The following is a 59,884-nucleotide window of genomic DNA, read 5'->3' as shown; positions in this document are numbered from 1 at the left end:
CTCACTTCTTAATGTTCTTGATAGGATCCTTTGGTTCAAAAGAACTTCATTTATTTTATGTAATGCAGGGATTTATCAGAAAGCTGTATCAGCTTAAAAATCTAGAAAATGCCAAAGAACCAGGCCTCGTGGAGGAGAAGGACCCATACGGAACTGGGGCTTACAGCCAGAACCAGAAGCCAAGGCAGCTCGAAGAGCCTGAGGAACTGTGGTGCTGGGTTTTCACTCTAGGGGTCCGTCGTTAATGGGTCTCAGCTGTTCTCCAAGCAGTTGTCTGCATCTCTGTCTCTGTCCACCTTTTTGCCAGCTCCAACTAGCAATGTCTCTTCTATTCTGAATAGCTTCTCTCTGCCTCATGGTGTGCCTCCTCACAGCTCCTGCTTTCTCAGAACAATGGGCTGTCCTGGCCCCTGTTGCACCTTATCATCGTTCTCCCTCAAGATTCACTTTCCACTGCTAACTACATCATTTTCTCAGTATTTCTCGGTTCAAAGCATTAACGAATTTGATTGTCCAGATCACCTTTTAGATCTAGGACATGTCACAGGACACTGACTAACTTAAGATCTGGCAGTTTTGGGGTCAGTTGCCCAGCTTTGGTTCAATCAGCATAGTGTAAAATGGACTACCAAGGAGTGCTCTTTAAGTAGGAGCTATGGGCCAAAACGTCTTCCCTGCAAAGGGCTCTGGCATGGTATCTGATCCACATGACAAGTATATGGATAAACAGATGGATGGATGGGTGGATGGATGGATGGATAACAGACAGGCAGACAGGAATATTTTGTCCTTAGAGAAGTAAGGTATGACTGGTTAGGGAGAGGGACTTAATACGGGTTGAACAATTGAGCAGAGAGAACTGCATTTGCACGTTGCAATATTTGAATGAGATCTGATCCCAATCCTTAGGAACCAAGTAATGCACAGGCCCTCATTGGACTGGCTATCAATGCCAAGTCTTCCTTTTTAGGGAAATGAGACACATTTCCCCCAAATTACTTCACACAGTTCTGGCTGTTCCTTCACTTAGTGCCTGGTCTTCTCTAGCCTTTCCCTATTAGTTTTCCCAAGGTTCATCTCCCAAATGGGGCAATCACATAAGGTACTGAGAATGGTGCCTAGTTTGTGGTATGCACTGAGCAAATGAGCTATTATTAGCCTTATACTTTTCATTCATTGAAAAAATACTTAGACAGTGGGCTGCTTTTGGCTGAATAAAACAGAATCCTAAATATAGAGGCTCAACCAAATAGGTGAAGCACTCCTATTACATCCCTTGAATGAACAGATGCAAATCCCTGCCCACACGTAATAGTAAGTTTAGAGACACAGATAGCCTTCCAGAATGGCAACCCACAATGCCATCAAGGATCCAGTCTCCTATCTTTCTATTCAGTCATCCTTAACAGGTGGTTTTCATCTTTGTGTTTGTCACCACACAGGAAAATAGTCCTCATTCTTGACACTTACAGCCACTCTAACCGTACTCCAGGTAGAAAAGAGGAGGAAGGGATAATACCTTTATCAGGAAACTAAGCTTCTCAGAAATGCCCCAGCAGTCTTCTGCTTACAGCTTATTGGCCAAAATTTCCTCACTAGTCTCTGTGGCTGCAAGGGAAGCTGGGCACACTGCCACTCTGGACAAAAATCAGGATTCTATTGGTCAGGAAGAGGGAAACGGATCTGGGGTAGAAAATTAGCAGTGTCTCAGGCTCATCCTTCCCAGGCACTGAGAACCACAGCACCAGCCCTTGAAAGCTGGTAGGGGAGAGGTAAACAGTATCTGAATAGCATGATAAAGATCCTGAGAGGTGCTGATCATGGGAGCACATAAAAGGGACACCTAATTTGTATGTGAAAGGTCAGAAAAGGCTTGCTGAAGGAAATCATAGCTAAGACAAGAAGCACAGGTAGGAACTGGCCAGGTAAAGAGAGAACATGTACAGTTCAGAGGTGACTGGGTCCTCTCTGGGAGCAGAATGCAGCTCCCTATCGATAGAGGAGAGCACTGTGGAGAAGGGAAGATTGGAGGTAAGAAGGAGCCAGAGCATGAAGGACTTCAGGGGCCATTTTGAGGAACTTATACTTATCAAGGAAGTGAGAAGTCACTGGGGAATTTTAAGCAGGAGACAGATTTTGTTTGCTAGGTTTTAAAACTGGAGTGGAAAAATCATTAAATCCACAGCAATTACCTTTAAGTGCCACTGGATTTGCTGTCCCTTAATGTACCAGGAAATTCACATTCACCTAGGCCAGGTCATTTCTCCTTTACAGGAGTGCCCTCAGTTAGCCACTGCATACGGAAGCTGGGAGCTATCTTGGCATAAACCTCTTTAACATTTTGGTTTTCCTCTCAAACATAATGCTGCAAGTAAATTTGGCTTTTTTGTTTGTTTGTTTGTTTCTGGAAATGCTGTCCCTATCAGGAATGATCATCTTTTGACTATTTTCTTTATTCTTCAATGTTCATGCTCAACTAAAGTATCTTTTAAGAATCAATCAAGGCTTATCTATGAGGCTAAGTACACACTGAAATCATGAGTAACCTAAGTAATCTCCAGCCTATTTGAACTAGATCACCTAACTCTAGGTAGAATATTCACTTTTCCTGATTAGAAATAAGGCCATACATCTGACTAATCTCCCAGCTCACAAGTTATTTCTGGACAGTGTTAAATACGTAGTGTGGCACAGAAGCAGTGTCTACCGCAATAGCACTGGATATACTGGTATCTTTGGAGCACAACTTAAAAAAGACTAACTTATTAGAAAAGTTTCTTTTTATGACTGTATTTATCTGGAATATTTCAGTCTGTATTTCAATCGGCTTTTCAAAGACCAGGGTGTTATAATATTCTCTTAACTCAACAGTCATTTGCAACCTACTCTCCACACCCCATTCCTGATCTTTTTTTTCCCCTGTGGAAATTTATCACTGTTTAGCATATTATATAATTTACTTCTTTTCTATGGTTTGTCTCCCCTCACTACATGTAAGCTCTTTGAGAGCAGGTATTTTTGTTTTGTTCAGTGATATATTAGCAGTGGCTAATAATGCCTAAAATATGGAAGGCATTTAAATATTGTTACAAGAATTTACAAATGGATTATTATCCCTGTTTCCTCTATGACCATCTTCTGTCCTGCCGAGGAAGGGCCAAACTCATCTCTGAACTTTCTGCACATTCAGTTTCTTCTCTTTTTGGCTAAATCCTACCTATCTTTCAAGCAACAGAATCAACAAGTTGCTGAAAGGCAGCAATTACATGCAAGACACTATTTCAGCAAGCAAATCCACTTTCAAAAGCAAGACACCATCCCTTTCTTCACATTGGTCGCTTTAAATGCCATTCACCACAAACTAAACATTTATACAAACTAATATTCATTTATACTAAAAGTTACTCCATACTGTCATTATTGCACATTTAAAAAAATAATATGGCACATTGGAAAGACTCAGGCGTCCTGCTAACATGAATTAGCCAGTGTATTTTAGTGAAACTGAAATTCTGGAAAGGCTGTTATGAGTCCTTTCCAAGGATTCTTGAACTATTCATTAATATGTAATTCCTATAGAAAATCTTTCTCACCACTGGCACTAGGATCTTTCTTCTTGCTGAAAAGACTAAATTATAATCTTCACAAAAGTAGGTCTTGTTTATCAGTATCTCCAATGACAACAGTATCTGACCCACAGTAAATGCTCGATGTTTTTTTTTGAAACGAGCACTTTATACCTTTACCGCTCATTTTCAAGTGCCTAATCTGATGGTCAATGTACTGAACAAATACATAGCCTACCCGTAACCCTGCTGGGTCACTGCAACAGTGCAAGAACCAGGTGACTTGTTTAAATTGTGATAGACAGAATTCTAGAATGGCTTTCCAAAATATCCCACTCTAATCCCTCAGACTAAATATAAGACATTATATCTGTGATGTTACCTGGCAAAAGGGATTTGCAGATATAAAGTTATAATCAGTTAACACTGAGTTAATCAAAAGGAAGATTATTATGGTAAAATATAAACACACAAACCCTTTAGAAGCAGTCTGTCTTATAGCAAAGAAGTCAGTCAGATTCCAAGAAGGAGGATTCAGTGCACTGTTGCTAGCTTGGAAAGAAGGGAGCCAAGGTGTCAAAAAGGTGGGTTTCAAAAGGAGCTAAGAGTGGCCCATGACAGCCAGCAAGGAAATGGGGACTTCAGTCCTACGTACCAGAAGGATCTGAACTCTGGCAACAACTGAACGAGACTGGAAGCAGGTTCTTTCCCTGGAGACTCCAGACAAGAGCACATCCTGGCTACTACTTGATCTCAATCTGTGAGACCCTAGGCAGAGAACTCAGTCAAGTGCTCCTGGCATTCTGACCTACAGAACTGTAAGACAATAAACAGTGGTGGTCTTAAGCTCCTAATTCTGTTAAGCAGCAACAGAAAACAAATACAATCATTCTGTACTAGAAAGTGCTTTCTCACAAGACCAAATCCTCCAATTACATCAGGTTTTTAACTGATTCATTTGAATACTATTATGTAAGCCCTACTCTGCTTTTCCATTTTCTGAATTTGTTTTACTGCTTTCCTTTTCATTGTCCACGGAAACACTACCTAGGAAAAAATCCTACCCAACATTAGTTTTTTCATATGAAAACAAGATAAGTTAAGGTACTAAGAAAAAGTTTCTTTGGACAGTATCCAGCCTATAATACTGCACTTTTACTTAAGAGCAATAAACCTAAAGAGATAAATAGAGAAAATTATCAATGACTCAAAATGTCTACGTTCATGCCAATAAATCTGTAAGATTCATAAAGGTACAATACAAATCAAATCAGATACTAAAACTGTATTCAAATACTCTTACAAGAACTTAACTGTCTCAACTTGGAAAACAATCAAATAAGTCTGTACACTGAGTCAGAAAATTATTTTAATAGTTACAAAACATCTTTTTTTTTTTTTACAGAATCAGTATAAAACAGCAGTTGATTTCTCCATAATTATGAGAATTATTTATACTTGAGGCCTTGGCTAAGTGGGGCTAAAATCAACAAAATGTCTTGGACTGTTGGCTCAGAAATCTTCCTAGGAAGCACACCGTGCTGATGTCTGTCATGCTTAGCTCTTATGAGATGACCGGTCCATTTTTTTTTTTTTTAAAAAGTATCTTTTTATTCATTCTTTGGAGGCTTGAAGTGAATTCGGCAGCGTTCATTAAACACCTAAGATATTTGAACAGAAACAAGTCATTGAGTCATCCTATACAAATTAGGCCTGGAATTAAATCTGGCATGGTTCAGGTGGATATAACCTTTTTTGTCTCAGGTCAACAGATTTAGGGAACAGAGGAATTTCCTCACTAGTACCAAATGACTTACCAGATGCTAAGAGCACAGAAGGCCTTGATATATACATTTATGACAATTTCAATATTTTAATAAAATTTAAATTATTCAAGGAAAAGATCATTATAAGCTAGCTTGTTTAGTAAATAACAAATATTCTAGTCACTCATTCTGGACATATTTTGGACAGTTAGACAAAAATATCTAAAATAAGTTTAAGATAAAGCTTTTTAAAAATTCTTTTATAATGCAGATTTTACTTAGAGATCTGTCATGCTTTTCTAAAGGAATGCCAGCTCCTTCTCACAAGTAGGCACCTGTACTTGAAGGAAGTGTGTACCTGAAAAGAGACTAGTCTTCTGCAATATTATATAAATTTACATGATGTTTTGTTCTATTTCCCCTGCTTCCTAAAAACTAAACAAACGACATATCGTAAGTGTTAAAAGAACATTCTATGATTAAGTCAATATGAGACTGTGTTAAATAAAAATTTTGGTACACCCATTCTATGGAATATAATGCAAAACTAAAAAAGAACAAGGAAGCACTTTAAGTTCTGATTTGAAAAGCTCTCCAAAATATATTAAGGGAAAAAAAGTGTGGACAATACACTTCCATTTATCTGATAAAGGATTTCAGAAATGTGTGTGTGTACACATGTGTATTCACACATACATACATAAAATTTCAAAAGGTACAATATCTTAAAGCATGTACCATCCTTTGAGAGGAAAGGGAAAGGAGGTGGTTGAAAGAGAGGGATGAGAGGTAGAATGTTTACTGCAGAACTTTAAATATTTAAAAAAATTTTAAATCATTTGTTTAAAATTTTTAAGTGTCCAAATTTTTAAAAATTTAAAATAATTCTCCCAGTTTACCCTCATGCTTCATTGATGTAAGAACAAACCATTTTAAGGTAAAAAACAAAAACAAAAAAACTCAAAAAGAAACCAAGCCATGTTAGCTAATGTGGACTATTATAAAAACAAAAGAATAATCTACATAGGGAACTTTCAAGGTGCTGGTATTATTCAATTTCTTAAGCTGGGTGGTAGACACGTATTCATTTTATTAATATTCTTTAAATTCTACATGTTCCATGCTCTTTGGCATGTGTATTTCCCAACTAAAAGAAAACATGTAGAAATTATACAGACTCTCTTTCAACTCCTTTGTCTTATGGCTCCCAGCCTTGATATGGCCCTGACATTCCCAGTGCTCAGACCAAAGGAGGCTTTAGATTAGTGACCCTGACATACTGGTTGGGACAATATATTCAACTTGGCCGAACTTCATCAAATCCTTTTTCCAAATGACTTCCTAACCATTTTACTGGCACCATGGCCACATTTTCTTCTTTTTAAAACAAAGAGCCTTATTTTCTGTGGAGTGGATGGAGCAGATTTTCTTTTAAACAAGCATCAAATCTAAAAAGGCTTCACTCTTCCCAGTACATTTTACATATATCAACCTCTGCACTGGAGTTCCCAAACCAGATGTTCACTGTACCCATCCCCATCCCACCCCAAGAGTAAATATTATCTCACCAGAGAATGTAAGTGGACAAATGTTGCCAAAATCTTTCAAGGAGCAAACACCTTATCATGTAGGTGGAAAGAACAGGAATTGAAAATCTTGGCAAAGAGGATAGGATAAAGAAATGTAATAAAGCAAAGAAAATCAATTTGTATTTTGTAATTTATTCATGGCTCTGCAAGTTGGTATGTTTCAGTTTTTGGTTCAGTTAACCTCTCTCTGGGTTCAGCCCCATTCCATTGGTTAATTTCAAAGGATAAAATAAAATTTCCAGTTCATTCTTTCAGATTTAATAGATTTTGCCCTTTGGAAACCTTTGAAGTTTTAGAGAGGGTATACAGATACACCCAGTAAAGCTCCATACCAAAAATGTTTCATGATCAGATATGTTCGAAAACAAGCAACTGTGAAAGGTAGCTACTGATAATGGAAAGTTATGGAAAGTAACTGACCTCGGAAGGGTTAATTTAAACAAATAACCTGGTTGAAGGTTCTGAGTTAACATGTAATAACTCTAAATACCAAATAACTCATAATTACTATTAGGAAACATACAGAATGTCTTCAGTTCTGTTACCATGACGATCATACAATTCTACCATGACCGTAAGGCTAATGTTTATAAGATGGCTCTATTTGGATGCTAACTGCAGCACTCCACCCCCTCAAAAGTTAAAACTTTAAGCTGCTTGTAAATAAAGGCTCTTTATTCTTCTTAAGAGCCCAAGGCACTCCTTACTCCCCACTTCCCTCCGTTTCCCTTTGCCAGTTCTGTTTCCCTCCTAGTTCTCTCCAAGAAGCAACATTATTTTATACCTTCCAGCTCCTGTCATTTACTACTTCTTCAACATTCAGTTCTGACTGCATCCATTTCAACTGCAAGAAAGAAAAAAAAATGAAGTTATGAAAATTTAAAGAATTAAAACCGAATTCTGTAATGTTTTCCTAACAAAACCAGTTGCGGCTCCTGCATTCTTTGTTAATGGTAATGCCTAGGCCAGATTTTGAAAACTTCTTTGACATAACTATTCTCCTCATATTTAATCAATTACTAAATCTTATAAAGCCAAGGTTCTCAAGCTTTGCTGCATATTCTAATTACCTTGAGAGCTTAAAAAAGAAAAACTCAAATGCTACTCAAAGATAGTTCACAGAAGAAACAGAAATGGCCAATAAACATATTCATAAATGCACAATCTTACTCACATATAAAGAAATGAAAATTAAATCATAATGACAATAATTTTAAAAAATGAGTAAGTCTGATAAGGCCAATAAAACCTAGTATTAGGGAGAGCACAGGAAAAGATATACTCACACACATTTTTAGTAGGAGTATAAACTGTTGCAACTTCAATGGAGGACAATATGGTAACACTTATCAAAAACGTAGGTTCACATGTCCTTGAACTGAATAATTCCAGTTCTAGTTATTGATCCTCATACAGATTTGCAAAGGTAGCACAGAGGAACAAACAAACAAAAGGACAAGGAGGTGGCAATCTGATTTGAATACAGGAAACAGAAACAGGAAGAAAAACAAGAGAAGGGGAATATGTAAGGCCCAAGTGATCTAGAAACGGATGAATTTTCCACACCTTAACTACACAACCAGAGGTCTGAGGCTAAAAATGCTGAAGTCTTTCTAACTTTCTTTTTAACTGCCAATCCAATTACTTCATAAAAAAAAAAAAAAAGTAGCCAATTCTATTGCCAGGCCCAGAAGGCAGGGCCCATCATACTCCTAGTCGCCTCTGGCAAGAGAGACTTGAAAGGAAAGAAGCTAGTTAGTTCCAGAACGAGGACTGGAAAATACTCAGTAAAATTAGGAGAAAAAAGCATGAACTACATACAGACTGAGGCAGCCAAGAGGTTAAAAGCAGGATGATTTCCTCAGGCCAAAGCCAAGACTCACCCAGGATACTTGGGAACAAAATACCAGAGAGCTAGACAAGACCTGAGCAACCATGAATTGTCAAAGAACCAAAGAACTTAACCATAAATTAGGAGCACAGCTCAGGCAGGCGGTTTGAGACATGCATATGTAACACTAATAAGTCTGGACTTGGTACTGATCCAACACTCCTTGTTGGACCAGTACACAGGACTGAAACCAAGAACAAGGGGAAGGAGTGAATTTCTGACATGCTGTGGAACAGTAGCAAGCCTGAGGAAGCCTGTCTATAACAGCTCAACCACAGTTTCAGATCTTAATCAGCTATATAGAACAGAAATCATTTTAAGGCTTTACTGCTCTGTCAGAGCCTGGACTTTCTGCCAAAGAAGAAACAGCTTAAAAGAACAGTGTCGCAACATGCTACTAAGACAGTCTTCAAAATTGCTCTCAAATATGTAAAGGGATGTCATGTAGAAATGGGTTTCAACTTACCCTGTATACTCCAGAGAAAAGATTAAGGATCGGCACGTGTTACAGGGAGACAGATTTTCACACTAAACAAGAAAATCTTTGAACAATTACAACTGTCCAAAAAGAGAATGTAATGCCACAGAAGACTGTGAATCCTCCCAACCCCCTTAAGTAGTGGTTAAACAAAAGGTGGAAACCTCTGCTTGAGGGGATACTGTAAAGAGGATTAATGTAACAAATATAAAGCCCTAGACAGAGACTCAAAAAAGGAAAGAAACTGCTACTTTGTATCAGTCAATATGCTAGCTCTTATATTAATCTTCATAAAAAAAAACCCAAGAAGTTATTAAATATCAATTCCATTTTATAAACTGAAAATCAGAAGTTTCAAAGCAATTAATTTACAAGGTTAGAAAACCACTAAGTGGTAGATGGGATTTATTTCTTTAGAGCTATCTTTATAATCCATGTTTTATTTATTCTTGAACACTGTAGATATCATAGCCAGCTTCTAAAACAATCTCAGTGCCACCAACCAAACACTATCTTTGAGATGGTTGTTTTTGAGGCTCTGGGTCTTAAACATGTGAACCTCCTCTCAAAGGCCACTAATAGGTGACAGCTGTTATATAGTTCCAGCAGAAATGTGCTTTTTCTGAGTTAAGGATTCAGGTAAAGAAATGGGAACTTTCAGACTGGCATCACTGTATATAAATAAATCATGTTCACTAAAGTAATCAGCATTTGACTATTAGCCCCAACTTAATATAAAAACGCTGACTGAATCCAGAATCAGAAGAGATAGGTTAAAGTCTTAGTTCTACCACTTACTAGCCTGTGGCTTTGGGGATGTTAGTTAGTATCTCTGAGTCTGTTTCCACACATAGAAAATGAAGAGGTAGAGCTGGAACATCTCTAAGAGCTATTTCTTTCTGGTTCCATAATCTTCATAGTAAACTTGAAAAAAAAAATTCAAGTTCCTTTATTTGCTTAAGTACCATTCATGGTTACCCCCTATGCTGGTCCTATGCAGTATCAGGCTAGAAAGCTACCTTTCACAACTCACTGACTGGTTGGTAAAAGTCCTCCTTGCAGTGGTCACCCTGGTGATTTTCTCTGGGCTCTAAAGGCATATGGCTAGAACTGAGGGCAGACAAATTGTGACACATCACTCCCAAACACTCAGTGCTTTCTGAACTTTGTTCTCTGCTAACAAGAGTCACTCTAATCTTTGGCTTAATTTGCAAATAGTGATTCTTCAGTTTCTGATGTAACAGCCCTGCCCTGCAGTTTCCTTTATCAGTATTTCAACAGTTTATTAAAATACAAAATCCAAAAATAATTAAGATTTTTAACCAGCTTTTTATAAATTATCTACGAGCCTTCACAAACACTGAGGATAGGTTAAGATGATTACAGCCTAAGTTCACTGTCTAAAGAGCCCACCACTGGCTGATGAATGAGCAGGTATGGAAGACAGTGCTGAAGCAGTCATCATGAACAAGGAGAACAGTAAAGACAGTGGATGAACCCTGTATCCAGCAAGACATACTGCATCAGTGGTATGACTCCGAGTGCACACACTCACTTGTATGTAGATAGAGAACAAAGGCTTGAGAGAGACGGCAAGGTCCCTTTTTCAAAGTCTGGCTACATCTACTAAAAAAGGGCAAACTTCACAGCTTGTGCAGTATGAAAATATGATTCCATCCCATACTGGATGTTCAGGCACCTGACACACAAGGATCAGTAAGTCACCTATTGTGCCATCTTACAGTACAGACATGATTTTAATAACTGTACAGTGTTCATGTAAGAAAAAGCCCCTGTTCTTAGGAAATAACCAACATATGTAGGGGTAAAAGGGTACTATGTGTCCAACATACTTTCAAAATGGTTAGGGAAAAAAATGTGAATAAGGGGTGGGAAGGAAGACAGGGAAAGAGGGAGCGGAGGATGGAAGGGGCAGGGAAGGTGTAGAGAATGAATTGTAAAGCAGGTGGGGCAAAATGTAAACAAGTGAATACAGGTAAAGGGTACATGAGAGTTCCTTGTACTATTCTTGCAACTTTTCTGTAACTTTGAAATTATTGTCAGAATTAAAAGTTATCCTTTAAGCACCCCTCCCAAAGAGACAGCAATACATTTCACGTACTAAAATATGGTATACATTTCAACTGTTTTCTTTTTTTGACGCCACACTTAAAACTTATAAAGAAACAGCTCTGCTTCACTAACTCTGAGGTCTACATCCCATCTCCATTACAGCTGACTTTAAAATAAGGCCTCCTCTGACATTTCACTCAGTGGACACCTGCTGTTTTCTTAAAAGGGAAAACTATAGGGACGTGAGCTAAAGTGGAAACAGAGGAGGATCTGAAAAGAGCCAAAGACCCATAGCACCTTCTCCACAGCAAAGAATAAATATAATGAGGCTCTGGCACATCTGGTTATATTTAAACAGCTACATATTTATGGCTGAAGAGGGTAATATCCTGAAGTTTAATATCTGTATTACATTCCAGAGTTCTATAGATGGAACCAGAGGTAAACATTTCAAAATGTAAATATATTTTTTAAATGTTTCTGGCTTAAAAACTAAAACATTAGACAAAACACTATAAAATGCCTAGAAGAAAATATAGGGAAAACATTCTCTGACATAAATCTTAGCAATGTTCTCATAGGGCAGTCTACCCAGGCAATAGAAATAAAAGTAAAAATTAATGGGACCTAATTAAACTTAAAAGCTTCTGCATAGCAAAAGAAACTATAAACAAAATGAAAAGACAACCTATGGAATGGGAGAAAATATTTGCAAATGATGAGACTAACAAGGGCTTAATTTCCAGAATATACAAACAGCTCATATAACTCAATAACAAAAGCCAAACAACCCAATCAAAAAATGAGCAGAGGACCTAAATAAACATTTCTCCTATGAAGACATACAAATGGCCAACAGGCACATGAAAAGATGCTCAATATCACTAATTATCAGAGAAATGCAAATCAAAACTACAATGAGGTTATCACCTCACACCGGTCAGATGGTCATCATTAAAACTCCATAAACAATACATGCTGGCGAGGCTGTGGAGAAAAAGGAACCTTCCTACACTGTTGGGAATGTAGTTTGCTGCAACCATTATGGAAAACAGTATGGAGAATCCTTAAAAAACTAAAAACAGACTTACTACATGATCCAGCAATCCCACTCCTGGGCATATATCCAGAGGGAACTCTAATTCGAAAAGATACATGCACCCCAATATCCACAGCAGCACTATTTACAATAGCCAAGACATGCAAACAACCTAAATGTCCATCGAAAGATGACTGGATAAAGAAGTTGTAGTATATTTATACAATGGAATGCCACTCAGCCATAAAAAAAGAATAAAATAATGCCATTTGCAGCAACATGGATGGACTTGAAGACTGTCATACTAAGTGAAGTAAGCCAGAAAGAGAAAGAAAAATACCATATGATATCACTCAATATGTGGAATCTAAAAAAATGATACAAATGAACTTATTTACAAAACAGAAAGAGACTCACAGACATAGAAAACAAACTTCTGGTTACCAGAGGGGAAAAGAGGGAGGGGAAGGATAAATTGGGAGTTTGGGATTTGCAGATACTAACTACTATATACAAAATAGGTAAACAAGGTCCTACTGTAGCATAGGGAACTATATTCAATAACTTGTGGTAGCTTATTACGAAAAATAATATGAAAAGGAATATATATATATGTATAACTAAATCACTATGCTGTATACCAGAATACAACATTGTAAACTGACTATACTTCAATTTTAAAAAAAGAGGTTTTTCTCAAGTCAAGTCTCAAAACATAGATATAAATGTAATTTCCCTAGATTTTCTGATGTGGTGTTAGTCTATATTAATCTTTTTATTTTTAACTATAAAGTATATAAAGGAATAGAAATAAAATATGATTCCATGTTTCCTTTAGCTAAAGCAGCTACACTACATATATCCATGAAATGTACATTAATTTACCAATTAGTATCACAATATAATAAAATAAAGCCCACTAAAAAATTTAGTATTTAATCTCCTGGTTGTACTGTGTTAAATAACCTTTCTCTAAATTTTTCATATTAAAAACTTGTACATCAACTATACTTCAACAAAATTATTTTTAATTAAAAAAAACCCACTGCCTATATTTTGAAGGTAAAGTTTGGAAACCTTACTTCAGAAATGTAAATCTTGTTCAACTTACCTTTGTCTGTTCTTTTCTAAGTTGCTTTAATAATGTTAAATCATCCAAATTCTTTTCTCTCTCTTCTCGGAGGTGTTTTACTACTGATGAGGTCTGAGCTATACAGTTTTTTATGACTCTATCCCTACTGGCATGAGCTGCCATCAACTAAAAGAACAAAGCAATGAAAAGAGAAAAATCACACCAATTTGTCACATTTCAGTGTTTTAAAAAAAATTCTTATTTTTTGTTATGTTATACTTCCTAAAACAATTTTTAAAAATTGAATCATTTAATCTAAGGAAGAAAAGGCCAGTGCTGAATCAGCTAATCACCTAAAAACAGATCAAAGGCATGGCTGTGAGGATAGAAGAGGTCCAGCTGATTGCCTCCTCGATTTGTTCCTCCCCCCGCACTCCCTACACTTGGCTTTTTTTCAGTCTCCTTTCCCTACTTCCCTTTCTTTCCCCATTATTCCACCCAAGTGTTACTCTACCAGACACCTACCTTCACACACCTGCTGGGCCACTTCCTATTGCTATATTTTTGTCCTTTTTTTCCAGGCCTCATGTTGTCACCAAGTGCAAAAAATGATAAAGTGAATAAAGAAAAACAAAGAATGCTACATTTACCAATGTAAGACAAAGCCCTTTTTAAGATTTTAAAGTTTAAGTATCAATTATGAAAAATTGTGTATGAAGGAAAGCTAACTAACTGGGTCCATCAACTGTGTGTGCTGGCTGAAAGTAAGGGTGCCTGATGGGCAATTCTTTATTAGCCTTCATCTAGCAATCACCATTATAATTACTGGTGCATAAGTAACAGTGGTTCACCTCCATCTAAAACGTTCTAAGTGTTGACTTGCTCCATTTAACCACATTATATCATTCCTTCTTCCCTCTGAAGAGAGAATACCCTAATGCTATGCTGCTGATAGTGGTAATAGGGATATCTAACCATTATATATATATATCTTACATAAAACATAGGGCTAACAAACCATTCTATAAGCATCCTTCATAAGTTATATGGAATACATCTCTTAAATGATCATATCGGGACTCTGTGGTTGAGAACTACTGGTCTAATACACACCAGGAAAGAATAAACCTTTTGCTTTTCTAGAAGGCAACACTAAAAGTGCATTAATTATAAACCTTATCCTTGTGAAGAAAGGGAATTAAACTGCCTAACAGACATTAATGCCACCTAGGAAACCTCTAGTATGCTAATTTTTCATTGTAACATTTAGATTCACAAGGACAGCCTCAAGGCCCACATACATTGGCTAATATGCTGCTTCTGTTATTTATTAACTCCTTCAGGTATAATTACAGAAGATTAAAGGAGCCATTGAGCCAACAGCCAAACTGGAACTATTCTTTCCAAAATAAGAACCATCCTCAGAGATAAGAAGCTCTCCCTGCAGCTGTGTGAGACTGGCTAAATAATTAGCATTTCCAGGCTTCAGTTTCCTCTTTTGTAAAATTATGATTTATGACTATATAGTTGTTAATATCCTTTCCACCTTTAACATTTAGAGGCAACATGACTCAAGACTTAGATGCCGGATGCTATTTAATTACTTTGATATTTTGTCTAATCCCCCAGCAACTGGTAAAATAACATTAGCACCAACTAGAAGTCTATCACAATATTCTCATTTTTCTATCTGTATTTTAAAATCAAATTCAAATTGTGTGCATTTTATTAAAATGTTCAATATTTTTCTTTCAGCCTCTCACCAGTTTCCTTACTTGATTGAGCTTTCCTCCACTATTCCCCTCTTTAACTTGGTTCCTTCCCTACTGATACACTTCTGGGTGCAGACTACCCTCCTATCCTCACCTGCTTACTTTTCCTTCAGATGAGCCCCACCAAAAACCCACTCCCAGGTGAACAGGAGTTACTGGGCAAATCATCTTTTACTCAGTATTATCAATTATTTTGGCCTGTTTTTCATGACTATCCAATAATACTCAAAATTAAGAGCATATGCAAGAGGAATATGCATGGACATCTATACATGTATGTCAAAGAAGTAAGGACACGACAGCTAGTGACAGACTTGGTGAGGAAAATATAATACCAGACCAGGCTCATTAGCTCATTAGCATCAGATGCTTGAGGATCTGGTCACATGATAATTATTTCTGGTACATAAAGTGCTTTATCAAAGGAACTGAGATCAAATTTATTAAGGAACTCAGTAAGGTAAAAGGCATGTTCTTTGGTTAGCAGACAAAAATCCTGAACAATAACCATATCATAGCCATTCTTTCTTTGACCTGGGGTAAACAATTGTGAAATGGAGACATCTAGGGTGGGGCAGGAGAATGATTCAAAACTAGTCCAAAGTGGGTATTATCTAGGTTTTATTTTATTTTTACCAGAACTTTGAGAACTTCTGGTAGTCGAATTTTCACCAACTAGTTTTTAATCATTATTTTAAAACAATGCTTTTTGCCTTTAAGGGAAGTATAATGTCAACAGTTTTACTGATTATAGGTTTTTTTTTAAATATTTTTCTTTTTAGAACAAAGATTGATTCTAAATTAATTCTAAATTCTAATTTTCCAAACATTATTTGTTTTAGAATCCTGACAATGACCCTTGGTATGAAAAACATTTAAGGGGTAGGGTATAGCACAGTAGTAAAAGTACACACCTAGCATGCATGGGGTCCTGGGTTCAATCTCCAGTACCTCCATTAAAAATGAATAAATAAATAAACTAAACTACCCCCGACAAAAAAAGCTTTTAAAAAATTGCATATTACTATGTTGTATACTTGAAACATACAATATTGTACGTCAACTATATCTCAATTGAAAAAAAAAAGTTTATGAGTTTTTATCATGGCATTTTTTTGTATGTTTTAAATCTTCCTCCAGAACTTCTGACAAAAAGATGTAAGGAGAAACATACTATTTAAACATATATTCCTAGAGTTTATTATATTAAAGAAACAGCTTTAAGAATTACTCCAGTATAACTGAAAAACTGTGCTCTCTGGAATTTGACACATTATAAAATGACTATAACTCAATAAAAAAAAGTTTAAAAAAAAAAGAATTATTCCAAATCAATCACTGACACCAATAATAATTTTGCATTTGTAAACCATTGTTCCAAGTTCACAGACTTTTTAATTGTTCAGTATTGACTGTTATGTTTACCTTGAGAATAAACAATAAACAATGTAAAGCTAAAAAAACTCATAGATTAAAGGAAATATGCTCTAATAAGGGGATCTCACTAAAATTATCTTATTTTTACTAAGAGTATACTTTTAAGATTTGGAATTTCTAAAACTAGTGCTTTATAATAACTTTGCTGATGTTCTCCTATGAAGAAGTATTTATCATTAGGGAGTGCAAATACACCTTCATTGGCTATAAAAGGGACTAAAGTAAGGCAGGATGACTGTAAACAACCTGGACGCTTCACAGAGTTCCACTTCTTAACTGAGACAGTATTTACAGGAACTCAGTGGTACTTATTAGCATGGACACTCTGCTACAGGCCTAAGCCCTGAAGCAAAGATACTTCATAAACAATCCTTTACATGTCTTTATTGTTGTTAGATCCCTCTGGATACAGAGAAAAATTCAGACACATACACAAGAATATCCAAAATAGAAAGGATCCAAATTTAGTATGCAAGTTTATCCTGGTCCACCAAAGAGATAAGAAATAATAACAGCAACAATAGAAGCAGCAAGCATTTATATGTAAAACACGTAGTGCACCACTTTGTATTAACTCATTTAATCCTCTAACAACCCTATGAACTAGGTACTATTCTGACACTATTTTACAAATCAGGAAGCTGAGGCAGAGGTTATGTAACATGTTCAAGGTCACCCAGCTAGGAAGTAGCAGAGGTGGGACTTAATCTAGAGCTGGAATTCATGTTGTTAATCACTACACTCTAAACCTCTAGGTTAATAAAACGGTTGTAAATGGAAATGATTGAATAGTTTATAGAGATTATATGGGTAGTGAGGACGATCACTAAAGTGATTACAAACTACTAGTTCTTCAGACAGAGCTACAAAGAAACTAAGTGAACTGTCAAACCTCAAAAGAAAGTAGGCCCTGGAAATGTGCTCTCTACTTCTAACACTAGAGTCTGTCTACTCAGTAAAGTGCACAATCTTGCAATTTTTGAAGCCGTAAGAATTACCTGACTACTTAATAACACAACATACTTTCATACAAAAGCAGGCAGGATATTAACAGTTAATGCTTTGAATTTAACTGACAAATAAGTTTATCCAAAACTGACTTTTTTTTTTATAATTGAGAAACGGACTTTAGGTTTAAGTAATACCTTCTTTATAAGACTATGAATCCAAACACTGATCTTGTGACAGAGCCTAAAAAAAGCAAATCGTCACTTGAATATTAGCTACTAAGTTAATGAAAAAATCTAAGTAAACTATAAAAAACAGGTAGCTACATCATTATTTCTTTTTTGCTTTTGAAAATTAGAGAGAAATAAAGGAAATCTTTAAGAGGCAATTAAAAAATATATACTTGAGAAACCAAAGCCTCAGGAAAGGACAGGTTATCTGTGGCTTTTCCTTCACTCCTGCCGAATGCTTCTTTTCCCCTTTCTCATGAGTGAGGGAAGACGTAGGAAGTGTGAAGGGTTTTAATTCTTCCTTATTATCAGCTGTCTGGCTTCTTAGGATTGATTTATTCAAAGCCTTTGCTCTTGTTCCACTGTTTTACATGACTGTTTCACTCTCTCCTTCATTCTTTGGTGCATAAGGTTTCCTTAAGTGAAAGGCTGCCCACGAGGTGGGGAAAACAGCTGCTCTAATTCCTTAGAACCATCTCTTTCCAGACTTGTAATCACACATTTTCTTTAGTTTGTAGAAACCAGATCAAAACTTATAGACACTCTCACGTAAGGGCAAGAAAACACGAAGAAGTCATTCTTTTAGCCACAGTTTAATTATATGTCAATTGATTTCTTATTTTGCCTGCGAAGAAAGGCATAATGGAAGCAATATAAAAGACTCAAAAGACACACTTACAGACTCATAAAGTTGTTTACAGGTTTGGCTGGCATCAATTTTCCCTGCAAAGGAAGCTGTCGGAACTGTAGTGTTTAATTCATGTACTATTCTGTCATCAATCGTCCTCATCACTTTGAGTAATTCCTATATATATTAAAAAAAAAAGAATAACTTGAATGGAAAGTTAAGTGGTAAAAAAGAAGCATTTAAGCAAAATAAAATAAAATAGAGCTCTTGGGTATGTTACAACCCTGTAAATTAGGAGTGGGGAAACCACGCTATATATAATGCAACCACTGGAAAATCTTTATTACAAGAATGATAGGTAAGTTATGTCACAGTAATTCTAACAACTGGCACAGCTGTTTCCTTGGCCCAAATGTGATCATCTTAAGGGTAAAGATTGTTTCATTCATTTCCAAACCCCATTTGTTGGCACAGGGTGCTCTTTCCATCTCCAGTATACAGTCAATACATGATTCTACTGAACCTGATTATCTCAAATTGTCCCAAACAATCCAGCATAATTCTTGCTCTATTCCCTCTTTGTCTATCATTCTAAAATATGATGCTAGAGAACTTCTGGAAAGATATACAAGAAACTACCAGAAGCGATTAACTTGCAGAAATTAATCTATACGTTTACAGGCTTTTTGTTTTTTAGTTTTTTACTACAATTGTGTGTTATTTTTGTAACAGAAATAAATAAAGTATGCTGCCAGAAAAGGAATCAAATCTCTTTGTGGCTTTCTTGTTCATAGAACAAGTAGAAATTAGTTTTACCTTTTCTCAGTAACCCAAGTACCTATTTCCCCAGGATCTCTTCCCCCTAAAAAAGGCTCCAACTCTCAAAAAGCCAACCAAAAGAAAAATAACACCTAAACAGCAGGGGACTTTCTGACTCTGATGAGTGTATCAACACCACACAGTCCCTCCTTCCCAAATTTTGATGACGGTCATTTTGTTCACTTGTCACTGGAGAAAGGCTGGGCATCAGCTACCTTCTGATAATAGAAGTTCCAGAAAAGGTTTCTAGCAGTATGCCCTTCTCTTTCTTTTTTAATCCCTGTCCCCAACCTCACCTCGGCCCCCACCTCATCCCAGACCCACAAAACACAATCACTGAAAAATCATCAAGAAAATAAAAGTGTATAATCCTAGGTTTATACTTATTAAAAACATCCAATAAGTTAACATTCAATATTAACACGTATTAAAAGCACCTGTACTTGATCTTCTATCTCCCTCTATATACCAACCTATTTCTTTCCTTTGCCAAACTTAAATTCATGACTGAAACCAACTCCATCATTTTCTTCATCCATTTGTTAAAACAAACTTTTATTGTGATTAAAGTATTATACAATCATTTTGAAAAACACAGAAAAAAATTAAAGAAAATAAAAATCACCCATAATTAACCATTATGTCCCTTTTGTTTTTTCTATACAAATTTATGAATATTTTTATAAGACTGAGGTATTACATAACATTTAAAGGTCTACTTTATGAAATTATACCATGAGATTTTGCCCATGTTACTAAAAATACCTTTTAGATATTTTTAATAGTTGCATAAATATTTTATTCTGTGGAGGAATCACAACTTATCTGATCACTTTCCCCATGATGAACAGTTAGGTGTTTCCAACTGCAATGACCATTCAGGCCATTCAGTCTCTAGTCTGCAGCCTAGATTCTATTACTATCAGGCTACTAATCTAATTAGTAACTGAATGGCCTTTTCAAGATATCAATCTAGAAGTAAAACAGCTTGTAGAAGGCTCATAATTTAGACTAACAAAAACAGGCAAACATCAGATCTAAAACTAATTTCACTATCTTACCCTCTTCTTGTATCTTTCTATTTTTATCAATAGTATCACCATTCTGTATAAACTGGAATTGTTAGGGATAATCTCAACATATTCACTAAGCAATCATCACTTTTAAATAATATTTTATGCACAGTAGAGGATATATAATATCAACAAGTGGCAAATTCCAAACAAATGGTGGCAGCTCTATTTAGAGAGCCAAGAAAGGTAAGTTGCAGACAGGTCATCTCATTGCCAACTTTACCTCCTACAACTTGCCTATTAAAACAGAAACAAAAAATTTTTAAAGTATTTCTCTTATTTCCCACTGTCTAAATTGAACTGATCCTCTGAGACCAAGGTTTAAGTTATACCTTTTAGATGGAGATTTCCTTGGCTGAGAGCCCTCAAAAATCTGTCTTCTTTAAACATTTGGAGCAGTAGAGAGTACCAGAGTTCATTTATTAACTCACTATTCATTCAAAAAATATTTACTAATGTCTAGTACACTTTAGGCACCATTTTAAACACCAGGGCTACAGCGGTGAATAGAATAGAAAAAGTTCTTGCTCTTATGGAGCAAAATTCTCATAGGGGGAGAGAGACAATAAACAAGTACCCCAATAAACAAGATATTTTTAGTACTAAAAAGTACTGCAAAAAAGAAAACTGTGGTAATGGGATAAAGAGTGACTAGTGGGGCAGAGGGGCCAATACTTCATATAATGCAGTCAAGAAAGGCCTCTTCTAGGACGCAGTAATTGAGCTGAGATCTGAATGAGATAAATAAGCCTACTAAGAGGATACCTGGGGGAACAAGTCAAAAATTACAAGGCAAGAACAAACTTGTGGGTGTTTGAAGAACTAAAAGGGCTGGGAGTAAATAAGAGAAAAAGTGGTGAGATCAGAGTTGAAGATGGACAATAGAGACCACAGAAACAATTAAGAATTCTGTTCTAAAGGCAACAGGGTTTTAGGCAAGGGAATGATGTAACAATTAATTTTTCAAAAGATAACTTTAGCTGCTATGTGGAGAATGAATTAGAGAGGAGAATGTAAACAGGGTGACCATTTAGCAGACTACTATGGTGGGCGAAGCAAGAGAGAAAGATAGTTTAGGAGGCAGCAGTAGAATCAGGGGGAGGAAGTTGGATTCAGGATATATTTTGAAGATAGAGCTTAGAATGAATTGCTGATGAACTGGTGATGGGAGAGGAGAAAAGAAAATAGGAGGACTTTTAAGGTGTGAGACCTGAGGATGTTAGTACCATTAACTAATGGTGGGGAGAGAGGGGAGGATGAAAAGACCTGGAAGAAGTGGGAAGATCAAGAGTTCTATTCTGACTCAGGATATTTTATGATACTTAGGATTATTGTTAATTGTATGTGATACTGGTATTGTGTTTAAAATTGTAATCTTTTAGAAATAAAGACTGAAACATTTACAGAAAAAAAGATCTATCTAGAATGTGCTTCAAAATAATCTTGTTAGGATGGGGAAAGTGGTAGTATACAAATGAAACAAGAGTGGCCATGGACTGATTTTGGAGCTGAGGGATGGGCACACAAGGATTCATGGTACTCTTTACCCTTTTGTGTAGTTTGAAATTTTGCATAACAAAAAGTTCTATTTTGAACATGTTAAGTTTGAGATATCTGTTAGATATGAGCAGAAGAGTTAAGAAGAAAGTTGAATATACCAGTCTGACACTGAAACGGGCTTAAGTTATATCAACAAATTAATGTTATTTAAAGCCATGAAACAAGAAGAGATCACTGAAGGAGATTGTAGGGAATAAAGGGGGTCAACAATCAAGAAGGAACTCTAGCATCTAAAACCACAAGAGAAAGACTGATGTCACAAAAGGAGAAAGGTTTCAAGGGGGCAACTGTCAACTGTGTTGAATGTTACTAGGAAGTCAAGAAAGATGTTGACAGAAATGACTTTTAGATTAAGCAGTGCGGAAATCATGGGTGATCTTGACAAGAGTCATTTAAATAAAGTGTTTAATGGACTGAAAAGTTAATGTGGCTTAAGTATGAAGAGTAAGAGAAAGCATGGTGTAAAATTAGGCCCACCATTGTAGGTCACTTTACAGGACTTTAGTCTTTTTCATGAGAACAACAGAAAAACCAATGAAGTGTTTTAAGTACAGTGGAGTTACATGATCAGATTTGTATTCTGAAATGAATGCTTAGGTTAAAGTACTCAAGTATGGAAAATGGATTAGAGAGGAACAAGAGTAGATGCAAAGAGATTATTAGGAGACTGATTCACCAATCCAGGTGAAAGATTATGTATCTTGACATTTCCTAGAGCTTTTATTTACTCTGAACTTTAACCAGTTTTGACTCTGCTCATTAGCTATATAGCGAAATTTCCCTCCAATAAAACAATTTAGACATACTGTTAAGTTCTTTAAACAGTAATGGGAATTTATCAGCATTAATTAGGTAATGAATTAATCAATTTCATAGTCTTACCAATGGAACCTACAATTGTGAATTTTCAAATATATCAGTTCTCTGTGTACTAAAGAATCATCAATATATGGCCTAAAGCTTGGCTTTTAATATGGTAGACATGCCATATGAGGTTATTTTAATTAAAATTAAATGAAATTTAAAATTTAGTTTTGCAGTTGTTCCTAGCTACATTTCAAGTGCCCAAGAGCCACATGTTGCTAGTGGCTACCATACTGGGTAGCACAAATTTCCACTATCACAGGAAGTTCTACTGGACAGTATTAAACTCAAGATAATACATTGACAATCTCTAAACTGATAATGTACTTGTTCAGGAATTGCTGAGAACTGTAAGCTTTCTTAAATGTCACAGGAAAGATATCAGAAGAGCTAAAGATAAGGGGGAAAAAAGGGTAAGGCTCAAGGAAGGAATTCCTTTCAAAATTGTAAAAGAAGGAAGAGAACTATAAACCACCTCTCCAGGCACAAATTTCTTTACAGTACAAAAAGTGCCATAGCTCTTAAGGTAACTCCAAGAGGGTCTAGAGAAAAGCTTGGGCAGCCCCATGACTGAGAGCAGATGAAGGTGAAGGCGGGCACAAAAGTACTGCCATTAAATCATGTGTATCACTCATAAGGAATTACCGACTACCTATCTGATACATAGCTCCAAAGGCATACATTCTCTCTCACAAATTCACCAAAAAAAAAAAACCAAAAAAAACCAGAAAACAGCCCTGAACAGATACCATACAATAAACTGCAACAAAAGTCCACAGAGATAATAAAGAAATATACACAGTTCAGTGGCTCTTTGAAGACTACAACTTTGTTTATGACCCAGAACCCTAATCAGCTTCTTTGTCAAAGCATAGCAAAAGGTAAGTCTCCAAATTTTGTAGTACCTCCAACTTCCCCTATCTTTCATCCTCCTCAAAACAAGAAGATTCTGATATATTATGAATCTAATTTTAGGCTGACCCTTTAAAATTATGCATTTTATGTATTACCTGTAACTGTGGGGTGAAAATTTCACCCTCTTGGAAGGCAATTTCAGTACTGAAGGACTGACCATATCTAGTAGCAGGGAGGGGTAGAGAAAAGTTTATATTGCCCCTACAATTATACTATATTCCTAAGGTTACTTCTTAGGTAAATTCCTTTTATGATTTTGGGAAGCTTTTAGAGTACCCAGAGGGTAGTAAAAGGCCTATTACATTACGGTACAATTAAAATGTACTCCATAGAATGATCTGGAATTTCTTAACCTATCATTTCCTCACTCTCTGCCTGAAGGTACCCAGAAGTAGATCCCATTCACAGGGTGCTCTTTTCAGACAGATATGTTCCTCAAATCCTATTTTTATAACAATGCTTACACTATGCTTCCCCTAAGCCAGAAATACAGACTTGCTAGCAACTGCCAGAGTCCTCTGCAATCCGCTGCACTCCCAGGTCCGAGAACAGAGAGCAGCTAGGCATGCTGCAAAAGAAACCATCACTGTTGCTAGAAAACAGTCTACTTAGTCTGCACCTAATTACCAAACAACTCAAAATCAATTGTGTGTAAATAAATAAATATTCCTAACAGAAATATCAAGACTAAAACATACTAGGAAGGAATATTTATTTGATTTTGCTCAGGTGATATATATCCTGGGTCTCAAATAGGGTCAGGAAGAAGGGATTTCAGGGTGTCAGAAAGAGGGAAAAAGGCACAGAAACGACGAAACATCATGTGTTCAGGGAAAAGCAGGCCTTTGTGGCTGGACAGCAGAGTTCAAATGTATGTTCGAAGAGGTGCGGGTTGGGGAGAGAGAAATATGTATGAATAAGGGCAGTGGTGAGAGATATAACTAGGTAGAGCCATTCTGGGATTGAATTTTTAAAGGAGGTGTATGCCATGCTAAGTAGTTTTGATCTAGTCATATTATCCTGAAAATAGATGCTTGGTTCAGAGTCTAATACTTAGAAGGTAACAGTATGAAGCCACAGCATTATGGAGATTAGACTGGAGGGGAGATGCATTAGAGAAAGCAAAGACTAAAGATAAGGAGAACTGCAGCAAAGCTAACTGCAAAAATGATAGGGCGTGAACAAACTGTGGCAGTAGAGGTGGGTCTTCCTGAAGTATCTCTTTGATCTTTTCACCCCCTCTGCTCAGAAATGACTCCCTAACCTCACACTTTGCATTCAAGGCCTTTTATAACCTGGTTCCAATCTTCTGTGTAATCCCAAAGTGCCCTTGTACAAATTCTGAATTCTAGTAATTTTCCCCCAATATATAAAACTTTCTGCCTACATACTGTTCCTTCTACCTGGAATTCCCCTGTTCCTCTTCACCTAAGGCCCAAATCAAATTACCATCTCTTGACTTATTTCTCTCTAAACTGTTACAGCATTGTGTTCATATTCTAAGTATCTTCTACATGTTTTATATCCTGCCCACTTAGTCTCCCCAAATGCCTGGTACCTAGAAGGTATCTGTTATGGACTGAATTGTGTCCCCCTCAAAATTCATATGTTGAAGCCCTAACACCCAATGTGACTATATTTGGAGATAAGGCCTTTAGGGAGGTAATTAAGATTAGACGAGGTCATAAGGGTGGGACTCTAATCCCATAGAATTTTTGTCCTTGTAAAAGGAAGAGATACTAGAGGTCTCTCTCTCTCTGCGCACAAAGAGGTCATGTGAGGACATAATGATGAGGTAGCAACTTACTTTGGGGAAAAAAAAAAGGTGGCTTGAGGGATAAATTGATAGATGCATATGTGATTTAGTAAAATAGCAAATCACTGATTGTAGAATCTAGACAAGTGGGTACATGAGTGTTCATTGTAAAATTCTTTCAACTTTTCTATAGTGTTTGAACATCTTCTTAATAAAACTCTGGAAAAAATGTACCTAAACCTTTATAATAAAAAATACATGATTTCCTGTTTCTCTTCCACAGTATTCAGTGCAGTGCTTTTCAAATATTAGGTACTTATATATAAAATGTAATGGTTTCATAGCTCTAAAAATACAGATTTTGCTTAATAATTTGTGAGTATGCCAGTTAACCACAGTTTATAATTTTACAAAATTCACTTAAACCTAAATGTTATATAAAATTTTACATTTTAAAATATTTTTTTACATCTCTATGCCTCCAAGGCAGCAGGGGCAAATACGGTCACACTCATTTACAATGAGGTTAAATGATATGCCAAGGTCAGCTCTGGAAAACCAGATCTTCTGACTTTTAACCCAGGGTATTCGCCATTATAACTTACACATCTGGAAAATTCCTAGATAAACAATCTAAAAACTTCTCCAGGTTTCACTAATGAGACTCATTTTATGATCTTTTAATTTCCATTATCTCTGCAGATGAAATGGTTCTGGAAGACAGGTTAGCTTTTGCCCCACTAACAACGTTTCATCTGACCTTCAAAAGAAAAATCAAAGTGTCCTTTAAGCACTGTTGGATGTTTCAACAGCTAAGAGATCCTTTGAAATTTGGTTTTAGAGATTCAAATAATTATAAGAGATGGAAGCTGTTTTAAATGTTACTTAACATAACCTTATTTTACAGATTCAAAAGTTAATTCTGGAAGAGGATAAGTGATTAGCTCAAGATCCCAAAGCTGTTAATGTCAGAAGTAGTACTAAAACCCAGAACATCTAATTCCCTAACATGGATTCTTTCCTTAAGACTATCATCCTTCAATTATCTGAGCTCATTAACTCAAGTTAAATCACAGTACTAAAGTGATAACACCAAGGATACAAATGAACCGGTTAACCTTAAATATTCCGTAAACTTTAGAATCCAACAGTCTTTTTTCCATCTAAGCTTTTTACAAATATTTGTATTTCTTGGGTACTTTGATCACACTTGGAAGTCCACTGCTGTTGTGCTGATAATCTAATCTGCAATGCTGATGTGGTGAAGGTGCATATAATGTACAGATCCCACTTAAATTCCTTTGGCCAGATGATGTTTCTCAAATAATTCAGTCTGTTGAGATTATCTTCAAGAATATCCGTCCCTACAAAACCACTCAAAGCACAAAGCTTACTACATTTACATCGGTAAATGATACGCGAAATGATTTTTCAGTATCTTTAGTTAAAAATATGTTTGTAAAATCATGATTTTCATTTATTTATTTATTTATTTTGCAGGGGAAGGAGGGGTAATTAATTTTGTTTGTTTCTTTGTTTGTTTTAATGAAGATACTGGGGATTGAACCCAGGACTTCGTGCATTCTAGGCATATGCTCTACCACTGAGCTACACTCTCCCCAAATCATGATTTTTAAATTCGACTCTTTATCTAGACTGGAGCACATTTATGCCTACATTGGAACAAACAAACAACTTTGGTCAAAATTCAGACCCTTATTCTTTAATTCATGGGTTAATAACTCCCCCTAGACCTCTTGGTGTTTGAATATACAAAGAATACAGCCTTTTTCTTAAATGTTACATTTTCTCTAATGGTTAGGAAGGAGGGTACCAGAGCAGGTACTAGAATTAATTGTCCCTCCAAGGCCCCATCAAAATAGTAAAACTTGTACCAAGTTTGTTTGTTTGTTTAACCAAGTAAATAGACTCTCCCTCACTTTTTTCCTCTCCTACAAATGCTAACTTAAAGTATGAAGGGAATGGCAGAGGCTAAGAACTGAGTGCAGGGGATGACTAAAAGGTTGTTACGAACCCTACCCACCCCGCCCAAAGCCGACTTTACCACCGCGGAACCACCCAGAGTTTCTGGGTACAGTTACTCAAGGCCCGGGAGGCGCAGGGAGGCGCAGGGAGACCATGACCCCAACGGAGCAGCCTCGCTCCCTAAGGCCAAGCCTGCGCCCCCATGACCTCCAACGGCTCGAAAAAGGAGTCTTGAACTGCCCGCTTCTGCCACAGCTGCTCCGCACTCCCTCCCATGCCAGAGCAGGGAACGCGGTTCGGGGAACAAAAGGAGGGGCACGTCTGCCACATGAGGAAAACCCCATTACCTGGAACTCCGCGAACTCCTCACAGTTCACACCGCCACTGGGCGCCGCCATATTGGACAAGCAAGAGGCCCCCGCCGCGAGCCAATCACCGCGGAGCAAAGGTGCCCGCGGTGCCGCCTAACAAAAAATTTTGAGGGGAATGTCAGCGGGAAAGCTGAGCTCAGTGCTTGTCTTTTCTCCTGTTCCTCCTCCACATCGAAACTCGTAGCGCTGCTATCCTTCTTTCCATACCTATGCCTTTAACATGTCCTCCTGGAACTGGCCGAGATCGAAGAATGTCAAAACCTGAAAGGATCATTTTACTCCAATTCCATTTTCTTACAGAAAGGTAAATAATTTTCTGGTCGCACCAACCAGGGTGTTGGAGGAGGAAATCTAAAGTAGAAAGTGAAGCTTTTCTTAATCCTCCCATCCTGTCCCTAAAGCAGAGGGGTCTTTGTTCTTTAAGATTTTGGGCCCACCCAGAAATGTCAAGAAAAAATACTTTTAGCACTGTGGGATAAGGGTTGAAAGGGGTGTTTAGGTGTGGAAATAATGTTTAGTTATTTTTTTTAAATAGGCAAATATAAGACCAAATAGGAAGGTAATGTGTCAATTTTTCGGGTAGCCGGAGAAATACTCCCCAAACCAGTAAGAAGTGAAGGCCACTGGTTACTAGGAACCCAAGTATGTAGTTTTAATAAAGGCATACACGTATTCATTTGAAACACTGAAAAACAGTGTACTGAAATACTGGTTTATCTATAAAGTATGATTTCAGGGTCTACAATTCACAAAAGTCCTACAATAAGTACATTACCTTTATTCTATTTTAAATGAGTACTTTATGCAAATACACAGAATAATATCGCAAAGGCCAACTACACCCACATTCCAGAAGGGCATCCTTAAGAACGCGCCCAAGGTGCAGGGCCGCGCCCGGCGGGGCAGGGCCGCGCCCGGCGGGGCACGCTGCCCGCACTTTCTGAGAGCCACGCACGACCCACACGTTCTGCGCGTCACGCACGCCCCCGGAGGCCCCGCCCACCGCCCCCTGCGCCACGCTCGACCCGCTCGCTCCGCCCTCACACCCCACAGACCCCGCCCCCCCAGTGCGACTCTCGTCCTTCCCTTCGCGGCGCTCAGTGATATTGAGGGCACCCGCGCCACCGCCGCCCCTGGGGCCCAGTGCTGGTCGGCGGAGTAGGCGGCCATGGGGAGCCTCCGCGGCCTGCGCCTGGCGGCTGGTGAGACGCGGGCCGGGCTGGGGCGGGCGGGAAGCCAGCTCGGCCTCTGGGGGTGGAGGAATCTTGCAGCTTCCTCAGGCCTGCGTGATAATTGCTCTGTTCCATTACGCACGCCCTCAGGTAGCTCGGAGTCCTACCTCCCGGTAGTAATAATGGGAAGTAGCAAGGGCTGAGTGAGCACTTGGTAGGCAGACACTGGGGGCTAGCCAGGACTGACCCTCACACCTGGCTTTTCACCCACCCAGCTCCCGCCAACCTAACCAGCCCTTACTCCCCGGTCACTTTCCCTACTCCATAGTCTGTCTGAGCTCAATTCTTAATGCACCTGCCATCCCGAGAACTCCATTGCCTGATTCATTCAGCTTTCCACCTAACCTCTCCTGTCCGATAGCCTACTTGAGTCTTGAGTTTCTCCCGACTCCTTCCCCACCCCCATCATCTCTAGAGTTTATTCCTGCCCTCAGAGAAAACCTCGAGTCTAGGATTTCCTATCCGTTTGGCATCTGATTAGGCAAGGGATTTAAGGTCTCACAGAATAATAGTAATTGTTTTCTGAAAATGGGAGATACATTTCTTTTAAATAATTCTACAGTAAGGTGCTTTGAATATCTTGGAAGAAAGTGTTACGTAAATACAGGAGCTGCGGTTTGTTTTCCTAGGGGACATTTGTGTAATAACTATTTGGAATCAGAGCTTAATTGCATTTGGGGGAAACCAATAGACCCTTTGCTTAGTAGGGCAGAGAAATCCGCCTCTTGGCTCTTTTCTAGGCACCAGAGCAAATTACTCTTTTGGTCACCTTTATGAACTTCAATAAGGTGTAATGATCAATTCCTTAGTACCAAATTACTAAAAAGTTGTTTAATTCACATTTTAAAGGCAGAATCGCCCAAACTTGACTATTGAGATAATGTAACTGTACATTGTAAATGTAAATGTAATAATGTAAAAAAAAAAGTTACCCTTTACGTGGCTTAATTTGCATGGAGAATGGACTGGAAAACATGTCTCATGTCTCAAGTAAATATTGTTTACTTACTTAAAAAAAATACCCTCTCCACTAAAAGAGATTGATTTCATTGATTTGTTCAGCTTTATGGACTAATTCATCTAAAATCTTTTGTATGCATCCTGTTAACCCTTTCAGCAAGGTAAGTGAAAGAATCATTGCCTTGTTTAAAAAAAAAAAAAAGGCCTGTAAAAGGGACTTGACTATGAAACCAAGCCTTGTTTGTATGTAGTTCATCTTCTTGCCTTGAGAATATATTTATGCATTGTAAAGATTCCAAAGTCTGGCTGCAAACTTTAAGAACTTTATTATTGGGCACTCAATCAAAACAAAGTTCCCTGAGCAATTTAAGAACAATTTATTTTACTCCAGTTAGATCCGTTAAGGATATGAGCAGCTCTTCCTAAAGAATCTCTCAGTATCTGATGTTTTATGAGCAGCTCCAAGCAATCTGCTCTTTCACCCAGTTTTGCCCATTTTATAGCTAAACACTTTGACACAAACATTGTTTTACTTGATTGAATTATCATAATAGCCCTTTTAGGTACATCTTGTTATCCACTCTTTATTTTACAAATGAATAAACATAGGTCTGAGAGTTAGATGACTTGTCCCAGATGGCTTCACCATAAAATGTTTGAGTCAGGAAGTGAGTCAGTGCCCTCTAACTCTGATACTTGTATTCTTTGCTTTGTTCAAGCTGCTTGTTCAGATATATGTGTACATGTATTTGTTAGGGCTAATTTGGTCTCTTCGGTGTGAAATGGAAGAGTAATAAAATGAAGATTTACTTGTGAATTGGAAGCACACGTTCATATGCAAATAGCTTTAAATAAGAAAACTAATTTAACTGGCAACCTTACCAAAGGAATAGTAGACCAGATAGAAACATCATCTAGGCATACCTCACTTATCCAGAATATTATTTGAAAGAAGATACTCTAGGTGACTGAAATTTCAAAAAGCCAAGGCTTAATCCTTTAGATGATGGGCCCTTATTTTTAATTGTTTCTGTTGGAAATCTTTACTATACTCCTTTAGCAAACAGAATATAGGCTTTTATGATACTGAATTTGTCTACTGTTTTGTAGATGTAGGTCAGAGTTGTTAACTTCCAGTTCTTGGACCCTTTCACATATGAGAGATCCTATGAACTCCTGAAATTACATTCAGATTTTTATGATTATATGCCTGTTTGGGGAAGAGAGGGTCCATAGCTTGCATCTGTTACTCAGAGCAATCTGTGCTAAACTAAAAAGCACTTTTATGATAATTTGGAACTAAATGGCTACTGACCCACAGTACTGTGGGTTTCATGAGGGTAAGGACTGGATGTGTTTTGTTTTTACTGAATCTTCAGCCTATCAGCCTTACCAGCTCATAATAGATAGGTAATAGATAACTTTTTGGAATGATTATTTTTAATAACTGTTTTAATAATAATTGTTTTAATAATAATTATTACTTTCTGTATAGTAATGAATAGGTCAAAGGAGTGGAATGGTGTTACAAGAATATTTCTTCACACCTTCAGAAAAGACTTACTGCCCTAAACTCCTTTGACTTATTAGCAGGTTTTAACATAAATTTATGATTATTTTTATACCAATGCAGTAGACCGTGGGCAGCCTCCTTGTCAGTTTAACCCATGTCCCAGAGCATTAGAATCTAGAGATAAGTTAGAAGACATGTAGTACCCTAATTTTACAGATGAGGAGTCTTAAGGCCCAGGAAGAGAATTGGCTTGCTAAGGGTCACACAAGTACAAAGCTGGGAATACCTTAGCTCCCATTCTGATTTTATGTCCACTACATTCTGCTCCTTCATTGCTCTTTTTGTTTGTTCTTACTAACCAGCCCTAAATGAGTACATGCCCATTTTTACCATTTTGTGATAGTCTTTGGCTTTGCTTTATCACTCCCTCCAGGTCTTGCCAACAGGTTTTTATCAAGCATATGCTGTGTGCCCTGTTCACTATGAAAGCTCTAGAATGAGTGGCCTGCCACTCTTCCTAAGACTAGAGTTTATTGCAGTGAACAAACAGACCTATATAATATGCCTGGAGAGCTTAAACAAGACAGTATAAAGTTCTAGATTGCAACACAGATTTTAAATGCTACTCTGGTGTCATGGAGCTGGTTCCTCCTGGTTTTGTGCATATCTTTTCCCAGTTTCACAGTCATGTTACATTGGCAGCTTGAGATCTGCCATGGTGAGGGTTATTGGCAAACACTACAAATCAGGGCTTTTCCTCACCAACCTCCTACCAAGAGCCAGCATATCACTGGCTTTACAAATTCAGAATAAGGAAAGTAATGTAGGTTAGGGTATCTACTGAAGGCTCTGTTGAAACAGAAGGGATGCTATGTGACTGAAGTATTGTGCTGTACACCAGAAGTTGGCACAACATTCTAAACTGACTATACTTCAATAAAAATATATTTTTAAAAAAGAAACAGGATGGAGGAGTGAAGCAAAAGTAGGGACAGTAATGAGTCTGGAGAGGGTGTGAGGGGAGAAAGGATTACCTTGGATTTCAGGAGGTAATGGGAGATAAAGTGTGGCTATGAGAGTTTGAACCAGATGAATTTGGACAAAAAGGAAACCTTCAAGCAGAAGTCATTAAAAAACCGTTTTTGGAAAATTAATATGGTTGCTGCATACAACAGGAATAGCTACTACCTGTGAAGATATTATAGTAATCCATGTGTGAGGTGATGATGCAAATGACAGTAAAGGAACAGATCTAGGAAGTGTTTTGAAGAAATTATTAGTATGACTTTGAGACCTAGAGTAATTTAAGAAAGGACTTAAAGACTGAAGTTTTTGAGCATGGAGGACTGAAGGAGTGTTGTCCCATTGTCAGAATTGAGAAAGTTGGGAAGGGGTACTGGTTTGGCAGAGAGGGTGGTGCCTTATTGAGTGGGAGGTGGCATCTAATTATAGGTGAGGATGGGACCTCAGTCAAAGACCTGAGGACAAAGGTTGGTAAAGTTAGGGAAGTATACGGGAGCCATCAGTGTGGAGCTGATTATTAAAACAGAAGAGTCCTCCCTGAGAGTAGTGAGGAACAGAGGCAAAGACCAAACCTTGGAGACCTGACAGTGTAAGCAATAGGAAGTGGCAGAGGATACTGAAGAAGGTAGGTGACTGAGGTCAGAGATGGAGGAAGAGAATGTGGTGGTGGAACGTAAGGGGGGATTGAGTCCTTGTAGAAGGATGAGATCAGTAGAGTCAAATGGTCACAAAGATGGAAAGAGGAGAGACAATTGAGCTAATGATGATTCAAAAAAACATTCATACAACTAGAAAGAAATTACTAGTTTACAGCAATTTTAGTCAAGTGAGTGGGGAAAGAAACATTGTAGCCAATATGTGGGTGGTGGGGTGAAGGTAGTAAATACATACCACTTATTCAGTCACTTGAGCTGTGAAAAGAAGGAGATAGAATTTTTTTTATTTATTGGAGCTGTTTAGAACAAGTGAATCTTTTGTCCAGTGGACCCTCAGTGCCATTATGGTGTAATGAGTCAAGAATTCTTATCAACTACCAGTAGAAGTATAAATCAATTCAGCCTTTCTGGAAAGAAGTTTGCCATATATATTAAAAATCTTAAAAGGATTCATGTTCTTTAACCCTCATATCCTTTAGCCTTCCACTACCAGGATTCCATATAACAAAATAGTCAGAAATGCCATTAAGGATGTATGTAGAAAACTGTTCATTGAAACATTTTCTGCAGTAGTAAAAAATGAGAAATAAATCCAGCCATTAGGAATGATTGAATTCAAGTTGTATCTGTTTGATATTATACAGCTATGAAAAGTATTTTTAAATTCATGTTTTGGAAACATATTTGTGACATAAACAAGATAATGATGTTATCTGATTATGAGAAATGTATATGTTATGTCTAAGCATAGGAAAGTCCAGGGAGAGATACACTAAGTTGTTATCCCCAGGTGGTGTGATTATGGATGCTTTTATTTTTCTTCATAACTTTTTTTTAGTTTCCAAATTTTCTGTAATGAGCAAGTGGTTCTTTTATAATTTAAAGATTTTTTAAGAGGGGGGAGACAATGTTTGGCAGGAAAAAGGCAGTGGAAAGCAAGAATCTAGAGGTTGTGAGAATTTTGGTACATCTCTCAGCAACCTACATCACAAATGAAAGGGTTCACTAGTTCTGAGTGAAGGAAGGATGAGTGTTCTTCCGAGCCTGCAGGGGCAGATGAGAGAACAGATGGAGAGGCAGGGAATCTGTTTCTGTCACAAAACCAATTGAGGTCAGCAGCTGAGACAGAGTTTCAAATAGCCGCTGTTGAGAGTGGGCTGGAATGTTGATGGGAGGACAGAAGATCACCAAGGAGTGGCCTCATCTCACTGAAGTTTGGCCACCAGATACATAGATACTTTTCTTTCCATAGAGTTCCCCTCCCAATTTAAAAACTGGCCAGGTTTCAAGGGTTTATTTATAAAACTATTTTTTTGAACTCTAAGATCTTTTCCCATAGAAACAGTGTTCCAAATGGTGATTAGAGTTCTAGCCAGCCCAGAAAAACTCATGTCAGTGTGTCTTGCCCATTTTTCCTTCCTAGTATTTTTCACATGTTCATTCCTCTCTCGGGACCTATAGCTGTCCTCTTTCCTGTGCACAACCCACTTGAACTGCAGTGTTGTGACACCACCTGAAAGGAGGTTTCCATATTCATGTCTACCCATTTCTGTTCCCTTTACCCTACTTTTCCCCCATCCCCAGCCTGTCTTGCATTCTGCTCTCAGATTTATCTTCCAAAATCACCATGGTTATTGTTGCTTTCCTGCTCAAAATTGCTCTGTCCATTTCCCAAATTCTTTTGGGTTTGGCAGACAAAGGACTCTCACTGTCGGGGAGTGTGGGTAGGCACAACACGCAGAACCAGAGTGCACTAGGCCAGTATCATCACTTAAATCTCAGCCCGAGGACATCAGCCAGGCCCTTATTAACTCATTAAGGCAGTTAGGCTGGTGAGAATAGGCTGCCTGGCAGGCAGATACAGAAGTCTATGTCATATACAAGAGCAGGGCAAATCAGAGTTTAAAGCCAGAAAAAAAATCCATCCTTTGTCAGAATAGTTGCAGTCAGGAGGCATCAAGCTGTTCAGGTTTCATCACTGAAAAAAGCTCAGAGCAAGTTAATGTTTCAGGTTTGTTTTGTTGTGGTCAGCCTTTAGAGCAATCCAGCTTTGCTTCTAATACAGAAAGCAAATCAGTGGTTCTCTATTGTGAATGTGCTTTGGTTGGGAATAAGATCTCCAACTTCTCTGAGCCACATAATTACCCTAACTTAATCATTTTTCTTTCTGGTAGGTCTGCTGAGCAGCTATAAACATTTGACATATGATTTCATCATAATTATAAAATACAGTATTGACTAGATAGCATATATATAGGAACTTTGCCATCCTCAGAATAACCATACATTTAGCTTTTTCCTCCTGACACTTAAAATTGACTCTGATTCACAAAACAAACTTTCAAAGTTCCTTCCTCAGACTTGCGCTTTCCTATCACAGCAAACATTTCAGGGTGAGCAATATACTGTTTCAGTTCTAGAAGGATTAAATAGGCATTTGTGGGCTAGCATGAGAGCTGCCTAAATATTTAGATCAAAAAGTCTTTACATGGGACATGAACAAGGAACATCGTTGCCCTGGAAACAAGGTGTATCTCCCAGCTGGGATGATGGTAGCTCCTGGCCTTTTGGATCACTGGGAAGAGAATAAGGGCAGAGTCTCACAGTAGTGCAGTTGGGTCAGCTCTGTGAGCTCTGGTCATTCTTTGTGAGATAATCAGACAGTGGCTTTTTACCTGTGAGGGGCCGCCAGCTGCTGTAGAGGAGAGATGTGAAATAAACCCTTTTCCCTGGGGAATGAGGATGAGAACACGGGGGATGAGCTGTAGAACAGTTCCCCCTGCATATTGTCAAGTAACTGAGTAGCTAGCATATCAAGAGACTGTGTGCTCTGTAAAATCTGAAAGCTGTTCATATTTTAATATACTCCACAGGGATTCCAAACTTTCGGTGTAATGAGTTACATATTATTGATATGCGGAAGTTAGAAGTAAAGCAGAGCTCCTTTTCAGTGAATTGTTGAAGAGCGGGATTTTGAACACTTCCAGAGACATAGGTGTTAAGCTCCACATGTATGCCTTCCTCATTTACGGGTCTGTGTTCAACAGGGAATCTAGCTGGTTATGTTGAAGAGTGTAGGGATTCTCAAACATGGCAGCACGTTAGAATCACTTAGAGAATCTTTTAAGAAAAATACAAATGCCAGAGTTCTCGTCACAGAAATTGGAATTTAACTGGTTTGGGATGGCCCTGTGCTTTGGGTTCTTCTGTGAGTTTTTTGGTGATAATTTCAGTATACAGAGCTTGCAATCCACCTTTCTGGAGTAGTGCTTCTCAAACTTCAGTATGCACAAGCATCACTTGAAGGGCTGTAAAAACATTTTTCCAGTCCCAACCCCAGGAGATTCTGAAGGTTTAGGGTTGGGGCTGAGACATTGTATTTCCTTGAAGCTCCCAGCTGAGGCTGAAGAGCACTGTTCTGCAGTGTTGGTTTCCGTGTGTCTGGCACACAGTATGTATTCATCAGCTGTTGAATGAACGTGGTGGGTATCTGTTTGCTTCTTGAAATTTAATGTTCGTGTGAATCGCTTGGATATCTCATTAAAAATGCGGATTAAGATTCTATAGGTCTGGGGTGGAGCTGAGAGTTTGCATTTCTAACAGGCTCACAGGTAATAGCAACCACATTTGAAAATAGCAAGATGTGACAAGATACATATCATCATGTGTAATTTTCTCATCTTATCTCCATCAAGGTACACTAGTCATGTGACCTTCACCTGCATTTCTTTGGTTTACCCTGAATTGGACGCATTTCCTGCCTATGTCCCATTTCTTTCCTTTTCAATCCCACTCCAAAAGCATATTGGAGGCAAATGAGTGAGAATGACATTTTTATAAAGATAACGTCAAATTCTTTTAAAATATTAAATATCAAATAAATATAAAAATTTTGTAAACTATGTATAAAGTGAGAAATGGTAAGATATAATTAATAGCCATGTTTTTATTTGGAATAATTTTAATTTACAGAGATGTCACAAAGATAGTACAGAGTTCTGTGTACCCCTCACCCATTTACCCCAAATGCTATTGTTTTACATAAGCACAGTACATTTGTCAATATTAAGAAGTTAACATTGGTACTTTGCTATCAACCAAAGGACAGACTTCATTTGGTTCTTATTGGTTATTCTGCTGATGTCCATTTCTGTTCAGGATCCAGTCCAAGACACCACATTGCATTTAGTTGTCCCTGTCTCCTTAGTCTCTTCTGATCTGTGACGGTTTCACATTCTTTGATTTTCATGATCTTGACAGTTTTAAGGAATACTGGTCAGATGTTTCGTAGAATGCCTCTCAATTTGGTTTTGTTTGACGCTTTCTCATGCTAAGACTAGCATTATGAGTTTAGGGGAAGAATAAATAGCACAGAAGTAAAGTGCCCTTTTCATCACATCAGAGTAGAGAGTACATAATATCCACGTGATTTATTACTGATGATTTAACCTAGGCCAATTTGTTTCTTCCTTGTAAAGTCACTATTTTTCCCTTTCCATATTCTTTTCGTTGGAAGCAAGCACTAAGTTCAAACCCACATGCAAGGGGAGAAGAATCCAGAAGGGAAAGCGTATCTACATATATTTGGGGTTTTTCTGTCCGGAAGATTTGTCCCTTGTTCCCCGTTTATTCATTCAGCCAGTTATTCATATTAGAATTGACTCATGTTTGATTTTATTTATTTATTTATATGTGAACTCATATTTTAAATTATAATCTATTACTATGTTAATTTATTGTGTTGTTCATATTATTCCAGTTTAGTCTCTATCAGATCAGCTCCTGTGTCCCTTTACGTGCCCTCCTCCTTTTATTTTCTGAACACTTCCTTACTTTCTGGCACTACAGAATATTCCAGACTCATCTTGTAATTTCTCTGCCCCAACCTAGAGTCAGCTGTTTTTCTCCAAGGAACCCTGGTTCCTTTTATTGGATAATGGTATTTAGAAACCAAGATCTGAGCGCTGAGTATGCTTGTTGCTATTAAAGTGTCACTAATTCCCGGCCTTCCAGTGGGTAGAGCTAGAAAATATATGTGTATGTACTGAACTATGTATACACACATACTTCTAATTATGTCTATATTTATTTCATATCTATCTTTTCTCTTTTGTCTCTCTCTATGGGGGCGGGGAGAGAGAGGGAGGGAGGGAGAGGGAGAGAAAGGGAGAGAGGAGTTTATATATAAGGCTAAAGGAGTTCATACTGAGTTCTCTGACTCTGATCCAGCACCACATTCTTTCTAGCCTTCCACCCTCGCTTTTGGAATTTCTTTCTTTGAGGGTGAGAAACCTGGCTCGCTGTCATTATCTACCATTTAGTTACTATTTGTTCATTGTTAACCCATAACTCCTGTAAGAAACAAATTTGCCAACTAGAGTATAGTGTTTATATATATTTTTTGTCTTTAGTCTTACAGTTTCCAGTCAAAACAGTGTTTTCCACAGTTACTTAGATCAGCTCCTTTTTTCCCACCTTGAATTTATGAGGTTAGGTCATACATTTCTAATACAGTTAGATATATTTGTCACAATCTGCATTTCATCCTGGGACTCCCTCAACTTCCTGGTTGGTATTTTTAAATTTGCATGTATCAGAATTCTTTGTTTTGTGTAGTTTTAGGGGATTGGACAAATGCCATGATTTTATTTTTAAGCAAATCACTGGCAAACTTCGTAACTAACAACATACGTGTAACAAACCTGGCAACTGATCTTCACACAGGCTAGGAAACACTAAATTAGATGATCTTCTAAAAGCCTGTTTCTCCTTCAGCATTCATTGAACCTTCCTTTATCATTGCTGATTCCCAGAGATTGGTTGTGTCCCAGGTAACATCACTGATGGTTATCTCCAAGAGAGTCTTGAAAGAGTCTGAGGAAAAAAAAAAATAAAGCATCTCCACCACTCTGCACTGTCAGTCAGGGGGTTAGAAAGACTTTTTATGGAAAGGAGGAGACAACAGCAGAAGCCAGTACCTCATCTGGGCTGAACCACTGGAGCCTCCAGCTAGCCGTAGTAACTCTAAGACACTGATTTTCAAATTGTGAGTCCCCAGACCAACAGTATCAGCATCAACTGGGAAACTGTTAGAAATGCAAATTCTCAGGCTCCACCTACACTTACTGAGTCAGAAACTCTGGAAATGGGGTCCAATAGTCTGTGCTAAGAGTTCTCTGAGTGCTTCTGTTGCACACTAAAGTTTGAGGACCTCTACTCTTAAGATTAATCAGCCATTTGCCAGTCAGGGCCTGAGGAGCAGCAGTGAGGCTTCATCTTGACTTCCTGCTAGGGCCCTGGGGACACAGAACTGGTTAACCAGGGACAGGCTTTAATTGTAGCCAAAGGTTTAAAGGGCTGTTTTTCTTGTGGTTTATATGTTTGTTTTTAATTGTGATCCACCAGCGGATGGGAAATTTCTGGCTTCAGTGTCTAGGACATTCTTTTAGGTAGAAAAGAAGAGTTTATGGTACTAAAACATTTTTATGCTTTAATTTTTTTGTAATTACAAAATAAAGACCAAAATCATATCAAATACTTCACATTTTTTAGTAGATACCAGGTTTTTAAATTATTTTTATAATGGTCTGTTATTTATAATATGTATAACATCATGTTTATGTTTTAATAAGTAGTTATACCTTAGGGAGTTAAAAATTACTGGTATCCAGTATGAAGTTTTAGTAAGAAAAAGTTGGGAGATATTTTCTGATCTAGGTAAATCTCTCATGCCTTTAAATCCCTATTCTGTACCTCCGTCCCTGGGTACGTTTGTGACTTCAAATCCTACACTTCTTTTTATTATTCACTCTGTTCCAGCTATGCTGGCCTCCTCTTTGTGTCCCTAGAACCACTTCAGGGCCTTTGCACTTACTGTGATTTCTGTTTGGAATGCTCTTTCACCAGATCCTTGCCTTCTAGCTCCCTCACTTCCTTCGAAAGTAGCATTCTCAGAGAGAACTCCTGCTACCCTATCTAAAATTTCACACACACACACAGTCACATTCCAAGCACATAAACACCTAGTGTCCCCATTGTTAATTTTTTCTCTTTGGCAGCTACTATCTAACAATAAATATATATGTATATTTTTTTTCCTCTCTCTCCAGTAGAATGAAAGTTTGGCATAGATTTTTATCTCTTTTTTATATTGCCTAGAACAATGCCTGATACATACTAAGTACTCAATTATTATTTGTTGAATGAATGAATATCTCCAAACATGCATTTATGTAACTGACAGTAAGTTGCTGGTGATAGCATTTTTGCTTTTTCATTATTACCTGAACTGAGCTGAGAGGCAGCTTGTCTTTTATTCTTCTAAACTGTCTCTGTTCTGTTCTGTTCTCCTCAACTGCCTCTGTTCTAATTAAGAGGGATGGGGGAGGGAAGTACCTAAGAAAATTATTGATTCTTTCCCTGTTTCCTATTTAGAAAATAGAGCTCACTGCCAGTTAACTTTGTTCCTTTCTGTCTCAGTGCCTGCCAGAAGGGAATGGGACAGGATGGTGTGAGATGGAGTGTTGTAGGTCACATTAAACTAGTGTTTCTCTAGGGGAGATGAAAAAACCTGGAAATGGATGGTGGTAATAGTGGCGCAACAGTGTAATCATTAATTATTTAATGCCACAGAACTATACACTTAAAAGTGGTTAAAATGGTCAATTTTGTGTTATATATGTTTTACCACAATTTTTTAAACCGCCAAAACATAGTGGTTCTCAAAGTATAGTTCTAAAACAGCAGTAGCAGCTTCCCCTAATAACTTGATAGAAATGCAAATTCCCAACCTTCCCGCTAGAACTGTTGATTCCAAAACTGGAGGTAGGTGTGCCTGGTGATTTGCATTTTAACAAGCCATTCGGGTGGTTTTGATGCATACTGAAGTTTTAGAGTCAAGCATTGAATAATTTTGTTTCAATCCTGAGAGCTATGAAGAATTTTTGAAGGGTTTCATAGAATTTCCTCTGGTAACTGTATAAAATTACCTTGGTCAGAAATTCTGACCACCTTAGCGGTAAAATCAAAATGTTTTGAAGATTAGTATTGTAAGTAGTGTTGCAAGAAACAAACTTAACATTCAGAGTGCCTACTGTGTTTTGAGCATCTTGCCAAATGCTTTCACATTTGTTTTTACATTTAACCCTTTAGTCAACCCTGGTGAAGTAAATATTACATTACCCACATTTAGAATGAGGAAAGAAGCTGAGATCAGTTATAATTTATCTACTTTCCTTCCAGTGTATACTTGCTGCCACTAGGTGGCACCGGTGGTGTGGTTTCCCAGACCCAGGCAAAGCTTTCTGGGACTACATGCCTAGAAAACAAATAAATGAGGCCTCTTATGAAAGAAATCAGACTGCAGGCAACCACAAATCTTGGTACATAGCAGTTCCAACTTCAGTATGTCAGTTAGGACTCTGAAAATCCACCCCTATATAAAAGCAATGAAAACACTGCCAAATTCTTACAGTCAACTTTTTCAGAACTCTATAAAATACCCAGAGGCTTGTGACAATCTGAATAGCATTTCTCCAAGAAGATCACTTAATCATGGTAAGAACAGCAAGACTTAAAAAGTTTTAACTGATTCTTGTTTCCTCTTGGCTTCACAGTAGCCTTGAAAACTAATAGTCTCAGTCATAGCTATGAAAACCTAGCAGACACTCAAGAAGGCAGAATGGATTTGGAGCTCCCCAAAGCCCCTCACCCCAGAGAACTGTTGCTTTGACCTGTCTGGTAGTTCCATGGAAACCTTCCCTCATGGGGCATACCTTTTTTTTCCCCCTCTGACTCAGAGCTAACACAATACAGCTTCTCCTTCACCCACTCCAGAGCATGCTCCAAAATGCAGACAAAGCCATTCAGCAGAGGCCAGCAGACTTATTAGTGGAAGGCATTTAAAGAAATCTCTGTCCCGTTATTAGCTGACCACTAAGCTAACATAGAACATAGACTTCGGTGGCAAAGCACAACAAACAATACAAGGGAATATAGATCATAGGAAATGGAATTGAGAGTCCAGAAATAAGCCCTCACATTTTTGGACATTTTTCTATATTGTGTCAAAACAATTCAACAGGGGAAAAAAATAGTCTTTTCAATAAATGATCCTGGGAGAACTGGATACCCAATGTGCAAGAGAATGAAGTTGGATTCCTTCCACATACAGTGTATCAACATTAACTCAAAATGGATCACAGATCTAAATATTAGAGCTAAAACTGTAACATTCATAGAAAATAACAGGAGTAAACCTTTGTGACCTGTGACACCAAAAACTCAGTCAAGCAGCAAAAGAAAACATAGATAAATTGGACTTCATCACAATTAAAAATTTCTGTATTTAAAGGGCATCATCAACTACCATGAAACGAAACCCCATGAAATGGAGAAAATATTTGCAAATCATGTATCAGGCAAGGAACTTGAATCTAGAATATATAAGAACTCTTACAACTCAGTAATAAAAAGCAACCCAGTTAAAAAATGAGCCAAAGAAGCTGAATGAACATTTCTCCAGAAAAGATATACAAATATCCCTAAGCATGTAGAAAGATTCTCATTGTTGCTACTCAGTAGAGAGATACAAATCAAGACCATGTTGTGGGGGAGGGAATAGCTCAGTGGTAGAGCATGTGCTTAGCATGCATGAGATCCTGGCTTCAATCCCCAGCACCTCCATTAAAAAAATAAATAAACCTAATCTCCCCCACCAAAAAAAGTAAAAAAAATCAAGACCATGTTGGGGAGGAAGAAATTTTCTTCTGCCCTTCTCAGTTCTTCTGTCTGGTCTAAGAATTAAGTTGACATGAGACATAATGAGTTGACATTAAATAACACATACATGGGAGAGACCCAGGAAAACTGAGTAATTCACTGAAGTGGCTGTAACCCTCACCTTAAATATCTTCAGCTAAAGACAAAGAGGATGTTGGGAGTAGAGGGTTTGGGAGTTACCACGTGACTCAGAAATTTCACCTCTTAGTATATGCCCCAAAGAAATGAAAATAGATGTTCACTCAAAAACTTGTACACAAATGTCCATGTCAGCATTATTTATAATAGCCAAAAAATGAGAACTACCTAAATGTCTATTGACTGACTAATGTATAAACAAAGTCTGGGATATCTGTGCAATGAGATAAAATTTGTCATTAAAAAAATAATAAGTACTGATAAATGCTACAGTATGAACAACCTTGAAAACATTTTAAGTAAAAGAATTAAATTACAAAAAGCTACATACGTGATTCTATTTGTATAAAACATCCAGAATATACAATTCAGTAGAGGCAGAAAGTAGATTAGTGGTTTTCTGGGGTTGGAGGGAGGAAGAAACACAGAGTGACTGCTAGTGGATTCAGAGTTTCTTTCTGGAGTGATGAAGATCTTCTGGAATTAGATAATAATCAATGTATAACTTGTGTATATAATAAAAACTTCTGAATTCTACACTTAATTTAAAAGGATGGATTTTTATGACTGAAATTATGTATCAATAAAAAAATCTTTACACAAATATAAACACATGCCCATGAGAAGTTCACAGTGATATCTTTTGCTTTTTTTTTTTAATTGAGGTATAGTCAGTTTACAATGTTGTGTCAATTTCTGGTGTACAGCACTGTGCTTCAGTCATACATGAATATACATATATTCGTTTTCATATTCTTTTTCACCATAAGCTACTATAAGATATCGAGTATAGTTCCCTGTGCTATACAGTATAAACTTGTTTATCTATTTTATATATACCAGTCAGTATCTGCAAATCTCAAACTCCCGATTTATCCCTTCCCACACTCTTCCCCCTGGTAACTATGAGTTTGTTTTCTATATCTGTGACTCTGTTTCTGTTTTATAAATAAGTTCATTTGTCTTCTTTTTTTATGTATCCCACATGTGAGTGATAATCATGTAGCATTTTTCTTTCTCTTTCTGGCTTACTTCCCTTAGAATGACAATCTCGAGGGCCATCCATGTTGCTGCAAATGGCATTATTTTATTCTTTTTTGTGGCTGAGTAGTATTCCATTGTATAAATATACCACAACTTCTTTATCCAGTCAATATCTTTTAGATTGTTATGTTTAAAAGTTTTTTTAACAGCAAGAAAAAAAAGTGAGGAAATTATGTTTCTCACTAGCTTTAGAGGTCCACTGCTATAACCATATTTTACTTCTCTTCCCTCTCTTACCTCCCCTTATTGCTTCAAATTCTGACGCTACAAAGATACCCAAGTAGGAATTTGGAACTTCAAAGGTATAGTCTATTTGTCCACTAACAAATAGATTTTTAAAAACTGTTTGAATTCTCCTGTGAACTTTTAACCACAAAGCCGTGAGGCAATATTCTTGTTGCATTAAAGGCAAGTCTTGGGCATCCCTTTTTTTGTCACCCAGAGCATCATGAAGTGCCAGGACCCTGGTCAAATTTATCGTTGGTGCCTTTTCAGCTTTCTTTTTCTGTTCCATTCTACTACATAGTGCTCCCTTTCTTCCATGTCCTAGGGCCCTAGGGCTCTGTTATGGTCTTCTGACTGAATCCTGTACCAGTCCTAGTCTCTCTTGTACCATGACCCTCCCATATTCAGAATTATCCACTTTCACCCTCATCAGAACGGTTTCTGGCTGTCTCTGCTTTGAATTCGAATTAATTATCGACTGATTAAAAATGTTCATGCTAACACTGAAGGTGAAAATTTCTAAGTTCTGAAGCATTCCTTTGTTTTAAAAAGAAATGTATTTCTTTGTTCACGGAGAAGATTTGGAAACATAACAAACTCAGTAACAAATGAGCCTTCCTCAAGCATCTCTATGATGCCTTTAAAGGAACCAGAGCACCTTGGAGGAATGTCTGATTCCAAATCTGGGGCAGGAAGCATTTAAAATGAGTTCAGAACATCTTGTCAGAAAGTAAGGTGGCTGTAATCACTGAGCGCATGTTGAAAGGACCCAGGAGCCAACTTAGAAAGGTCCCCAGTGACTAAAGATGGGGACCTCTGGGCATCAAAAAGAAAAATAACTGGAATGGACTGGGGCACATCACGTGTTAAATGCAAGAGCTACTTATGTTACTTTTAAACAGAAAGTCACCTGTGAGGGTGACTTTGCAAGAAAACCAATTCATTAGTTTGAAAACTGCCAAATAAAAGAATCAAGCATTCTACATTTCCTATATGACTTTTATCTTAGGATAACCAAATGGTTACTGTATAACAGAATAGTACCATCTTTCAACCCTTAATGAAACAGTAGATCTAGGTAACATCACCGATGTCTGCTGAAAACATTAGATGAAAGTTTGCTGGAGAACCTTGTAAGGGATAAGTCAGACCAATAGCATCTACTGCTCAACCTTAACATCGCAAAAAGACAGAATTGACATAAGGCCTTTTGATGTAATACAGTGGGATGTACACAGTACCACCTATGACATATTCTTGCTCAAAATTCTAACTTGAAGTGATGAAATCTCAAAGATCTGTTTATAGGAAATAGGGGAGTTAGAAGAGTATGTTAAACAACACCATGGGGATACAATCAGCAAGAGCTAACACAAGGGAAATTCTGTAGAACTAATGATCTAGTTTCTTCAACAAATAAAGGGCAAGAAACAAAAGAGGAGGAGACCTATACAGGATACATCAACCATATTTAATGCATGCACTTATTTAGAATAAATCCACTGTAAAAAAAAATTACAAGCCTGTTGTGGAAATTGAGTTATTGTTTGATCATGTGCTGATATCGAGAAAATATTTTTTAGTTATGTCAGTGGTATTCTGGATATGATTTTGAAAAGTTACTGTCTTGAGATGCATACTAAAGTATTTATAGATGAACTGACAGGATGTTTGGGATTTGCTTTAAAATAATTCAATAGAATGGAGGGAGTGTTTGGGATTCAGATGAAACAATATTGGCCATGTATTGTTAATTGCTGAAACTGGGTGGTGAATACATAGATTTTTGTAATATTACTCTTTATAGGTGCTTAGAATTTAGACTTTAAAAAATGACTGCATACATATACTATATATAATAATACAGTTTTATACATTTATGTGTATATAAATATATATATATATATATATATATATATAGTTTTTAAATTACACGTAATTCATGACTATATCTACAGTTGATTTCTAGTTGGAGAATTACGGCTCCAATGGAATAAGACTTTCTAGAGCCCCTTGCTGGCCACTGCAGACCCCCACCCAGAGTTTACCAGAAGAGTGTTGGCAACTTGACATCTTGTTTTATCACTTCTGGGAGATTGCTAATCTTCACCTTGACAACCGGGTGCCATAATGCATAATATTCCCATCAGACTCATTGTTATGACAAGACACATGTGAGAAGTTCTTTTATAAAACTTACAGCTGATCCTATCTTATGTGTAGGATACTCATTTTTTAAATGAGTTAATTTTTATAAGTGAATTATGTATCTTGCAGGCATTTCATTTTGAGACATCAGATTTTTTCATCATTTTTTTCTCTCTTTTCTAGGAAATTATTTTAGGTTATGTGAAAGAGATGCTTCCTCATCTCTAAGGCCTACCAGAAACTCTGATTCAAAGAGAATAAATGGATTTTGCACCAAACCACAAGAAAGTCCAAAAGCTCCAACCCGTAAGTTTTTATTAGTTTTTCTAGTTATGAACTGGGGAGCTCCCAAAGAGTAGAACAGCTTGGAATCGAAAGAACCTAAAAGAGATGTGGTCACAGGGGTTCCTACATCATACCCTACCATATAGCTCACACCTCCCTTATATTAGCTGTGCTCACAGGTAGCACTGATTTCTTCATTTTCCTCATTTGTCATTTTCATCTCTTGCCTCAAAGATTGAACTGGAGCTTTTTGTAGGACAGTAGATGCACTGAAGTAAATAGTGCTCTAGAAATCATCTTTTAAGAAGCCCCAAAGATGAACCAAATCAAAAAATGGTGTTTTGGGTAAAGTATAACTATAACTAGGGCTAAGCTCCGGTTTGTATGTTAACTTCAGCCATGTTTAGTCCTCTCCCTAACTCAAGAAGGAGCATAATATGTAAATTGTAGGGTCCCAGGAGCTATTTGTTTGTTGCTTCTTCATGGGAGTAAACTAGGGCCAGGCAAGTCTTGGTGAGTAGAAAACAACTGTCCTCAAAGAATTTTTATCAAGAGCTTAAAAATGTTTATACCCTTTGACCTGGTATTTCACTTCTGGGGAGCTATTCCAAGGAATAATCCCTATATGTGGAAAAAGCTTTGAATGTAAATATGTTCCATATATATGTATAAAAATGAGAAACTAGTCCAAGTATCAATTCGGGAATAATTAATTATGCATGTTAGATCTACTTGAGATGTGCAGCTGTTGGAAATGGTGCTTATAAATACCACATACTAGCATGGAAAGTGTCATAATGTTAATGATCAAAAGCAGGATATAAAATTTTATATTGTGTGTAAGCAGAAGCATGGTACATATAGAAATTACATATACATACATATTTAGGGGGAGAAGACTGAAGAAACACACTAAAGTAAAAATATAGTGGTAACACTATAACAAGAGAATTAGGGGTGGTTTTTATCTTTTTCTTTTTCCACATTTGTACTTTCTGAATTGTCTTTAATGAGTACACAAAAAGAGAAAAAATATAAAGTTGTGCTAAGTGCTGGAGGGTTAAAAGATAAAATTACAGCAGTATTATTTCTATACTTCTAAACCTCTTTTCTTGTTTTTCGTTCTTTATGGATTCTTTCCCTAGTGACTTTCCTGTTCCTTTTGCTGTTGCCTTCTGATTAAGTGAAGGGTACAGCATAAAGGTGACTTGTAGATAACAGTCAGGAAGATGGTCTGTCTGCAAGAGATGCAGGCAGTACCTGGAGGTTGGATGAGATCATCTCCAAGGTCCTTTCTAACCCTGACATTCTGTGATTTCCTAACCTTTTCTGCTCCTTACCTTCAGTTACTTCCCCTTTCTTCCAAAGACTCTCTTACAATCTAAGAGTCTGCCTTTCTTTTTCACTTGCCTCTTCTGCTGGTCCGTTTTCCTCTGCTGCCTCTTTCTCCTGTATCCTTTCTGGGTCATGCCCCAAGGCTCTCCCTTTGCATTGATGATTATCTCCCCTCCTGCCTTATTAATGAAACCTAATCAGATGGCATAAATTTAGACCCAGTAAACTAGTATGGCATTCATGCTTTTTCCTCTCCTGACTGATTCATTTTAGAGTCTCCTTGTTTCATTTAACAGTACTGCTATGGTCTTAGTCATCCAATTTTGAGGTACTTCATGAATCCTTCTTTGTCTTAATTTAGTCAGTCTCTAAATTCTTTGTCATCCACAGATACTGACTCTTTTGTCTCTCTTTCTACTGTTACAGCTCCAGTTCAGACTTTATCACCTCACCCTTGTATTACAATCTCCTGTTTAGACTTATTGCCCACTCTGTCCTGTCCTTTTTCTTGCCACCCATTGTGGAGATTAATCTTTCTAAAACATTAACTTCTTTCTTGCATCAAAGTCTACAGTAGTTCTCAAATCAGTTCTAAAAACCTTACCCTGCTATTCAAGCTCTCTTATAACCTGATTTTACCTTACAAACTTTACAAAATTCTACTGAAGTCAAATGAGCTCATCACTATTACCTTCTTAGTTTATCATTTTTACGTTTACATCTTTGTTCATGGTGTTCTTTGGACTTTCAATGACTAGAGCTTATATTGGAAAATAATGCTTTTATTTTACCTCATTCCTCACGGAATTTCTGAATTTCATTTAAGAAATGAGCAAACAGAAATTCCATTCAAATAAAGCTATAATTAGCTTGAGATTTCTCAATGATTCTGTTTAGTGAATAGCTAAAAAGCACAAATAGCATTTTAGCATTTTACTGAATTTGAGAGTCATGGCCTCATGTAAGTAAGCTGTCTCATCTTGTTTTCCTCATAGACACTTACAGCCACAGAGTGCCATTACATAAACCTACGGATTGGGAGAAGAAGATACTTATATGGTCAGGTCGCTTCAAAAAGGAAGATGAAATCCCAGAGACTATCTCGTGAGTGCTGAATTTAGGGTTGTAAGCAGCTTTTATTTTTCAGTGATCTCTTAAAGAAAAGCATTTCCTCTGAGTCTGTTTAAAACCTTTCAACCAAATTTTAAAAGTTTGCATTTCTCTGAATGTTTCCTTTTTGGCAAGTACCTGGAATAAAACAGTGCTGGAAAATCTGTATCTTATCATTAATATCTTATGTAGTGCCTAGTGAAGAGCTGTCAGGTACTCTGAAGTCAGCTGATTTAATTTCCTCTCCTAGCTACAAAAGTGACTAAACAGTGAAGTTCATTATTTTTAGGGTTTTTTTTTACATTTTTTATACATTTATTTTTGTAATTCCTCTTTTTAATTATTATTTTTTATTGAAATATAGTTGATTTACAGTGTTGTGTTAGTTTCAGATGTATGGCAAAGTGATTCAGTTATTCATATATATCTGTATCTGTTATTTTTCAGATTCTTTTCCATTTTAGGTTATTACAAGATATTGAATATAGTTCCCTGTGCTATAGTGTAGTCCTTGTTGTTTATCTATTTTATATATGGTAGTGTCTATTTGTTAATCCCAAACTCCTAATTTATCCCTACTCCCATTTCCACTTTGATAACCATAAGTTTGTTTTCTGTGTCTGTGAGTCTATTTCTGTTTTGTAAATAAGTTCATTAGTGCCATTTTTTTTAGATCTCACATATGAGTAATATATGATATTTGCCTTTCTCTGTCTGATTTATTTCACTTACTATGATAATCTCTAGGTCCATCCATGTTGCTACAAATGGCATTCTTTCATTCTTTTTTATGGCTGAGTAATATTCCAGTGTGTGTGTGTGTTTGTGTGTGTACATATATATATATATATATACTTTTTTTAACATCTTCTTTATACAGTCATCTGTTGATGGCCACTTAGGTTGCTTCCATGTCTTGTCTATTGTAAATAGTGTTGCTGTGAACATTGGGGTGCATGTATCTTTTTGAATTGGAGTTTTTGTTTTTTTCTGGATATATGCCTGGGAGTGGGATAGCTGGATCATATGATAATACAATTTTCAATTTTTTAAGGGACATCCATACTGTTCTCCATAGTCGTTGCACCAAGTTTCATTCCCACCAAGAGCATAGGAGTGTTCCCTTTTCTCCACACTTTTTCTGGCAATTATTATTTGTAGAGTGTTTGATAATGGTCATTCTGACCAATGTGATGTGATGTATCTCAATGTAGTTTTGACTTGCATTTCTCTAATAATTAGTGATGTTGAGTATCTTTTCATGTTCCTGTGCCATTTGTATGTCTTCTTTGGAGAATTGTCTATTTAGGTCTTCTGCACATTTTTTTAATTGGGTTGTTCATTTTTTGATATTGAGCTGTATGAGCTATTTGTATATTTAAGTCTATAAACAGTTTTGAGCATATTTGTGTATGGTGCAAGGGCATGTTCTAACTTCACTGACTTACATGCGGCTGTCTAGCTTCCCCAACACCAATTGCTGAAGAGACTGTTTTCTCCATTGTATATTCTTGCCTCCTTCGTAGATTATTTGGCCATAGATATGTGGGTTTATTTCTGGGCTCTCTATCCTGTTTCACTGATCCATATGTCTATTTTTGTGTCAGTATCACACTGTTTTGATTATTGTAGCTTTATAGTATTGTCTGAAGTCTGGAAGTATTATGCCTCAAGCTTTGTTCTTTTTCCTCAGTATTGCTTTGGGAATTCTGGGTCTTTTGTGGTTTCATATAAATTTTAGGATTATTCGTTCTAGTTCTGTGAAAAATGTCATGGGTAATTTGATAGAAATCACATTAAATCTGTAGATTGTGTTGGGTAGTATGGTCATTTAACAATATTAATTCTTCTAATCCAAGAGCATGGGATATCATTCCATTTCTTTGAATCATCTTCAATTTCCTTTATCAATGTTTTATACTTCTTAGCATATAAATCTTTCACCTCCTTGGTGAGAGATTTATTTCTAGATATTTTATGTATTTATTTATTTTTTGTATGATTTTAAATGGGATCTTTGTTTTTACTTTCTCTTTCTGATAGTTCATTGTTAGTGTAAAAAAATGCAACAGATTTCTGTATATTAATCTTGTATCCTACTACCTTGCTGAATTCGTTTATTAGTTGTAGTAGTTTTTGTGTGGCGTCTTTAGGGTTTTCTATATATAGTATCATGTCATCTGCATATAATGACAGTTTTATCTCTTCCCTTCCAATTTGAATCCCTGTTATTTCTTTTCTTGCCTGATTGCTATGGCTAGGATGTCCAATACTATGTTGAATATAAATGGTGAGAGTGGGCATCCTTGTCTTGTTCCAGATTTTAGCAGGAAGGCTTTCAGCTTTTCACCATTGAGTATTATGTTGGCTGTGGGTTGTCATAAATAGCTTTTATTATGTTGATATATGTTCCCTCTATACCCACTTTGGTAAGAATTTTTGTCATGAGTGGATGCTGAATTTTAACAAATGCTTTTCTGCATCTATTAGCATGATCATGTGATTTTTGTCCTTTCTTTTGTTGAAATGGTGTATCACACTGATTTATTTGTGTATGCTGAACCATCCTTCTGACCCTGGGATGAATCTAACTTTATTATTGTGTGTGATCTTTATTATGTGTTATTGGATTTGGCTTGCTAATATTTTGTTGAGGGTTTTTGCATGAAAGATACTGCTCTGTAATTTTCTTTTTTGGTAATGTCTTTGGCTTTGGTGTTGAGTGATAGTAGCTTCACTGAATGATTTTGGGAGTTTTCCCTCCTCTTCAGTCTTTTCGAATAGTTTGAAAAGGATTGGTATAAGTTCTTCTGTGTATATTTGGTAGAATTCTCCACTGAAGCCATCCAGTCCTGGACTTTTGTTTGCAGGGATTTTTTTAAAAAACACATTCTATTTCACTTCTAGTGATCAGTGTGTTCAAATTATTTATTTCTTTTTGATTCAGTTTTGGTGGGCTGTATGTTTCTAGAAACTTGTCCATTTCTTCTTGGTTGTCCAATTTGTTAGCATATAATTGTTCATAGTATTCTCTTATGGCTTTTTGTATTTCTGTGGTATTGGTTGTTATTTCTTCTCTTTGATTTCTTATTTTGTTTATTTGGGTTCTCTCTCTTCTTGGTGATCCTGGCCAGAGGTTTGTCGATTTTGTTTATCCTTTCAAAAAAACAGCCCTTGGTTTGATTGATTTTTTTCTATTGGTTTTTTTAATCTTTTTTTATTTCCTCTCTGATCTTTATTATTTCCTTCTTTCTGCTGACTTTAGGTTTTATCTGTTCTTCTTTTTCTTATTCTTTTAGTTGGTTGGTTAGGTTGTTCATTCGAGATTTTTCTCTTTTGTTGAGGAAGGCCCTATCTCTATGAGCTTCCCTCCCAGGACTGCTTTTGCTATATCCTATAGATTTTGTATGGTTTTGTCTTCATTGTCATTTGTCTCCAGGTACTTTTTAATTTCCTTGATTTCATCATTGGTTTTTAGTAGCATTTTATTTAGTCTCCATGGAGTCATTTTTTTTCTCATTTCTCCATCTGTGGTTGATTTCTAGTTTCATGCCGTTGTAGTCAGAAAAGATGCTTGAAATAATTTCTACCCTCTTAAATTTGTTGAGGCTTGTTTTGTGTCCTAGTATGTGGTATACCCTAGTGAATGTTCCATGTTCACTTGAAAAGAATATGTATTCTTTCTGGGGGGGGGGTGTGTGTAGTGTCCTGAAAATATTAATTAAGTCTAACTGTTCTGTTGTGTCATTTAGGATCTCTGTTGCCTTACTGATTTTCTGCCTGGAAGATCTGTCCATTGATGTCAGTGGGGTGCTGACATCTCCTACCATTAAGTTTCTCCCTTTATGTTTGTTAGTATTTGTTTTATGTAGTTAGTTGCACCTGTATTGGGTGTATATATGTTAAATATGTTAATGAGTATAATATCCTCTTCTTTTATCATTATATAGTGTCTTTCCTTTTTTTTATGGCCTTTGTTTTAAAGTCTATTTTGTCTTATATGAGTATTGCTTCCCCTGCTTTTTTCTCATTTCCGTTTACATGCAATTACTTTTTTCTTCTTCTCACTTTCATTCTATGGAGTCCTTTGCCCTGAAGTGGATCTTTTGTAGGCAGCATATCGTAGGCTTTTATTATCCAGTCTACCACTCTGTATGTTTTGATAGGAGCCTTTAGTCCATTGACATTTAAGGTAATTAATTGTCTTAAATTATTACCATTTTAAACCTTGTTTTTCAGTTGATTTTGTATTTCTTCTTTATTCCTTTCTTTGTCTTTTTGTTTTTCCTTTTGCACTTTGAAGGGTTTCTTTTTTATTATGCTTGAGTTCTCTTTTTGGGTTTTGTGAATCTGTTGTATGTTTTTGATTTGTGGTTATCCTGGTTTTCAAGTACGTTAACCCATTACTGTATCTACCTGCTTTAGACTATTAATCATATAAGCTTAAACACATTCTAAAAAATCTACATTTTCTTATTCCCCTCCTCCATATTTTATGATTTAGATATTCTATTTTACATCTTTATGTTTATCCTTTTGCTGTTCATTGTAATTATAATTGCTTCCACAGAAAATTTTTTTAATCTATATACTGGCTTATTTAGGTGATCTACAGTCCTGTTATATATTTTCTTTTCCTATAGTGATTTTTCCCTTTCCTATAAATTCTTGCTTCTTTTCTATTTAGAGAAGACCTTTCAATATTTCTTTTAGGGTAGGTTTAGTGTTGCTTTATGCTTTTAGTTTTTGTTTATCTGAGGAATTCTGTCCTTCTTCTTCTATTCTAAATGGTAATCTTGCTGGATAGAGTATCCTAGGTTGCAGGTTTTTGCTTTCAGGACTTTGATATATCTTGCCGCTCCCTTCTGGCCTGCAATGTTTCTGTAGAAAAATCAGCTGATAACCTTATGGGGGCTCCCTTGTAACTAACTCTTTGTTTTTCTCTTGCTGCCTTTAGACTCCTCCCTTTAACTTTTGTTGTTAATTATGTTATGTCTTGGTGTAGGTCTGTTTGGGTTTATCTTGTCTAGGGCCCTCTGTGCTTCTGGTACCTGGATATCTGTTTCCTTCTTTAGGTTTGAGAAGTTTTCTGCCACAATTTCTTCCATACATTTTCAACCCCCTTTTCTCTTTCTTCTCCTTCCGAGATCCCTGTTATGTATATATTGGCATGCTTTGTATTATCCCATAGGTCTCATATGTTCCTTTCATTTTTTTTCTTTAACCATTTGTCTTTTTGTCTGCTGTTCTGATTGAGTGATTTCTATTATTGTATCCTCTCGATCACTTATTCATTCTTCTGCAGTATTCAGTTTGCTATTTATTGCCTTAAGCTTGGTTTTCACCTTGGCAATTGTCTAATTTTGATTGACTCCTCTTTATAGCTCCTTGTTACAATGATTTGCATTTCTATTGATAGCCTTTCTTAATCCCTTAAGCATTGTTTTACCTCCTTTTTGACCTTGGCATCTGGTAGACTGGTGGTGTCTGTTTCATTGTTCTTTCAGGGGATTTCTCTTATTCTTTTAACTTTATTTTCATTTTACTTATATTTCTCTGAACCTATGAATTTAAGGGAAACAGTTATCTACTGTGGTCTTGAAGGGCTATTTTTATGTAGGAGCATCTCTGTGTAGCCTGCATGAGTCCCATATTTTTGGTACAAGGGCTGTTTTTGGTATGGATGCCTGCCATGACTTTCCTCAGGGTGTGCTGGTCGTTATCTTCTTGATGGGGATGTGATTGGTATTGTGGCGACCAGAGCCTGCACTGGATGTTGGCTTTTTGGTTGTCACAGCCCTGCCAGGGGCAGAATCTGCTCCCCAGTTGTTGGTGTAGAAGCCTTCAAATCCAGTTGTAAGCTATAGTGTGAGGTGGGTGGGATTAGAGCACTTATGTTGGGAAAGGAGCCCTGTGTTTTCCTTGCCAGGAGCTGTCTCTGTGCTCTGTGATGTCACCCACTGTATGCATCCACAAAGTACACTTTTGGTGCTGTCCTCAGCCCCGCCTCCACTGTCGTAATGCCCACAATTGGCTCTGATTTCAGCCCCACTTCCATGTGTGTGAACACACGAAGCCTATTGCTGCTGGAGCTGGATCCACATCAGCTATGGAGAACCAGTAATTAGCACAGATATTCCCATACCCACTGGAAATCTGCTCAGATTTCAGCCCTCCTTCCATGTGTGGGCAACCAGCTGGTGTTTGCATGCTCCCAGAGCTCATAGTGACTGAGTTGTACCCACTCTGAACACGCTGAGTGTGAGGCTGCTGTGACTGGGCCACACCCCTACCTTGGCATGTGTTAACAATGAGGCGTCTATGGCAGACCCAGGCTCCATCCTGTGCACATCCCCGGTTGTGGCACAGACCACACTTCAGGCCCTTTGGGCTGTCTCCAGGCAGCCAAACAAAATCCTCCTCTTGGGTCTGTTCACTGAAGCCCAGCTTTCAGCACCCAGCTGCTGCGCATCCTAGTAGGCCCACATCTTGACCTGGGAAGTGCAGCAGATTGGCCAATACTGTGTTCTGCTGGTCTCTGTCTGTCCTGCCTCCTGCAAGCCGGCTGCTGCACTGCACTGCACAAGCCACAGACTGCCTCTGAGGCTCTCTTTTCTGTCCTAATGGACCTCCCAGTTGGTGGGGGGGGGGTTCCCAGGGTGAGGGAACTTTTCCCCTTTCATAGGTCCCTCCCAGGGGTGCAGGTCTTGTCCTGATTCCTTTTTTTTTTTCTTTTGTCCTACCCGGTTACATGGCGATCAATCTTGCAGCTTTGGTTGTATGAGATCTTCTGCCAGCATTCATTGGCTATTCTGTGAGAATTGTTCCACACATAGATGTATTTTTGATGTACTTGTCAGGGAAGGTGCTCCACATCCTTCTATTCTTCCATCTTGATCTCCGCCCCCTTATTGTGTTTTATATAGAAGTATAAAGTGAATGGTGAAAATGCTCCATCCTCCCCAAAGTCTACAAGATCTCCAGTCCCCACCTCCTTTTTTATATTGATAGGCACTACTCTACTCCTGATTTATGAGACACAGAGATTTATATCCTTCTGGAAACTTTAGAAGGAGGAAAGTTAACTTGCTCTCATGATCTCATTGTATTACCAGGTTTGAGATGCTTGACGCTGCAAAGAACAAGATCCGGGTGAAGATCAGCTATGTGATGATTGCTTTGACAGTGGCAGGATGCATCTTGATGATTATTGAGGGCAAGAAGGTGAGAGTGGACATCCTCTCTATCTCTATGTATTTTCCACAGAAGACCTAGTGGAAGTCAGGGGTTGACCCTTGTATTTATTCTCTGTGAAGAGGAGGCTACTTCCCACATGAGAAATGATAAGAAACAAAACAATACATTAGGATCAAACCTGGGGTATCATGCCTGAAGATAAATAGCAAATCCTAACTTTGGCAAGGTGGAAGGACTAAATTAGTTTGTGTAAAGTAAAAAAATATGTTTAGTTAACACAGATGTCATAAGTAATGTGAGACAGGAAATAAGACCCTGGCATATTTAAGGACGACTCCTTGCATGTCTCTAAAGCACTCTCAGTACCTGGGCTTATTTATCCTCACTCTGCCTTAGTCCTGGTGAGCTTTCTTTACTTGACATGCAGCCAAACTGGGCCAATAGTATCCAAGTTCCTAAGCAGTACCTGGGAATTCAAGTCCAGGAATCAGATCATTATTAATAGCTATCACTAAGTGAACACTCACTGTTCCAGTATCTTGGTGTTATCTTATTTGAACCTCATAACAACACTGCAAGATAGGTGCTATTATTAGGACCTCATTTAGATGAGGAAACATAGTTTAGAAAGCTCTAGTAAAACTTACCCAAGGTCACACATCTCCCTAATGGCAGAGCCATAGGTTGCACCCTGACCTGTCTAATTGAGGTGGTAGTGAAAGTGCTCCCACTTACTGAGTGCTCATTCTATAGCAGATATTGTTAAACTCATTTATCACCACACTAATCCCAGGAACCTAAGAGGTATGTTCCCTTATTAGCCCTGTTTTATAAAGAAGAACCTGAAGCTTAGAGATGTTAAATAATTTCCCCAAAGTTTCACACCTAATAAGTGGCAAGACAAAAGTTTACAGTCAAGTTTGCCAGTTACCAAACTGCATACTGTACTATTTTGTGATTAAAGTAGTTATTTTCATATGCAGCAGTACTGATCAAACCCTTATTTTAATTCCATGTCTAATTCTATATATCACAGCTTCCATGTGGAGACAAATGTCTTATACCTATTAATCAGATGTTAAAAGGGTTCTTCCACAGGCCCAGTGGTAACTGACTTCTTTATCCCCAGTGAGTCCAGAGTAAAAGAAATGACCCTCTGGCCCTCTTTGGGAGTCTTGGCATGGGAAGTACTGACCATTTAGGCTGACGTGATGGGAGCACAAAGGGCAAGTGTGGAGGCCTGGGTGAAGTTCCCTTGACAGCTCTGTTCCTGCCCCACGTCAGTATTTCTTCCGTCTCCCTCTTTGACCTCTCATGCTTAGTTCTCAGACTGAAACCTGCAGAAGCATGTGGATAGGACATGGAGGTTTCTAGAATTCTGAGAAATCTACATTGCTTTTGTCTACTTAATTATAGTAGCTGAGTGTAAATACTCCAGAAAGAAATCACTCCCTGAGATCTCCTCTAGCCTCATCCAAGGGTTTACGCTGTATAATTTAGAATTCCTCTCCTCTTCTGAACCATAAAATTGTGTCACTTCTCTTCTGTGGAACAATCCATTACTAAAAAGTTGGTCAACTCTACTGGAATGAAGAACTTTTGAACTTCATGTGATTTAGAAGTGAGCCATTGTATGTTTTGTCCTCTCCACCAGTTTACCTTTCTCATTCTCCTCCCCTCTCCGTACCAGATTCTTTACATGTGAAATCACACAGATAGAAGAAAATACCACCTTGTAGGGTGGTATTCACTTCTCTGGTAAAAATATTTGAAACTGGTTTGTTTACATAAGCGTCACAGAAGTGTAACAAGTCATGGGGAAACAAGGGAAGAGGTTGTTTGCCTCCCTCCCTGCTGTTTGCTCTCAGAGGACGGAGTAGCAGGGCAGACACTGCTGGAGTCATTGGTGGTGGTATTTGGTCAAGTCTGGGATCCTCCAAGCTTGAATGTTCATGGTAAAAGAGGAGTAAGGAACTAGAGGGGTGTGAAAGTATACAAATGAGTTGGGGGAGGAGAAATGGTAGCAACAAAGAAAAGTGAGAGGAGAAAAAAAGGGACAGAAATGGAAATGAGAAGATATTTAATACTAAAGAGAGGAAAAGAGAAAGACAAAGGAATTAATTATAAAGGGAGAAAAGAGGCTAGAAGATTTAAAGAAAGAAGCCAGGAGGGAGGAGGTGGAGGTGTGCCATTCCTCTCTTGTGCCGGGCGGATGGGCTACTGCACTAGGAAGAGTCCCCACGGAGGGGAGCGCTGTGCCCAGCGCGCACACAGCAGGCCCTCCATGCCTGTACTGCCCGCGACAGCCTGGCGGCTTCGGTGCAAGGTAATGACATCCTCCCCAAACCGGCATCAATAATCACTTGTTCAAATTTGTTTCACTGTAGGCTGCCAAAAGAAACGAGTCTTTAGCAAGCATGAACTTAGAAAAGAAAGCTCGTCTGAGAGAGGAAGCTGCTGTGAAGGCCAAAACAGAGTAGCAGACATACCCATGTTGGCTGATTTTGAAAATCCAGAAAGTGTTGCAGCAACAAGCCTCTATAACCAAGAATGTGGTATGAGTTTCCCTATGTCTGCTGTGGAGCTACAAATAAATTTTCTTAAAGAAATGACTTGTCTATATTTTATAGGTTTGATCCAGATCAAATGCAGCCTCTCAGCTTTTTGGAGAAAATGAAAGAATGAAAAATGAGACAACTTATTTGAACTTTAATTCTTCTTTAGTGAGTCAGGTACCATATCTTTCTTTAACTCCTGTTACTTAAGTCTCATCTCCCCAGAAGCCAAAAAGGCTTCTACTTCTGCATTTCTCTCTCCTGGGTCCTCATTTCTAGAGATACAGACCACCAGCTAAGTACACCGCCCAGGGCACGTTGGAGCACTAACGTCCCCAGATGCCATAGTGCTTCTCAAGAGCTCTGAGAAGCAGCCAGACCATGTTCTGCCATCGTCTGGTGTGTGCTGGCAAAGGCTTAAAACAGTCACTGGAAAAGTCCTGGCAGGATGATGATGGATGTCTGGCCTCAAGTTCTGAGGACTTTGAAATCTTAGCACCGTGGAGTAGCTTGGTGCCAGCACAGCCACCTCTCCCACTTCATGGCTTAGAATTCCCAGCTGGTCCTTTTCCTTCTACCTTTATACTAAACTTCTCTATGATAGAAATCTATCAAATGTGTTTTGTTATTAAATTAGTGTTTAAATTAGTGTTGAGGATAAGCATTTGCACCTGGTATGTATCCTATTTACACTTCGACAGGGACGCCACGGTGTCATGTATGTAGGTACGGATGCTGGGTTCTATTTATATATTTCATTTATTCTCACATACTTCATGAGGATCAATGGATGGCAAGTCCTCATAGTCATCCCAATTGCTGGTTCTCCCCCAAGGGTCAGAACAGATTA

At 37.6% G+C, this 59,884-nt stretch overlaps 2 protein-coding genes and 1 non-coding gene across 3 annotated transcripts; 1 reads left to right on the top strand and 2 right to left on the bottom strand.

Moving 5' to 3' along the window:
* Positions 1 to 4,917: 4,917 nt before the first annotated feature.
* Positions 4,918 to 28,659, bottom strand: MIX23 (mitochondrial matrix import factor 23). The gene is made up of 7 exons (XM_006215749.4): positions 28,609 to 28,659; positions 28,041 to 28,184; positions 27,810 to 27,926; positions 18,541 to 18,666; positions 13,514 to 13,660; positions 7,706 to 7,765; positions 4,918 to 5,227 (listed from the first exon to the last, which is right to left on the bottom strand). Exons 3-7 carry the CDS (start codon positions 27,858 to 27,860, stop codon positions 5,177 to 5,179), a joined length of 435 nt encoding a protein of 144 aa, XP_006215811.1. The 5' UTR covers positions 27,861 to 27,926; positions 28,041 to 28,184; positions 28,609 to 28,659; the 3' UTR covers positions 4,918 to 5,176.
* Positions 27,023 to 27,094, bottom strand: TRNAS-AGA (transfer RNA serine (anticodon AGA)). The gene has a single exon. It is a non-coding gene; the product is annotated as a tRNA-Ser (tRNA).
* A 220-nt stretch (positions 28,660 to 28,879) lies between the features above and the next one.
* Positions 28,880 to 59,088, top strand: FAM162A (family with sequence similarity 162 member A). Its single transcript, XM_006215750.4, has 5 exons — positions 28,880 to 29,035; positions 46,736 to 46,858; positions 49,168 to 49,276; positions 56,398 to 56,506; positions 58,867 to 59,088. Exons 1-5 carry the CDS (start codon positions 29,002 to 29,004, stop codon positions 58,957 to 58,959), a joined length of 468 nt encoding a protein of 155 aa, XP_006215812.1. The 5' UTR covers positions 28,880 to 29,001; the 3' UTR covers positions 58,960 to 59,088.
* The last annotated feature ends 796 nt before the right edge of the window (positions 59,089 to 59,884 follow it).

The sequence above is a fragment of the Vicugna pacos genome, chromosome 1 (assembly GCF_048564905.1).
Source record: "Vicugna pacos chromosome 1, VicPac4, whole genome shotgun sequence".
Classification (NCBI taxonomy): domain Eukaryota; kingdom Metazoa; phylum Chordata; class Mammalia; order Artiodactyla; family Camelidae; genus Vicugna; species Vicugna pacos.
The sequence above is the reverse complement of the archived record's forward strand: the minus strand, read 5'-3'. Positions and strand labels throughout refer to the sequence as shown.

Bases quoted from the DNA above. Each gene is read 5' to 3' on its own strand.
- FAM162A (XM_006215750.4), top strand. From the start codon at position 29,002: ATGGGGAGCCTCCGCGGCCTGCGCCTGGCGGCTG. The intron at 46,859-49,167 runs GTAAGTTTTTAT...TTTTCCTCATAG, and splicing joins AAGTCCAAAAGCTCCAACCC to ACACTTACAGCCACAGAGTG. The intron at 56,507-58,866 runs GTGAGAGTGGAC...GTTTCACTGTAG, and splicing joins TGATTATTGAGGGCAAGAAG to GCTGCCAAAAGAAACGAGTC.
- MIX23 (XM_006215749.4), bottom strand. From the start codon at position 27,860: ATGGCGGCGCCCAGTGGCGGTGTGAACTGTGAGGAGTTCGCGGAGTTC. The intron at 7,766-13,513 runs GTAAGTTGAACA...TCTTTCTTGCAG, and splicing joins TTAGAAAAGAACAGACAAAG to TTGAAATGGATGCAGTCAGA. The intron at 5,228-7,705 runs GTATAAAATAAT...CAAATATCTTAG, and splicing joins TAAATGACAGGAGCTGGAAG to GTGTTTAATGAACGCTGCCG.